Source organism: Cyprinus carpio, chromosome B5 (assembly GCF_018340385.1).
Source record: "Cyprinus carpio isolate SPL01 chromosome B5, ASM1834038v1, whole genome shotgun sequence".
Lineage (NCBI taxonomy): Eukaryota > Metazoa > Chordata > Actinopteri > Cypriniformes > Cyprinidae > Cyprinus > Cyprinus carpio.
This window is the reverse complement of record NC_056601.1, coordinates 26,843,109-26,906,226: the sequence shown is the minus strand read 5'-3', so window position 1 is coordinate 26,906,226 and position 63,118 is coordinate 26,843,109. Positions and strand designations below refer to the sequence as shown.

Genomic DNA, 63,118 nt, shown 5'->3' with positions numbered 1-63,118 from the left:
ACATTTGTGTTTGATTAGGTTGGAGCATAACTTTAGGAAGGTAGATCTCCAGGAACAGGGCTGGACACCCCTATACGGGACCATCCAGGGACTTTTGGCATACTCTTTTCAACATATTATGCTTTGGGAAACTATTTATAATGAATAGTATGCACAATAGGACACAGGGTAAATTTACATGAACAGAGGTTTAGGGAATCTGAGCTGGAGGTATATATTGGTTATTTGGTGAAGCTAGGCTAAGCCTAGATGAGAGACCTTTTGGGAAAGTTAATAAACTCAGGTTTTGAGTTTGATTTTGTTCTACACTAACATATTAATTGGACTTGAAATATTGGGTAAGCTAGTTATTTGATAGCACCTACAGTCTTCTCAAACAGATAAAGAGAACGATTGATTTACTACTGTCATATCTGGCTTGGTTTAAATTTGGTCGTCCTGAGTTTCTAAGTATGTTATTGTTTATTTTTATGTTTATTTTTTTTTTAAATTAGTTACATCTGTGTCTTGTTTAATTCCGAATTATCCCAGTGTGATATAACCCTCTGTTCACTGAGTTGTCAGTCATTGTCTTTGTTATACAGAGCTGTAACATTTGCATACACCTTTTGGATTACTGCAAACTCTTTCCTTTGCTTTTTGGATTACTATGATTTATTGGATTACCTTCTTTTGGTGATTAATAAAGACCTGCTGCACTTAGATCCCCACCTCAACTTTCTTTGTCCTGCAACCATTACATAACAGACCGCAAGTAGTTATGCGACCCTGACTGACAATTAATATAACTGGCATTTGGTTCATCTGCTTTTTGCTCTTATTTATTGTGTTAATTTTTGTTTGCTTTTCTTTTCTCCTCCATTTCACTGTAAATTCAAATACGCAAACTTAAATTTAGGGGGAGTAGGGGAAAATTAAATCATACAATTCACTTATAATTAACACTGAGTATTTAGAACTTTGTTTCTTTTAAGTTGAATATACTTGCCTATAAATTTACACAAACAAATTTTGTCCGATTTCCTTGCAATGATGATCAGCTACAGAGAGGAGGTGCAACAACCTGTCCCTAAATGTGGACAAAACAGAAGTTGAGAAACCCCGGATACTCAGTAGCTAGCTAGTAAACATCTATCAAAGTTAGTCGGCAGCTAGCGAGTTTGTTAATACACATATCATTAGGAAACCATGAATATAAGCTTGCTAGTGTTTAACACATACCAATATAGCTGCCACAGAAACATTACCTCTAGCAGGTAAGTCACTCAATTCAAGGAGCCAGATGACTGACCGACTGGCCGATGTCCCAGAACGGAGGTCATGGTGTCAAAATGAACTTTTATATTCCATCCATTGATGTTTCTATTCATCTCTCTTTTATTGTCTCTGGCCCCTGATGAAGGCCTTGGTGGAGCAGAGAGAACGAGAAGCCAAGGTGAAGCTGATGGGTCGAAGGGCTGAGATGAATTGCTGGGCTTGGAGGGTTGAGGTGGGGCAAGTCCCAGGCTGAGGCCATGACTCCAAAGACCACGGTGGCTGGCTAGGACACTGTGGTCATGTTGGTGGAGCTGGGGGGCTGGGGAGGGCTGACTGAGCCAGGGAGTCAGACAGCCAGGCAGAACCAGTAAGGGGGAGGAAGCCAGGGAACTAGGCATGACCAGATAAGAAAATCTGGACAAAAATATTTCAAGTCTGGAAGACTTTGGCTGTGTAAGGTCATTGTTTTTGTCTTGTTTATTAATTATTTATTAATGTAATGCAGGGATTCCTAAACTTCTGTTGTTGTTGTTGTTGTTGTCAGCCAAACTCCTTTAATCTAAATATTTACCTACTACTTCCCCATGAAATTTTAAGCTAATATTTCAATAATTTAACAATACATGTTAAGGTTCTCTGAAGTTGGTTAATGGTCACATGACATGACATGCAGGTAAACACATAATATATTTAATCTTTTCAAGCTTGATTTTTCAGTGCTGGAATTCATTTTGAATTAGCTGTTATATATTTGTGTTAATTTTTTTTTTTAAATATATTATCTAAAATGAAAAAAAAAAGTATTATATTTTACAAATATATTCAAATTATATTGAAATATTTTGAGTCACATATTTTAAAATATGCCAGCTATCAACAAAAAAAAAAAAAACATTGACAAGTAGAAACGAAGAGTTGTCTGTACTCATATATTATCTATGACCATGTACATAAATTAAAAAAGAACTAAAAAAGTACTGATCAAAAAGTCATTAACATCTTTTGAATTAATATTGTATGAATATTGAATTGTGTCACATTTTAGAGTCCATTTCAAAAAGCGGGTGACAGAGACCTCTGGTGGTGAGATGAACATATTGCACTGGATGTCACAATAATGAACTGACTTTGAAATATCAAACCATCCCGTCACTGATTCCTAAGAAAAGATGAGACAAAACATGTCCTACATTCTTTGTCAGATTAGTCTTTCTTCTTGATCCATCAATGAATCACACTCCAGCTCAGTAGGTAGCGGAAATGCACTTTTTTGTTTGTTTGCCAACCGACATAAAAAGCTAGAAGAACAACAACAACATGTCCTACAACAACTTGACCTGCCATTAGTTTTTTATAACAGCAACATTTATACTTTAAAGTAATCAGTTTTTAGTTTATCATGTTATGCTCAAAAGAATAATTTCACATGACTTTCTCTTGATCTTATACAAATGATGACATCATCACTCACTATCTCATAACCTCTTGTGCTCAGACCAATACTTCAAATACATAAAAATATTTTTTTTTTTTTAGACAGAAATGCATACAGTGCTGACCAAGAGTGAGTGGGGAGGGAAAAAACAGAAAGAGGGAAAATAGAATTTTGTTATTGATTTATAAACATTTATCCCGCTCCTACCATCATACCCAGTCAGGTCTGGAAAGCAATTAAACGGAGAGGGAAAAACGTAAATAATAAATAAATAAATAAAAAGATTCGTTTTTATGTTATTTTTAAAGTTGAATTTACAATAGTCAAAATAGTTATTTTCTTTAAAAATCGTCATTTTAAAACCTATCTCTGAACTTATAAATGCACGCGCTGGGCGGGAATACTCACTCTCGCATGCTCCAGGATTGACATGGCGTCGTGCGCAGTACAGATGGTGAGCATGTCCTGTCCGAAATGTAAAGTACTCATTTCACCGTGCACACACGTGTCAGTCTAACAACATTTGTTTTATTTTACCTGCAATAACCTGTAGTTTATGTCGTGAAGCGATATCACGACAAAAGTTTAACGGCGTCGAAGATGACGTCGTGCGTTTCAATGGTGAGGTTGTGGCCCAACAATTAAATTTTTTTTTTTTTTTTTTTTTTTCATTTTACCAGATTGGCAAAGTAACGAGGAAGAAGGTTGAAAAACTGAAATTTGAAACAAACATTTTGAAGGGCCCTTATATGAAGCACCCTTTACAAAACAGGTGTGTTCAGGATACTAGCGTTTGAAAAATCGATTGAAACTTAAAGCGTTTCTGCATTTTCTCTGCGGTGGTTACTCACCCTGCTCTCCCTTGTGTGTCATGTTGTTGTGTCGTTTGTGTACTGTATGTAGATGGGGCCTTTGGTTCTACAAGAATGATAAGAGCAAAATGTGGCAAGACAATCTAAGGCTCATCACCAAGTTCGACACAGTTGAGGACTTCTGGTCGTAAGTTTAAGAGCGCGTGTTTACCATTATTGTAATAAACTTGTGTTTGGTGGGTGTCCAGGTGCTCGAAACAACAATCCAACGTTACAGTTCATACAAAGGGCAAACATTTTGCGTTTTAGGTCAGAATTGGCATCTAATCAGCTAATACTGTATTAAATAGCCCGCATAGCACTTCATCTTTTATAACATGAGATTTTGACCAAATGTATTCCACCTTGAATTTTGTAAAATGTTGCAACAAGATGATATTTTTTTCAGTTTTGGACATCTAAGGTAATTAAAAAATAAAATAAAATAAAAATACATTAAAGTAAATACAAAGGAGCATGTAAAGCAAATATCTTTAAAATAATTTCTGTTTGTAGCATGCTTCTGAACCACGCAATGTTCTCACCCTTTTTCCCCACTTACCTGTTTGCATCTCTGATTACAAATAATACATTGAGTAAACTACAAAATTTTGGAATTAATGCTTTCTGTAGGTGAGGGTTGGTGACCTAAGTGTCACAGCCAGACAGAGCACTGTAAGTTCATTACATGCTAATGAAATTTATTCTGATTTATATAAGAGTGTGTTTGTAACTTTAACCTGGTATTTTGTATTTTCTAATGTATAATAGTTCTTACGATTTTAACACAAGCATGAAAATCATCACAAATTTGTTATTAGTGGTTTTCTACCACTTAAACACTTAATGTTTTTCTGATTCACTTTTGACTGTTTCAGATTATACAACAACATACAGCCTCCAAGCAAACTCTCCTCTGGCTGTGACTACTCTATGTTCAAGGTGAACAGGGCTTAACTTTCTGCCTATTATTATTATTATTATTATTATTATTATTGATTATTATGATATTATTATTATGATGAAATAGATTAAATCATCAAACTGTAATTAGCCTATGAATAATTCATATTATACTTTTATTGTGACTCTTTGTAAAGCATTATCTTTGTTGCTTTAAAGGATGGAATTGAGCCCATGTGGGAAGACAGGAGTAATAAATGTGGTGGCCGCTGGTTGATTACTCTAGCCAAGCAGCATAGACACACAGAACTTAACCATTTTTGGCTGGAAACGGTAAGAGAAAATATACTTGCTTGCTTTATTTAACCTTTGGATTTAATTTTTGTCTGTTGTGATTCATTCTTTCTCATAGTATTATGTAAAGGAAGTTGCTTAAATTACAGCAAATGAAAGATTACGCTGAATACTTGTTTGTTCTTGTGACAGCTGTTGTGTCTTATTGGAGAGGGCTTTGGCTCCTTCAGTCGGGATATCTGTGGAAGTGTAATCAATATTCGTGCCAAAGGGGACAAAATTGCCATCTGGACCTCCAATGCTGAGAACTGTGAGACCGTGACATACATTGGGTAAGCATGCTTTGAGTTTTATTCAAACAGAAGCATCAGCTGGCCAATTAAGCTGTACTAAACTTTAAACAGTATGTTTTGTTTTAGATGCTTTGCTGAACTACAGATTCTGTGATTTCATACATTTTGCTCTGCCTGCATTTTTTCGAAAGATGCTCAATTATATTGTGTAGTCTTATGTTATATTACATCGGTGTGAGTGTGTTTGATTTTATAGATCTTTTGAATAATGTCAGGCAGAGCCAGATGTAAGCATTTGACCACTCATGGTGCTGTAAACATTAATGATCACGGAACAAGAATGTGTGCCTAGCAACCTAATGAAGCTAATTATCCATCATATCAGATGGATGCGGAACGGTCTGCAGTCCTCTGCTGCTAGGATATATTGTACAACTACAAGATTCCCAGTGCACTGAATCTATGCAGTGAACACATTTGTTTTCTACTAAATCTAAAAGGTATATTCTAAAATTGTTTAACAGTCAGAGCAGATTAGGGTTTGTTTTTGCTTAGGGCACATTCTTTCAGACCACAAAAATCAGGAATAAGCATTGTAGGTAGAAGAGTGCAGATTTCTTGGCTGTTCTCCAGTAAAGCATCAGTACCTTGAACATAATGTGGGCAGCAATCGGCAGCCAATGGACTGAGACAAAAGAGGTGTAATTTGGTGATATTTTGAAAAGATAAACACTCTGGGTTTTTTGGTGATATTCCAGAGTCGTTTAGGATTTCAAGAAGTTGTTGTTAATTTCCCTCATATTACTTCCCTTTCAGTAAGAAGTATAAAGAAAGTCTTGGGCTTCCGCAGAAACTTGTCATTGGATATCAAGCCCATGCAGACACTGCGACTAAGAGCAACTCCATAACCAAAAACAAGTTTGTTGTTTAAAAGTGGGCTTTAGTTTGATGCTGTTGCAGAGGCCTGGAAGTTTATATTGGTAAAAGAATAATCTTGTATTTATATTTTTTGTTACTTTATATGTGTGGCTGTAACTTGTGGTATTTAAATTCACCTTGATATGTAAGACTTTGTAAATGTTGAACTTGTTTGAGTTGTACTTTTTGTGCTATTGATGGGATGTCTAAACTTCTAAGACCTTTTTCTTTGAAAATTAAAACGAACTACTTTTGCAAATGTTTCTGTGGCTTCATGCATGTGTAAAAATACTTTGGCTTTCCTTTGAAGTCCTTTCCTAATTGAAGTTAAACAAGTTTTAATAGACATACTGAACTGCCTAATAATGGCAGCAGCACTTGAGCTGACATGGACACCACAGATTGGTGCAAAAACCTGATGATCAATAATATAAAAAAATAAAAGTCCTGAAACCTTATGAAAAGTGTGCTGGAGAAAAATCTTTAGTAATTCACGATTGGTCATAGACATTAATCTGCTTTCGAAGCACCACAATTGAAAAATAAACCATAAACATGTTGATGAGCTTGGACTGGTACAGAACTGGTGGAAAGGCACCAAGATTTTTTTTTTTGTTAATTTCTTTTCATGTTTTATTAGATTATGGACCCTAACCACGAGTTAATTTATATTAATTATATTAAATCCTCAAAATAATGGTTCAATGTGTCCATGAATTCTGTGTAATTCTTCCTGCCTGTTATGATAATTAAGATTAGCATTAAGGGAAGCTTGAATTAACACTTTTAAAACTAGTAGCTATTATTGGATCCAGTTTTTTTTTCTTTCTCTCTTCCACAATGGGAAAGTAGACTTTTTTTTTTCAGAAGGCAATTAAATTCAGACTCACTTCTACTTTACATGAGCAAAACTGCTTTATAAAATGCATTGTATTTGTTTGGACTGGAAATATGTTGATCATTTCAGCCATGTTGTTGGAGGTGACTGAAATAGGAGTGACCACAGGATGGATATAACCAGCCAGAGGAAATGGACTAATCACTCTGGTTAATGTTTTACCCTTCTCATAGGAACAGCACACACAATCACAGAGCTCAAAATAAATGGAGGAACTCAAAAAATGATCTGAGATCATGCTGATTTGCAAAATTATCGTTTGGTATTACCGACTCTTGGTTGCTTCCATTACAAATTTCCTTAATGTTCGCTGGGAGTCGTGAATAGTGATCTGTCTTTTGTCTCTTTGTATGGAATTCATGACTTGATTCTTTTAATGCCTTTAAGGTAAGTACCTTTGTTTTGCACATCTCCGTTTTTAATGCTTAGTAGTGAAGGAGCCAAAGTGTGAATTATATTCAGCTTTTTTAATTTTTTTTAAAGGGGAAAAAAAGTTGTGATTTCTGCTTTGGGTGGGGGAGAAGACTATACAAGTATCGATCATTAAGTTTGAGAGAGGTTTTTTTTTTCTTGGAAGTTAGATATTGCGTGTGTGTGCTCACTATAACACAAAGGCTGGCATGTCTTGCATATATGTAGAGGTTTTTAATCATCAGCGTTGACACTTGTCATTTGGCCTCATTCATGAAACTTTCTGTGTATGTTTGTAAAACCCATCTTCAGTTGTCACAGTAGTCCAACAGTTTGCAGAAAAATGATTTGTTGAATTATTTGAGTTTAATGAATACCCATTGTATTTTAATTAATACATAATTCCATTCTAAGAGACACTGTACAAATCAAATCAAAACCTACATAACACTCTCTTTATGTGGAGCTCATGGACCCCATTCTCTTACATTAACCACCCTTAACCTTTTTTCCAGGGACTTGCCCAGTGTTTTGTGGAATAGTCAGGTCCTGCTGGAGCATATTTCCAGAGTTAATTAGCTGAATTCTAAAACACTACACCTCGAAAATGAGTCCAAACTGGCCATAGTATCACACACAGATCCTGCAGTGGGAAGGTTAGCCATGTGGAACTCCATGTGGATTTGTCTCACTAACTTACAACTTAAGAAAAACCATGGGGCTAGTTTGAACAAAAGTGCCACCAACATGGTGTTAAAAAATAAATAATGAAAATCTGCTTTTGTGATCTAATAAGATTTCAATAGCACCCTTAGAGTGTACTGTTTTGAAAACATTACAATGAATAGTTCAACGAAATTATTCCTTCCTTACAGTCTTGTGAATTAGTTTGTGAAGCACTTAGCATAAGTGGAGTTGATGCTTGTGAAACAACACCAGCTGATTACCTTACTCATATGATTAAATTTAATTTAAAAATTTGTCAATATAATTTTTGTCTGTTCATTTAAATGCTATAAATGAAGTATTTGTGAATGATTTATGAGAAACATGTAGAGCCAGTGTAAAATAAATGTTAAAAACAGAAAAAAACAGCAGACTGCATCTTCCATTCAGACTTGTTTCTCATGCAAAATGAATGAATGAATTTAATGAGTGAAGCTGTTCACTTAGAATCTGGCCACAACTACAAAATGTCAGACACTTGGAATAGTATTGGGAATAAAATATAGAGTGGTTTTGACCACAATGGTCAAATCAGTTCAAGCTCACACATTTCTCTGCTGTGGGCTATCTGGGCCATTCTACAGAATTGGTTCAAACTGCTGTCCTACAACCAAAATTTAAAAAGCATTTAGTTTACTAAGATCCTTCTATTATCTTTTGAAACATTTACATTTAGTCATTTAGCAGACGCTTTTATCTAAAGCGACTTGTGACAAATGAGAACAATGGAAGCAATCAAAATCAATAAAAGAGCAATGATTTACAAGTGCTATAACAAGTATCAGTTAGCTTAACAGTACACATAGCTAGTGTTTTTTTTTATGAATAGAATTGGAATAGAGAGTGCCAGAGTTAGAGGGTCAAATAAAGATGGAAGAGATGTGTTTTTAGCTGATTCTTGAAAATCGCTAAGGACTCAGCTGCTCGGATTGAGTTGGGCAGGTCATTCCACCAGGAGGGAACATTTAATTTAAAAGTCCATAAAAGTGACTTTGTGCTTCTTTGGGATGGCACAATCAAGTGACGTTCACTTGCAGAACGCAAGCTTCTAGAGGGCACATAAGTCTGAAGTAATGAATTTAGGTAAAGGGGTGCAGACCCATGTTGGTTTTGTAGGCAAACATCAAGGCCTTGAATTTTATGCGAGCAGCTATTGGTAGCCAGTGCAAATTGATAAACAGAGGTGTGACGTGCATTCTTTTTGGCTCATTTAAAATGAATCATGCTGCCGCGTTCTGGATTAATTGTAAAGGTTTGATAGAACTGGTTGGAAGACCTGCCAAGAGAGCATTGCAGTAGTCCAGCATGGACAGAACAAGAGCTTGAACAAGGAGTTGTGAAGCATGTTCTGATTGTTGCATGTTCCAAGAAAGGGCCTGATCTTCTTGATGTTGAATAAAGCAAATCTGCAGGACCGGACAGTTTTAGTAATGTTGTCTGAGAAAGTCAGCTGATCATCAATCATAACTCCAAGGTTTCTGGCTGTTATTGAAGGAGTTATGGTTGATGTGCCAAACTGGATGGTGAAATTGTGATGAAACAATGGGTTTGCTCGAACCATAAGCAGTTCTGTCTTGGCAAGGTTGAGTTGAAGGTGATGGTACTTCATCCAGCAAGAAATGTGTGTTAGACAAGCTGAGATGCGAGCAGCTATCGTCGGATCATGAGAGGTAGAGTTGAGTGTCATCAGCATAGCAGTGGTATGAAAAGCCATGTTTCTGAATAACAGAACCTAGCGAAGCCATGTAGACAGAGAAGAGAAGTGGTCCAAGAACTGAGCCCTGAGACACCCCAGTAGTTAGATGTTCCGACTTGGACTTCTCCAAGACACTTTGAAGGATCTGAGAGGTAAGACTCAAACCACTGGAGTGTGGTTCTTGAGATGCCCTTTGCCAGTAGGGTTGACAGAAGGATCTGGTGGTTAACCGTGTCAAAAGCAGAGGAAAGATCCAGTAAGATAAGTATTGAAGATTTGGAATCCGCTTTTGCCAGTTTTAGGGCTTCAGCAACTGAGAACAAGGCAGTCTCGGTTTTGTCCACTTTTGAAACTGGTTTCTGTCGAGGAGGTTGTTCTGTGTGAGAAGGGTAGAGACTTTGTTGAACACAGCTCTTTCAAGTAATATAAACAGATGTTCGAAAAACATAATAATATTTAAAATATCAGTAAGCTTAATATTTACAATCACCATTTATTAGTTACTTTCAATTGGGAGGTGGCTGTCCCAAAACCTAACCCCTAAATTTTCTTATGAAAATTATATTGAAATCATTTTTGTATTTTTCCCCCATTGTTTTTAAAAGTGACATTCAAAAACAACAACAACAACAAAATAGAGACTGATTTTAACTGTACCCCTAAATTTGTGATCAGGAAATATTCCTGTGTTCCCCTTTCTCATAGTTACAAGGTGTGAGTAGATAGGTCCCATCATTTTGAGGTAAGTTGTGTCATGAAAATTCTAATTCAGTAACAATTTGTAGAGACGGAAAATTAAAAACCAAACAGTTTTGTCTTTGTGTTGCTTTAATTTTTCTGCAGAGAATGATCTTGTTTACACACAGCTTGAGTCTGTGTGCTAAGAGATAACACAGAGACTCACAGGCCACTTTTTATAATATGCAAAAAGATACACTGAAGGACAGATTAGGACCTTTGAGCCAATCATGTTGCTCAGTGCACATCACCCCATAACACATGTACATTGCTCCACATTACATGGTAGATGTCTGGTTACTCTAAAAACTGCCCGTCCCTGGTACAGTTTCCCCTTAAATGTTGTTTTTCAACCTAAAGCAGTTACGTGCACAAGTTACATAAAAGAACTCAATATCCCTATCGACAATATATACTACCTTGATCATAGTATGTTTAAAAAGATACATTCAACAGTTATGTGCTGTCTTATATGTACTTAAATGAGATTTATGCAATCAATGCAAAATTAACAAAATTAAAAAATTTCCATAACACTTGTTTTTAAAAGTCTAAAAATCTGTGTGAATAACTTTATGGAACATACATCACTACCAAACACCATTTTCTGAAATTAAGCACACTTTTTTAGAAGTTATTCTGTAACATTTAGTTTTTATGTCATTGTTTCGGTAGTGACAAAAGGGAACACATAATCCTTTATTTGGGGAAAATAAGCAAAATTTTAGTACAGTTATGCAACTTTTTTTTTTTTTTTTTTTTTTTTAGTATGTTTTAGTATGCAAGTTAAAATTCTGTAATGTGATGTGGTTACTAAAGAATTGCTGTCACTAGCGAAAATGTGCAGTCAATATTGAATCATTGGATGTTTTGTCAAAAATAAAGTATACTGAATTATCAACTAAGATGTTATGATAGTTTTTGGTTCAATGTATATTCAAACTAATGAATCTTTAACTTAAAAAACTTTAAGATCAACTTTTTACCTTTTACAAAGAAATATTGGATTCAAATTACAACAAATCTCATAAATTACATTTGAAATATTGTTCAAAAATGTCATTATCGATTTACCTCAGTTTTTTTTTATTTTTATTAAAATAGCAAAAAAGTATATTTACAATATAGATGTAAGTAAAATCTTAATAGGTCAATATAACCCTTCTAATTAAATTATTATTAGGGCCCGAGCAGCAATGGTGTAACGACCCTATTGGAATTGTTGTTGTCCTCCTCCTCCAAAGTGAATCGTCATTTGAGGGCCTAAACATGCTCCAAAACTCATGAACTTTGCACATGCATCAGAATTACAAAACATTACATCTGATATGAGTTTCAGAAGTGGGTGTGGCAAAATGGCTCGATAGCGCCACCTGTACACATTCAATGGAGTGTGCCTTGAGCTACGTTTCACATACATGTACAAAAATTGGTACACATGTACCCTTACCTACATAAAGGTCTTGGTACAAAATTCAAAACCCACCAGGAAGTCAGTTATGTTGAATTCCCTGTATGATTTTTGTGCAGTTTTCGCCATTTCCAGGCCTCAGACTTTAACTAACGAACTCCTACCATTTTATTTTTACTGTATTTTTTTTTACTGTATTATTTATCATCTTCAAATTTGGTGAGGGTTATCTTAAGTCCTTTGTGACGTTAAACCGTTCCTTTGTCCAAAGTTTGATGTTTTGCCATGAAACAGGAAGTTGCTGTAACTCATGCAAGCAATGTCCGATCTGCCCCAAACTTCACACGTTTGATAGGTGTTCTGTCCTGAACACATACCCATGCCCATATTCAGTTATAGTCATAGCGCCACCTCCTAGCAACAGGAAGTGTCATGGTTTACACTGTTATGGACTCCTAGGAACATATTAAAAGCATCCACAAGTGTTAAATAGGCTGCCAACATGCTAGAAACATACTAAAACATGCTAGCAACACTTAGCTAAGTGCTAAAGCATGCTATTAATGCAGTGAAAAAGGAAGTTGATGTAACTCAGGCATGCAGTGTCCAATCTGCCCCAAATTTAACAAGTTTGATAAGAGTCCTGTCCTGACATGCTAGCAACACTTACATTACCTACATGGCCCGATGCATAGCAACACAGTAAAATAGCCATTGTGTGCCAACATGCTATCTCAGGCTAAGCACTGTGCCCCAAATAGTTTTGATAGGTGTTCTGTCCTGAACACATACCCATGCCCCTATTCAGTTATAGTAAAGCGCCACCTCCTAGCTAAAACAGGAAGTGTCATGGTTTCACTGGACTCCTAGGAACATATTAAAAGCATCAACAGTGTTAAATAGGCTGCCAACATAGAAACATACTAAAACATGCTAGCAACACTTAGCTAGTGCTAAAGTGCTAAAGCAGGCTATTAATGCAGTGAAAAAGGAAGTTGATGTAACTCAGGCATGCAGTGTCCAATCTGCCCCAAATTTAAGATGTTTGTTATGTGTTGTGTACTGTTTACATTTACGTATTGTGTAATAGCCATAGCGCTATATACTTTGAGTTGGTATTGTGTTGATTTGAAGTTGTGTTTTTATATTTGTGATTCAGTATTATATGCAATTTTGTATATGAGATTGTTTGCTAATGATGTTAGAGATTTGTTAGTGATAATTCACTCTATTAATGCCATGAAACAGAAAGTTGTTGTAACTCATGCATACAATACCCAATCTGCTGTTTGATAAAAGTCCTGGCCTTAACATATCTTGAGGCCAATTTTCAGTTATAATCATACTGCCACCTACTGGCAACAGGAAATAACTTGTTTTACACTAACTTAAACATGCAATGTCTGATCTGCCCCTAACTTCACATGTTTGGTATCCTGGCCTGAAAACATTTACATGCCAATATTCAGTTATAATTTATAGCGCCACTTGTTGGCAACATCACAATTCTACTGTACATGCCAACATTCAGTTACATTCATAGCGCCACCAGTTCGCAAATGTAAATGACTTTGAAATATTTTTCCTATATTTATCACTTTAAATGCATATTGCCCACCGTTAACTGTTTTCCTAAAGCCACTGGGCTGCAGTGAGCCCAGGTGCGAGGGCCCTTTTATTGCTGCTTGCTACTTTAATTATTACTGTGTTTGAGTAGTGACAAATTTGGGGAGAGGACAAATATTCCAAAACTTTCTGAAAATACAATATGAGAATTAACTGCACAATTACTAGAAATGTGTGCCTTGGATATTATACAATTTGCATACTTACACATTTTTTTTTGAAAAAATACATTTTTTTCCTAAGACGTTTCCAACTCTGACTTTGGACCAATTCAGTAGATTGGCCCATATAGTGGGAACCACAACGCAAGCTTTCTGTACACATATTGTAGACTATCTGGATGACATACCCCTTCACAAATATGTTAGTTACGTAGGACTTTTAGTTTGTTTTCTTTAGTTTCATGGTTTTCTTTGTTCTTTTCCTGCTTCTTGTGTTGCCATGGTTACTAATGTCATTAGTTCATTCTGTTCAGTTGTGTATCATTAATTTACCTCATTTGTCAGTGTATATAAGTTAAACCTTTTCTTGGGTTCAGTGTCTGATTTTGAAAGTTGCATTGTTTCTGTACCCGCTGTGCATTACTGTGTGGATCTTTATTAAACTGTGTTTTGGATATTATATTTTTTTCAACATATACGTGCAAACTTTTTAAAAATGATATATGTTCAAACATATATAATTGGGGTGATATGTGCAAATGGTGAAAATTTCCAGTGATAAATATCTGTGGGCAAAATGTCATTACTCACTATCAGGAACAGTAGAGTTCAATTGTTGGATTCTGGAAGAAAAAGTCTTAACTTTCTCCGTAGGGGAATTGAATTTGAATGTTTGCATATAAACGTTTAAAGATAAACCTACTGTGAGCTATGAGGATGCCAACTGATGGAATATGTTTCAGCCTTTTTTTTTTTTTTTTTGAAAGAATAAACGTTCAGTAGTGAAATTTCTGATTATAAACTATATTTCCCATGCAACCTCCACCAATCAGAAAATCATTATAAGCAAAAGAGCACCTCAGTGGACACACACTTATATGAAGGTCTACTACAAATGACATTGTTTCCCTATGCTTAGTGTGGTGTGTGTATATGGGCAGCTGAAAAAGTGAAAAACTTGACACACGTATAAATTCTCCTCCACCTTCACATCTGTTGTAATAATTTTAATTTATATTTTAACTTTGCAGTTTAAATAAACCATACATGTCACAAACTTCAAACAGGACATCTTGCTTTATTAATATTAATTTAGAATGTCTTAAATAACAAACTTTAACAACATATGGGCAGATCCCTTTAGCGCAGCTGATGACACTTTGAAGTGATGCTAAAGGAAGTGAGGATATTTCATTTCACTTGATTTAAATCCTCAATCCTTGCGTCCTTCCCTCGCCTCCTGAAGGGGTGGAGCTAAGATGCGAGGAAAGGAAGTGAGGAAAGGAAATGAGGATGCACAAATAAGAATTGAAAAGCACCCTATGCTGCTCTGCCAATCAAATTCAAAGACCAGAACTACTGTAACTGTTGTATAAATATAAAAAATCTTTGTTTTTACTATTTATTCATGTTACTAAGTGTCCCTTTTATTTATTTATTTTTTTCAGGAATGTCCAGCATTCATCAGAACACTGTGTGGTGAATCAAAAATCAAACACTAGCTACTTTAATTTACTTTCATGGTCTGTGTTTTTATTCATCCATCACATAATGAACAGGACATACATTTACTGGAGGAAGGAAAAAAGGAATCTTCATCTCTCCAAATAGACCCATATATGATCAGCAATGCGGGTGGACTTCCCAGCTCCTTTCCCGCTCAAGAATGTTTTGGTCTGTCTGACACTCTTTGCATATTGTCTGTTGATTTCATCAACTAAGGGAAGAACATTTTAAAATCTTTTTGACAGAAGGGGCGATTGACGAAACTAGTGGAAATTCCAAAACCTGACACTCTGCCAACGTCTACCTTGCCCCATGAAGACCGCTTCAGAAACCAACTGAAGCAATGAGGTTTCATCTGAAGTTTTACTTGCACTACCTGGTTCTGCTGGGTTTCAGCAGTGTAATTTCGATCTATGGCCCACACCAAAGGGCCCAGAAAACAGGTGACATACTGCTAGGGGGGCTTTTCCCAATACACTTTGGAGTGGCATCCAAAGACCAGGATCTTGCAGCGAGGCCAATGTCAACTGAGTGTGTCAGGTATAAACACAACATGGTGGGCTTCTCCAAATGCAGTTCAAACTTTTAATATCAAAATAACTGACCTTTGGTAATTAACACATTATTTAGTGACAAACTGTAAATTTAATGTTGATTCATTTGAAGGGTTAGTTCACCCAAAAATTAGCTTGTGTTTTACTCATCCTCGAGGCATCCTATGTGTATATGAATTTCTTCTTTCAGACGAATCCAGTCAGAGTTATATTAAAAATTGTCATGGCTATTCCAAGCTCTGTCGTTGCAGTCAGCGGGTATTGCAGTTGAACAGTCCACAAGTCGTCAAATAAAGCACACGCATTCATAATAAAACATGTCTCACACAGCTCTGGGGGGTGAATAAAGGCCTCCAACGTCAGCGTAGCGTGATTAGTGACGACTGCGGAGAGAGAACAAAACAAAATGCCTGTCATGAATCAGAAGTACAAACTGAGGATTTGCAAAGAAAAATGTCGGAAGATTTCAATATAAACCAAGAGGAGACTGATTTTCCTTTGCTAAAATAAGGAAACTGCTTCTTTTGCACCTATAAACAAACCCGCGAGACTGGCATATCGCATACGTGCTGCATCATCCGCCAGAACGGCTTTCGCGTATGACAGATACCGGAAGTGAGTGAAAAGTGTTTTATTACGTTTCAAATGTGGATATTAAAGGAGGCCTTTATTCACACCCCCGGAGCAGTGTGAGGAACGTTTATTATGAATGAGCGCTTTATTTTGAAGACTTTTCAACTGCAACACCCGCTGACTGCAACGACAGAGCTTGAAAAAGCCAGGACAATTTTTAATATAACTCCGACTGGATTCATCTGAAAGAAGAAAGTCATATACACCTTGGATGCCTCAAGGGTGAGTAAAACACAAGCTAATTAAATTTTTTGGATGAACTAACCCTTTAATGCACTTTTTCTGTGTAGATATAATTTTCATACCTGGTCAGTGTGTAAATGTAGTAATTATATGCAAATACAGATTTTCACATAATTGTGTCACAGATTTATGTGTTTTATGTATTTGGGGGAACAAATAACAACAACAACAAAAAATAGGTTCAATAGGTTGTCCTGTTTTAAGTCACAAGAAATTTGTCCAGACCATATTTCCAGTGTTTTGTTAGCTTAACAACAGAACAACCTACACTCAAGCTAATTTGGTGTAGAAGCACTTTTCTCTCAGAAATTGCTTGTAAATTTCACAAATAATTACAAAGAAATGTTAAGTAACATTGAATTAAACATGACATTTTAAGTAGAAAGATTAAATATATATGTAAATGTACTCCAGTGCCCTTTGCGTAGTGTTTATTTACACAAAGTGCAAATAGCCCGCCTTGTTGTCAGAACACTACAAAAGACGCTTATGCAACAATGGATCCAGTGGCGTTTTTTACCGCTTCTTTCTCAAATCTCATATCACTTACGTAAAAGGCATTTATTTTCAATAAAAATTAACTAAATAATAGAAAAGTTGAAAATAAATATCGGATAGGGTTTGGTTAGGTGTAGGGAGGGCTTTATTGTCCCAATAAGGTGGCATCCATTTAATAATTTGAATTAAAATGATAATTTACACTCAATACGTTATTATTGCATACTGTTTAATAATGTACTACAATAATGAGGTGCAGATAATTGCCATTATTTGCAATAAGTAGTACATTTTTAACATAGTGTAAATAGAATCTATAGCAATTTGCAGTTAGTGTAAATAGCATCTATAGCTAAGAAAATGTGCTTTTTTCACTTAGTGTACATAGCCTCAATTGTTATTTGTACTTGTGCAAATAGCCGCTGCCTAATCTTTGTTTTATTTACAACTTAACATGGTTTTACAGTGTTTGTCTTGTTTCTAAAAGCTTTGCTTTTTCATGTCATATTAAAGGGGTCATATGATGTTGCCAAAAATTACATTATTTTGTGTATTTGGTGTAATGAAATGGGTTTATGCGGTTTAAGTTTCAAAAAACACATTATTCTACACATAATGTACATTATTGTTTCTCCTCTATGCCCCGCCTTTCTGAAACACATTGATTTTTACAAAGCTCATCGTTCTGAAAAGCGATGTGTGCTCTGATTGGCCAGCACGGAAATGTAACACCCCTTACTATGCTGTGATGTCGTGTGTCCCGGATCGCCGAGACAAAAACATTAAAACCCATTATAAACGCGGCATTTGTTGCATCCAGTGGGGACAATGACAATACCAGCGGTTCTCAATTCCAATCCTCACGCCCCCCAGCACTGCATATTTTGCATGTCTCTCATGTTAACATACCTGATTCAGATAATCAGCTCGTTAGAAGTGAGCTCCGTGCATGAACTGTGTTCCAATTGACACAGTGTTCATTGCTCCCTACTCACTGAGCAGGGGAAATCTGTTGAAGTTTACTTCACTTTACGGAACATTGATTCATGGATTTGCGCTGTGCAACGTCTTCACACACGGACAAGTGTGACATCATATACCTCTGTAAATAAATACAATTTAAATTCACGCACACTTCAATGCACTTTGAATGGAACATATACGGTTCGATTCGAACTGGAATCATGGCGGAATATCCTGTGATGTCCACTTCACAGGGCACTTATGTTCGAATAAAACAAATGTCTGAAGCGATAAGAGAAATATACAGTTGCAAATCTTTTACATATGTAAATTTACTTACAGACTGTGAGTCTGAACAGCCGGCATTGTAGTCTACTCTCCCAACATCAGGAAATAGGCCGCCTTAAAATGCGCAGTACACATCTGAATATCTGGGTTGAATTGTCCTGGGACAGTGTTGTAAATACAACTTCACCACTTATTTCTAATTGTGTCCTCTTTTGAAAGACCAAACAAAGTAATTACGCTTTCACAAGGAAACACACAGCGTCTCCACAATATGGTGCCAGTGGCAACAGCGAGAATAAAAGTTACGCCTTCTTTCTTTGCGTGAACATTTGGGCAGCATTATGCAAATCTTCCCACATCATGATGTAGACATGTGGGGTGTATAAGAATGAGCCATTTTAGATAGGCCTGGTTGATTCTTAACTTTTATAAAGAATATCTCTTTGGATTTGAGACTTTAGTCTTTGCAACTTTACAGATCTTCTTTATGCACCAAGAGCTTGTAACACTCCAAAGAGAAAGGAAAAATTTAAATTGCACCATATGACCCCTTTAAATATTTTTAGTCAGTTCTAAGTACTAGTCCTTGTTGTTTAACTTGACTTAATAATAAACACGGTCCAAAGTATCAGTCTTTATACTGTAGAAATATAGGCTACTTTCTTTTTCAGATATAATTTTCGTGGATTCCGTTGGCTGCAATCTATGATCTTTGCTATAGAGGAAATCAACAACAGCTCTACTCTTCTGCCAAACATCACACTTGGCTACCGTATATTTGACACATGTAACACTGTCTCGAAAGGCCTGGAGGCGTCGCTAAGCTTTGTTGCACAGAATAAGATTGATTCACTCAACTTGGATGAGTTCTGTAACTGCAAAGGGAACATTCCCTCAACCATTGCAGTGGTTGGGGCATCTGGATCTGCAGTATCTACAGCAGTGGCTGACCTTCTGGGCCTCTTCTACATTCCTCAGGTTGTTTTGCAATTTCCAAACCATCTCTAAATGTGTTTCATTAGAATAATTTTGTGAGCAATTAAAAGAAATTAGAAAAATATGCTTGGTAAATGCAGCATGAATAAATTAATGTTGACTGTTTGTAAAGACAACAGTTCTATTACACTCATCTGGATTATCTCATTTAATCTCATAACATGTATTGTAAAAAATACACTGAGAAAAAAATAGAACTAAATTGTCTTAAATTGTCCCTCTTCTACACTGTTTTTTTTTTTTTTCAGATCAGCTATGCTTCATCCAGTCGACTTCTGAGCAACAAGAATCAGTACAAATCCTTCATGAGAACTATCCCCACAGATGAGTATCAGGCTATTGCTATGGCTGCTATCATTGACCACTTCCAGTGGAACTGGGTAATTGCTATTGCCTCTGACGATGAATATGGCCGTCCAGGTATTGAAAAGTTTGAAAATGAAATGTTTCATAGGGACATCTGCATTGATCTAAATGTTTTAATTTCACAATATATCGATGAAGCTGAGATTCGACGCCTAGCAGACCGCATTGAAAACTCAACTGCTAAAGTCATTGCCGTGTTTGCTAGTGGACCAGATATCGAGCCACTTATTAAAGAGATGGTGAGGCGAAATGTCACAGACCGTATCTGGTTGGCAAGTGAGGCGTGGGCCAGCTCTAGCCTGGTTGCCAAGCCAGAGTACCTTGATGTCATGGGAGGAACTATTGGCTTCGCACTGAGAGCTGGTCATATACCTGGCTTTAAAGAGTTCTTACAGCAAGTGCACCCAAAGAAGTCCAGCCACAATGAGTTTGTGAGAGAATTTTGGGAGGAGACTTTTAACTGTTACCTAAAAGATAGTCCAAGGAATGAGGACAGTGAAAATGGCAGTACAAGTTTCAGACCACTGTGCACTGGTGAAGAAGATATTGCAAGTGTGGAGACGCCGTACCTGGACTACACACACCTAAGGATTTCTTATAACGTGTATGTGGCTGTTTATGCCATAGCACAGGCACTTCAGGACATACTAACCTGCACACCTGGAAAAGGATTGTTTGCTAATGGTTCTTGTGCAGACATTAGGAAAGTTGAAGCTTGGCAGGTGGGCTACTTATTATGCTACATTTATATTTGTAAGCTGCACAAGAATGTTCTGTTGCAGTATTCCAGAAGGTTCCCTTCTGCTCTGCTCTTTCTAAGATAGTAACAAAATGATATTCTCATACCTTTTTTTATTCTAAAAGTTCTGAAACAACTGAGACACCTCAACTTTATAAACAGCATAGGGGAGAAGGTGTGCTTTGACAATGGCAGTGAGCTCTCAGCAAATTATACGATCATAAACTGGCATCGATCATCTGAGGATGGTTCTGTTGTATTTAAGGAGGTTGGTTATTACAGCATACATAACAAGAATGGGGCCAAACTTTCCATTGAAAAGACTAAGATACTGTGGAACGGCCATCTAACTGAGGTGAGTAAGCACAGAACATACAGTTCCTGGTTTTCTTGGCTCTTAGATTATTTATTTAGCCTAGCGTTCATTAACTAATGGAGGACCCAAAGGATCACATCCTTATTAAGTCAGTTACAGAAACAAATGCGACTTGTTGTATAGACATTTAGCATGAGACAATAAATGTGATACTGAACCACAAAACCAGTCAAAGGGGTCAGTTTTTTTAAAATTGAGATTTATACATCATCTGAAAGCTGAATAAAAAAGCTTTCAACTGATGGATCATTTGTTAGGATATGACAACATTTGGCCGAGATACAACTATTTGAATATCTGAAATCTGAGGGTGCAAAAGAATCAAAATATTGCCATTAAAGCTGTCCAAATGAAGTTCTTAGCGATGCATATTACTAATCAAAAATTACGTTTTAATATATTTATGGTAGGAAATTTACAAAATATCTTTATGGAACGTGATCTTTAGTTAATATACTAATGATGTTTGGCATAAAAGAAAAATCTATCATTTTGACTCATACAATGTTTTTTTGGCTATTGCTACAAATATACCTGTGCTACTTATGACTGGTTTTGTGGTCCAGGGTCACATATTGCTTCTCTTTTCTCTGCCAGGTACCATTTTCCAACTGTAGTGAGGAGTGTGAACCTGGAACCAGAAAAGGGATTATTGATGGCAAGCCCACATGCTGCTTCGAGTGTACAGAGTGCTCGGATGGGGAGTTCAGTGATCATAAAGGTTAGCAAATTTAGGAATTAGCAACTTGATATCTATTAGAAGACAATTTCCTTGCCGGTGGAAGCAACGATGGTAGAGCAGTTTAACTCTAGTCCTAATTAAACATGATTACTGCACTTCTCATTCATTTTTGGGTTATCCTGTTGTACAACTCTAACAGCAATTAAGTGATGTTAAGTGTATAATGCAGGAGTGTCCAATCCTGTTCCTGGAAGGCCAATGTCCTGTAGACCGTGAAATGCATTATGGATGTTCTCTAGCCATCGTTTGTACTCTCATTATTGTGGTGCATTATGGTATTGAATGAGTGCACTTGATAACATCTGCTGGTTTCGGAGAGCACTACAAATGCCTGTCCCCTCAAAAAGTGCGCTAATTAAGGTTTTGAACACAGCCCAAGTTGAATATTACACTTTCTCCAATGGTAGATCCACAAAGATACCCTGGTTCAGGTATCTACACCGAGGTGTTCGCCTTTATTTATATAGCAATACAGATTGTGTCAAAGCAGCTTTACAGTGCAAAAGGACAATAGTAAACAGTAAACACTCAAATTTTCAAATCATCATTGATTCAGTGATGCCACTTTTCACCTCAGTTCAGTTCAAATAGTATCTGTGCAATCAAATTGACGATATTGCTGGAAATGAATTGTCCCCAACTAAGCAAGCCTGAGAAGACAGCAGCAAGGAACTAAAACTCCATCGGTGACAGAAATGGAGAATAAAAACCATGGGAGATTCCAGGATCAGTCAGGGGTCCAGTTCTCCTCTGGCCAGACAAAACCAGCAGTTTAACTGACCGTTCGCAGGGAGCTTAAATGACAGGCGATCTGACCAATCAGAATGTGGATATTATGTGCTGCCGCTGCTATCCACCATCTTGCCCGACAGCTACGGCCGGTCTCCATAGAAATCCATGTTAAAACGGGGTAGAAAAGATTGACTGAACTGAAACCTTTTCAATATAACTAAGTATAAATATGTGCGGACGGATAAGCTGTGATGTTGTTGGCTACCACAGTAATGGCAGTAAGCCAAGGAATTCCTTTAAATACTTGTTTTGCGTACCAGAAATTCTGTCAAGTCCAGCACTGTATGCATGGCTTGCATTGATTAAATTAAAATACTGAGTCTTAAATAATAAAATAATATGTAAAAACATGTGCTCTTATCATACTGTTGACAAAATCCCGTGAATTTCATGTTATATTGTCGGCTCTGAAAATATGTTAATGCGCATGGCAAGAAGCCACAGCTGCATCGCTTCTAGCCTTGACCACAAATCAGACAGTAGATTAATTTCGGTGGACTTAAAGTTGAAAAATGGTGTGTTCTGCGGTTGAATTAAAATGTTCATTTCGTGCTTTACATACGGAAAGATGATCGGTTCACGTGTTTGAACTGAGGCAATACAGTGATCTTTCACAACACATTAAAGAACCACAAAACAGTATTTATTGTTTGAATTTCTTTAAAAATCTGAAAGCTGAGATACCAGAAGTAACCTGCTTTGTCTTGTCTATTCGCATGTTGTCGGTTTCCTCTTTGCTCTGTGATGTATTTTTCACTGCGTGAGAACATGATGTGCAGTGTGAGAGCGGCAATGTTTGTCGGAGATGGCAACAGTAACTAAGGAGGGTGGGTCTTTGGGAACGGTCAATTCCAGGCTGCAGCAAAGTCCAATTGTGCAGAGGACTCGTCTGGTTCCCGTGGTCTTGTGCCGGTGGCCATGTAGGTGACGAGGTCTTCACTGGGGATCTGTCTCTGGGGCTCATGTAGTTGACATGCTCTCCGCTGACATTCAGGGCTGTAGAGGCCATCAGATCTGGATATAGACTGGATCTGGTGGCTACAGTGACTTCGGAATAAGAATGAAACAGACTAATATTTGTGTAAATGCCATTCTTCTTATGATGTACCAAGTGCATTGGGTGTTGTGGGAAGTGTTCCCAGGTCCAGATGACCTAATTAATGCAGCCTAACAATCCTTTAACAGATGTGAATAATAGAAATGTGTTAGTGTGTTATGTGTAAGCCAGGTTAAAGAGATGGGTCTTTAATCTAGATTTAAAGTGACAGAGTGTGTCTGCCTTCCGAACAATGTCAAGGCACTATACCTTGAGGTACACCATACTGCACTGGTATGATACCTCATTACTGACCGCTACGAATTGATGACTTGAAAACTACAGGCAGGTGTTGGAGCAGGGTTGGAACTGAAGTCTGCAGCAGGAGAATGGTTGGCCACCTCTGTTAAATTTTAGTAATCTTAGTTAATAAAATAATCTTAGTTAATTTAAACATTTGCTGATTACATTTTCAAAATAAAACCAATGTTAACCAATGTGTTAACATTGGTTAGTGCACTTTGAACTAATATGAGGAAACAATGAGCAACTGCATTATATTAACCAGCATTAACAAAGATTAATACATGCAAAGAATATATTCCCCATTGTTAACTGAAGCATCAAGTAATCTTAACAATTGAATACTTGAGTGTTACTGTAATTATCACAACAGTTTGAATATTATATTTTCTATTTCTTGTCTTTTTTTCCACAGATGCCAGCGTTTGCTCTAAATGCCCAAATAACTCCTGGTCTAATGGCAATCACACATCCTGCTTTCTGAAGGAGATTGAGTTTCTGTCCTGGACTGAACCATTTGGGATTGCTTTGGCCTTATTTGCAGTTCTTGGGGTTCTGTTAACAGCTTTTGTGTTGGGTGTTTTTGTGCAATTCCTTGTTGACTGAATTGTTTGGGATTGGTTTGGAGTTATTTGATTTCTTTTGCTTTTCTCACTGATCTGTTGTTTCTCTAGCTCTCTTATATTCATAGGTGAACCACAAGACTGGACGTGTCGTGTACGGCAACCAGCTTTTGGAATCAGCTTTGTTTTATGCATCTCTTGCATTCTAATTAAAACCAATCGTGTCCTACTGGTATTTGAAGCCAAAATCCCCACCAGTCTCCACCGTAAATGGTGGGGACTGAACCTGCAGTTCTTACTGGTGTTCCTGTTCACATTTGTGCAGGTGATGATCTGTGTGGTTTGGTTGTACAATGCCCCACCAGGGAGTTACAAGAACTATGACATTGATGAGATCATCTTTATCACCTGTAACGAGGGCTCCATGATGGCATTGGGGTTCCTTATCGGGTATACATGCCTGCTGGCAGCTGTTTGTTTCTTCTTCGCATTCAAGTCTCGGAAACTTCCTGAAAACTTCACAGAGGCCAAGTTCATAACATTTAGCATGCTGATTTTTTTCATTGTTTGGATCTCCTTCATCCCTGCATATTTCAGCACGTATGGCAAATTTGTCTCAGCGGTTGAGGTCATTGCCATTCTGGCCTCCAGCTTTAGTTTGCTAGCCTGTATCTTTTTCAACAAGGTGTACATCATTCTCCTAAAACCATCCAGGAACACAATTGAGGAGGTACGGTGTAGCACAGCAGCTCATTCTTTTAAAGCAGCAGCAAAAGCGACACTACGACACAGTTCTGCCTCCAGGAAGAGATCAAGCAGTGTGGGTGGGTCCTCTGCCTCCTCGCCCTCTTCCTCAATCAGCATGAAGACCAATGGGAATGAAACAGAGTCCTCCTCTACACGGAGACATAGTCAGAAACCAAGGGTGAGCTTTGGAAGTGGAACAGTCAGTCTCTCCTTAAGCTTTGAGGAAGCTAGAAAGAACTTGGTCAAATGAGTCCACAAACTGGTTTGTGAATGATTGTACTTCCACTGTAATGTAAATCTTGTTTTTTATTAAAGGATATGGTTGGTTTTGGTGTCACGGTGGAGGTATCACATTTCCATTATTTTCTCCAAAGCAACCGCACTGAATATGAGAACAGGCAGAACCCCTCCCAGTCTTCAGGCACAGACTAATCTCTGTCAACAAAACTTAGACCTGCTATAACTCACTGACACAAGAGTCATTTGTGTGCGAGCCATTTGTTTACCACAGCATTCATTCATAGGCACTCTTTATGTCACTCTGTTGAAGGCATCTGCAAAATGTCTTAAATGTAACAGTAGCAGATAAATAAAACAAAAACACTTGATTTATGTCTAATGTGTTTTCTAGTCCCTTGAAAATAGTTTTACTAGTTCGGAGAAGAGCTTGCAAGCAAAAAGGGAAAGTGACAGAGCCTGTAATACAACTTGTATCTATATCAGACTGCTGTTTTGATGTGGTGACAACTCCAAGACTGCAAAGGATTTTAAATGGATCAAGAGATGACCTTTCTTGCCCAAGAAGCAGGTAAGATACCTGTTGATTACAAGTTCTACACAGGCCCTTTTAACTGGAAGCTCTTTTTTGAACAAAGTTTCTTTTCTTTAACCACGGATGACTCCTCACACGACTGCCTTTTTGAATTATCCATTGTCAACAGTATTGCTCATAATATGGCTACAAACTGTCAGAACTAACACACCCTTCACTGCACAACACATGCACTGTAATAGTGTGACCTTCTTCTCATTTGAAGTAACTTAAACCATGCAAAGACAAATGATGTAAAAATTTACATTTTCCACTAAGTCTGATGCAACAACTTAAACTTTAAATAATTATTACAAGGAGACAGTTTGAAAACTGACTTTTTACATAATTTGTCATCTATTGTTTTTTAACAATTTTTCAAGGTACATTTACTGTAGATCCTGTAGAGGAGAATAAACATAAGTATAGCAAATAATTGCCAACAAATGTAAACAATGACATCATAATAGTTGTTTCTGATTGGACAACAAGCTTAACAATGACAACTGTAACCACAGCTAGATAGATAATAGGTTTAATTTTTATATAAAACAATTTATATAATGTATAATATAAAACAATAGCTAGGTTATTTGTTACTAAATTGTTACATATTTGAGAGATGATTGCATTTTACTGGACCATCTTGCCTGTGCCACAATTTTGGTCTTGATATCCAAATACTAGTCAAAAGAAAGTAAATTCTTCTTTCAGTCCAAGAGACAAAGGAAGCAGGAAACAAGGTGGTGGTGAAATGAGAAGAGAGATAACTTTGATACTCAGTCTGATTTAATATGACCAGCGCATCAAGCGTTCTACTAAAGCACAAGGAATGGAAAATTCACAACAGAAGAAGTGTACAACACAGATGTATGTTTGCTCTGTTTAATCAAGTGGATCAGTTGACTTAAATTCAGATGGCAGAAATCTCACAAACACTGATGTTCAGATTAAAAGTCAAGATTAATAAAAGTAATAACCATTCAATCCATGTGTTGAAATGAGATTTAGTGACATCTATATTCAGAAGGAAAATTAAAGGTCAGGGGACATCCTTCCATAATTGGGCCTGTCCCAATACCCACATTTGCAGTCTTGGCCACTTGAGAATGTGTGAATGAGACAGGGAGTAAGTACACAAGACTCTCCCAGGACTGCTCAGTTATGAACACTAAATCCACACTATTCTGAGTAGTATTTCAGGCTAAGCATATTCTGTCATTCATCATGTTCAGGAACTCACGTGCCCCAAAAATGTGAGATGTCAAGTAAAATTGCAATGTAAATTAATTTAACTGGATATTTGTATGAAATGTAAAGTGTAGCATATTTTATAGTAATTTTATATTTTATTACATTTAAAAGCACCACAACTAAATTGTCATTCATAACACTTAATGAAATGTGTCATGTCAGTAGACAAGTAATCAAATGCAAAGACCGCAAGTGTATTGAGACAGACCCAGTGGGTCCAAATACCCACACTGTGGTCACTTGTGAGTGCATGCACGCAACAGGAATCAAGTGCACAAGACTGCCCCACACTACATGCACATCATCTTGAATACCGCTCCAGAGCAGTATTCAAGGCTAAGCAAATCCCATCATGCATCATGTTCTGGAAATAAAAAGGCTTAAAATGTCCTGGCTCTTCCAAGCTTTATAATGGTAGTGAATAGTGGTTTTGAAGCAAAATAAAGTGCATAAATCTATCATAAAAAAGTACACCTAAGATGAAATAAATTTTTTTGGGTGAACTATCCCTTTAAATGTTATACATAAAGATAGGGGCTGCTGAAATGAAACGTAGACGTTTATTTTAAAGTGCAAATGCAAATGCAAAGACCACAAGTGTGAATATTTGGACAGGCCCAATATATCGTGTTAAAATGCTGTTGTTTGCGGGAGGAATGGTGTAGTTACTACAGCTGCCGGCAGGTGTTGCGGTCCTCACCAGCCTCCATTAGCAGGATGACTCCAGCCAATGACGTCCCACCAGCGTCTTGCGGAAATGCTGTGTTTTAGTACAGTGGTGGGGCTTGAACTGAGAGTGCAGCTGCTTTCACAGCCGTAAGTCGTTTTAACCTTTATTTACTTTTTAATTTCCTTATATGTCTGTGTTCTCTTCAAAAAAATTACAGTTAAGAGGTGCGCAGTGCAAACTAGCATGTGTACCGTAATAGAATCGCTTTTTTGTTTTTGTTTTTGTCTAATGTGCGACCATATACCTAAACCACGTTGTCAAATAGGTCAATTACAAGCTGTAACATTACTCATAAAGTACCGCATAGTCTTTGCATTCTTTTAATTTGAAATGAGGTCAAAATAATTCATATTTTAAACATGGTCTCAAGACGTCATTACTCACATGTCGTAAATGCTCATTTTAAGGCATGATAAACCGATTTCATATGACATTTTTCAAGTGACAGTCATTAAAGGGATAATATACATCAACGCAATTATCTTATACTACAGACCCGGGGTTGTCATACTTTTTTACCCCCACCCAGCCATGATATACAATGTTATTTCTTTCCTCTATAAAGTAAAACGTAACAAACGACAAGTGACTGATTAGACACAGTTCGAAAACAGGACCTTCAGCAGCACATTCGCAAGCACTAGCTAAAAACAATACACTTTATAAATTGTTTGACGTGACAAGGACAAGAAGGACCTGTTACAAAGCAACCAAATGATGAAATGCACACAACAGACTTAAAGTTGTGAAGTGTGTCAATAAGAAACGTGAGAAGAGGGGCGTAGAAGTGACAAGCTATGTAAGAAGGAAAAAGAACGGCAATGAAAAAATTCTGCTGGTGAAAAACCTGAAGAATGTGACTAACCGGTAACACTTGCTAGTAAGGAAAGTAGTGCGGTATTTTGTGTATGTAAGTGTGTGTGTGTGTGTGTGTGTACACCTGTTTTTATATCCTGATGGGTACTGAATACACACAGACTCATGGGGACCCGTGTCACTGTGGGGGACTTAAATTGAGGTCCTCAAGGGGAAACAAGCTTATAAATAATATAGAATGAAGTTTTTTGAAAATCTAAAAATCCAGAAAGTTTCCTGTAAGGTGTAGGGTTTGTGTAGAGTGATAGAAAATACGGTTTGTACAGTATAAAAACCATTACACCTATGGGAAGTCCCCTCAAGGATAGCAAACCAGACGTGTGTGTGTGTGAATATCATATGTTATAATTGTGATTGTAAAAAAATAAATGTATTTTGTCAACAAAGCTTCCCAGGTGCATATGAAGCTTAAGTGAATGCCAAGAGTGTGAAGAGCTGTAATACAGACAAAGTGTGTTTGGAAGAATCTAAAATCTAAAGACAGAAAGATAATGTTTTGATTTATTTTACATTTTGCTCACTACGTAATTCTTATGATTCCATTTGTGTTGTTTCATAGTTTTGAAACAACTTGCATGCTTTGACTCTTATATGAGCTACTGTATGATTACATTTAGTCCTTTCTTGTAGTTTTAAAAAACTGTTTAGTGTTTTTGCTGTTCACTTCAATAGCATTGCAGTGTGACAAATGCATGTATATAAATACCAATAATCCATGTACTCTTTCAATTAATATGTGGCCAAGAAAATTCAAATTTAACATCACCCTAATACTGTTTTTTTTTTTTCTTTTTGTGTTTCAGCTTTTTCATAAAAGACTTCTCGCAAGTTACTTCGACTGATGTATTATTTACCCTCAAGTGAAAAATGAATGAAAAAACAGATGAAAGAGACTTTTGGAGGAACTCTTGTCAACTTTGAGTGCTTGTTTTTCTTCAAGCAGGTGCTCAGATGTCTCCTGCTTGCTGTTCTCTGGATTTCACCTCAAACTAAACTTCACTCATGGGCCTCTTTCCAGCCATGTACAAGATGATACGGAAGGGGAAGTTTCTGTTTTTTCTACTGTTGTGTCTGTGTGTTGTAGCGTGGATAGCAACATTGTCAAATGATGACACAGTTAAGCATGTCCAGGAGGAATCAAATCCTGAAGATACGAGTGTCGAGGGGTTTGCTAAGCTGGAGCTGGAATCAGAGATGATGCATAGCATAGAGGAGCGTGCAGGAGAGCAGGCTGCCACAGAGAGCTGTCCAGAGCGCTCACCGCTGCTCCGTGAGTGTTGTCTGAGTTTATCTTTTTTTTGTGGGTTGATCTTAATGAAATTTTATGCTTGAAGTATAAGCAATGGTCAAAATTGGTTTAAATTTTTCAAAAGGTAAATTTTTGTACCTTTTAGGCGCTAATATGTAGGCACCAATATGAACCCTTTAGGTACAAATGTGTACCTCTTGAAAAGATATTGTCCCAGTGACAGCTTTGAGAGTGTAAAATGCAAAAGGCAGAATGTTCCAGCCTGTTATCTATCCAGGGAAAATGCATGATGATTTATTTTATACTCTGAAATGTAATTTGTTCTCTGTGTTATTTTTTTTGGAACTTGGCAGCGTAAATCACCATCTGCTCATGATCAGCATCTCATCAGTGGTGAATGAAATACAAATCAACTTCTTAAAGTAAAAGTACAGATACACTTAGAAAATATTACACCAGTAAAAGTACTCATTTTAGACTGAAAAAATTATCAGTGTTTTTACTTTTTTTAAATCTATTGGAATAGTACAAAACTTTGTGGATTTTGTGGCACTTGCTATGTTAACACACATGCACAAAAGTAGTGGACATGATTCAAAAGGCTAAATCTTAAAAATAGTCACACTTATCATACTGTTTATGGTCAAAAATGACCTTGTGAAAGTATCAAAAAGTACTGAAGTATTAAAAGTCCAGATTGATGTACCATGTATATTTATTTTGCAATTTAATATACACATCCTACAATATGGAATATTTGTAGCCTAGATGAAGGTATATATAAGGTACTGATGTGCAAATATGCAAATGTATTATTACAAAATTGTACTCCTTCAAACTTCCATATATCTATTTTATCATTAAGCTTATTTATTTAATTGTTTAATAGTCGGTAACACTTTAGATTAAGGAACACTAGGAGTTTTCCCTCAATATACTCTTAATTCGCTGCTTATTGACAAAGTAAGGTAGTTGTTTAGGTACTGGGTAGAGTTAAGGGGATCTAAAATATTGTCATGCAGAATAAGGCATTAATATGTGCTTTATAAATGGTAATAATCAGCCAATATGCTAGTAATAGACATGCTAATAAAGCAATTAGCTAACAGTGAATAGCGTTGCCTAATCTAAAGCGTTACCTAATAATCTACTATAGTTGCTCGTAATTCCAGCATACAACAAAATATACCATAAAGTATTGAAAAATGAAGAAAAATAGAAATGTGCAAATGTGTGGTGATAGCATAAACATACAATATAAAAATAGACATCACATGGGGCAAAACATTTTAGAACTAAAGCATTTTAAACAGCTCACCATTTTTCAGCAGGTTAATAAGCAGTGACTTGGAGTCATGACCTAAATATGATTTTCATTTACAATGCTTGGTATTAAAATTTGGGTTAATGTCACTTTTGGGTGAATTTTTATTTTTTTTAGTAACCTTTAAACAACAATAACATTTAAAACCTTAGGTCTTTGCAAAATGAGCTGATAATACTGGGTAAAGATCTGAACCATGAAACTGCAACACAGAGAAACGTGGGAATCTCACAACCACCTCTATGTGAATGTCAATGTTTACACATCACAGTTTTTTTCATTCCACAGCTGCTTGCTAATTCGGGCTTGTTTCCAAAGTTGGGGCCCTTTAATTAATGTGGGCCCCAGCTGGTGCTGTATTTAAGGCCTGCACCTGGTCCGTGGGCCTTTCACTTACTTGTGGGCCTGTGTACATGTGTGTTTATTTATTTCTGACTGTTCTTCTCCGCAGGAGGCGCTTTCAAGCTGTCATTTGATCCCTCGCTGACGATAGGGCAGGTAGAGAGTGAAAACGGGGAGGTCGTGGAGGGTCAATATAAGCCCTCTGACTGTATGGCCAGGCAGAGTGTGGCCATCCTTATCCCTCACAGAAACCGAGAGAAGCACCTGCTCTACCTCCTCTACCACCTTCACCCGTTCTTACAGAGGCAGCAGCTTCACTACGCCATCTATGTCATTCACCAGGTGGGCTAGACTCCTATTAGCCCCGGCAGGCGTTTTTTGCAGTCATATGATCCTTGTTGCTAGAATTTGGTGCCGTTTTTAGGGAGTCAAGTCTTCATTTTTTATGTTAGTAAAGGTTTCTTGGACCATAAACGTAATTTAGTTTTTTTTTTATGAACATTTCCTAGTTTCTATCTGACGTTAAAAGGGACTTTTATTGCTTTTTTTACCTTTAAGACTTAAACATAACAGCCCTCTTCATATGTGAAATGCATAACAGTGTTTGCTTATGACTTTGCTCCTGGTTCCATTATAGTTTGCATTGCCCTTCCTTAAATAACAGCCTATTTGCAAAGCCTGTAATACATTGTTACGCATTCACCAAACAGTCTATTCTGCAAAAACTGGTAAGACCAAACTGAAATGACTGCAAATATTAAACATTGAGTTCATTTTGAAGGACACACTTTTTGTTGTTTAGTCATATAAAATCAATTTGAAAGACAGAACTGTTGTCTTCAACAATAGTATATGATTTCCTACGGAGAGTCTATTTACACTAAGTGCAAATAGCCCGCCTTGTTGGCTGAAGCTATTTACACTAACTCCGCCCAATGTGAGATTCGGCTAGTCAACACTACAAAAGACAACTGAGCACATGACCTTTAGTGGTGCAGATGGTAAAACATGTAACGTATTCATTTTGACGCAATCGACCTGGATTCGAATCCACCTTTTGGCAAAAAAATTTCTCCCTTTTCAAATTTCAGAAAAGCATTTATTTTCAATGAAAATGAAGAATATAATCAAAAAGTTGAAAATAAAGTATCGGGTAGGGTTAGGAAAGGTGTAGGGAGGGCTTTATTGTCCCAATAAGGTGGCATCCATTTAATAATTTGATTAATTTACACTCAGTAAGTTAATATTGTATACTGTTTTACAATGTACTACAATACTGAGGTGCAGGCAGGGGCGGACTTACCCATTAGGCAAAGGTAGGCGACTGCCTTGGGCCCCCAAAAGGCAAGGGCCCCCTAATGCTTTTCATATAGGAGATGCGCATTAAGCGCGGACACGCGAACGGTTGCTGTTTACGGTGTTTATGCACGACAATCGTCTGCGCGTCCGAGTTGAACGTGCTTCTTGTGTATCCAGCTTGTAGCAAAATAAAATTTTATGCATTTAAAGCTGACTGCCGCACGAGCGCGAGGTCCCTCTTTCCCAGCGCGCGCACACTTTCTCTCTCTGCGTTCAGCGCGCGGCTAAAAGGAGCTGCGCTTTCAGTTAAAACACTGATATGTTGCTTCTCTAATTTTACATATAAGTATAGCTGAAATCACAGCACAGCTATTGTCTTCAAGCTTTTCTGTAGCCTATTTGATTTTTATCAGACGACGGCACGATTATATATTTTTGTGCAGATTAACTTCTCGGAAGGGAGAGCTAGTCTTAATGGGTCGCGTTTCAGTCACTATTTCATATTCATCCCGTTTTCTGACAACAAACAGTCAAATGTATCAGTGAAAACAGTTTTGAGAATTTAGCTGCATCAAAATACAGTATGTGGCACAGAGAGGCAAACAAATGTAATAATAAATAATAAATGTACATTTTGCATGTTCAGAAGTGAGCTGCCCTGTCATGAGAAAATGCAAACAGGTTTGTGTAAAGTGCTCAGTGCAAAGAAAGAGAAGTAATAGGAAAAGCTAGTATTTCTGTTTTTTTTTTTTTCATGTGTCTAATAGACATGAACAAGTTCTTTGAAAAACATCTGTGACCTATGAAACATGTCTACTCTTCATGCTCTGTTAACTGGTTTCACTAATAATAAACATTTATTGCATAAATTAATTTTTGCATTACAAAAATGCCTTAAAAGAAAGTGTTACAGGTGTGCATATTGACACAGAACAATGAGTTTTAAGATGTGTCAGAGCAAGATATTTTCAGTTGAGACAGCTCAAACATGCATTTTAGTCTGGGACTAGCTTAAGCCTTGTCTGTGAAACCATGGGGAAAATATTCATTTAAGGTACATTTAGAACAGATAAAAATGTGCAATTAAGTTGCGATTATTCACAAGTTAACTCATGACAATCATGCCATTAATTGTGATTATATATTTTAATTGATTGACAGCCCTAAGTTAAAATGACTAAAATAAAATGTAGGCTTACGCTGGTAACTCACATTTTCATTTTACCTGATAAAGTACCATTTATGAGCTGAGCTGTTTTGTTTAGAGCTGTTACCGGGGAAACCACTATATTTCTGACTCCAAAAGCACCTCCTACTGGCAGAGAATGAATGTGCATTTTCAATAATCCAGTCTGCAGTTTTTGTTCAGACCAATGCGAATATTCACTCACATAAATCTGTTTTAAATAATATAATAATTTATACTTCTGACTCATCCCAGAAATATAAAGTTTTCAGTTGTGAGGTTTATCATTTTTATAATTTATTTTGTTTTATGTTAAAAACTAAAAAAACGGTAAATCAATTGCTATTTCGTGGTCTACAACATGAAATAATAAAAGTATCTGCTAAATGAATAAATGTAAATTAAAGAATCCCATTAGAACATGTACATAAAAAATGTAGAAACATTGGACACAACAATCTGGAACAATTGTGAAGCAGCAAGCATCACGACAAAAAAGGACCTCGAGGGTTGATCTAGGTAAATGTGTGCAAATGTATAGGGCCCCATTCCTATATTTGCCTGGGGCCCCCAATTCACTAAATCCGCCCCTGGGTGAAGGTAATTGCCACTATTTGCAATAAATAGTAAAAGTAGTAAAATAGTGTAAATAGAATCTATAGCTATTTGCACTTCGTGTAAATAGCGTCTTAGTGTAAATAGCCGCTGCCTTATTACAGTGACAGAGCAAGCCAAGTTTCTGACTACTGAATTACCATTTTTGATAAGTAAATGTGGCCGGTTACGAGTCTTTTGGACTGTAGAGGAAGTTTTCAGCTTCCTTCAACATTATTTCTCAATTGTTTTAATTTTACAATTAACTATAAAAGAAAAATCAACAAAATTTTTCCTATGACACCTTCAACAACACAATTGAGAAAAATGCCACCAGCCTATGTTGGTAATATGAATATTTTCATTTTGAGGAAACGTATGATTAGGTAAAGTGAAAATAGTGGCCTCAAGGGGTTATGCATGCTTTTCTTTTCATGTTATGAAGTTGTTCCCAGTTAAGTTTTTCTAGTTCTGTTAGTTGTTCTGTCTGTAAAAACTGTTAAGGTCAGATTCAGATCTTATAATAACAATTACTTTCTTTTTAAATCAAATTATTTTCTTTTTTAAATCAAATAACATATCTCCAGCTCTTTGTGTCACTGTACACCTATACACCTAAAAAATTATTTGTTCTTTTTTGATCTTTGAATTCATGAAATGAGTGTTGGAAAAGACCTGGTGATCTACAGGAACTCACAACATAGAAGATTTGCAAGCTTTTACTGTGTGTAAACACAATACTGTGTGTGTGTAAAATAAATGTCTTTTGTCTTGTAGGCTGGAGATGCTACATTTAACAGGGCAAAGTTATTAAATGTTGGCTACCTCGAGGCTCTGAAAGACCACAGCTGGGACTGTTTCATCTTCCATGATGTTGATCTAGTTCCTGAGAATGATCATAATTTATACATGTGTGAGGATCAGCCTAAACACTTGGTAGTGGGGAGAAATTCCACTGGGTACAAGTGAGTAATGCAGTCTTCTTCATTGAACAGACATTCTTATCCAGGGCAAATTACAATACATTCATGTAAATCATTTAACAGTACTGTTTCTCTCTAAAATACTAAAGCAACAGCAGTGCTGGGAGTAACTAAAAGCAGTGACACTACTAGTTAAACACATTTTTCAGTAGTGTGATCTGGGCAAAAGTGATGTACAGTAGTAATTAGATAATAATTATACATTAACTTATAATTAACATACAATAACTTTATACATTTTGTGACAATTATTTATATATTTTGCTTTAGTCTGCAAGTAGGAGCTGCATGCATTTCAAGACTACTTTACTAAATGTTACTACTGAACTTACAAACTTAAAATTCCACATCACAGTAGTGTAAGTTTTGAAAATGTTTTTTTTTTTTTATATATATATAAAATGTTTTTTTTTATATTTAGTATAATACAGAAATATATATATATATATATATATATATATATATATATATATATCTAAAGTAATTTGATACAGCTTTATGCGATTACAAACTGCTTTGATTCAGATAATTATTGAATTAAATCATTTAAAGCAGTACCAAATCAAATGAGACATTTCACACATATTCTAATTGTAAATAACTGTTGCACACAGTTTTTAAGGTAGTTTGCAGGTGGGTTGTATCAAGCACTATGGAGATGGTCTTCCTCTACATGCAACAGTTTTTGTTCTGCATGTAAAACTTAAATCATAAACTTATTTAAGTAGCTTGTTCCTTGGTATTCTACAGTTTTAGAGGTTCTTTATTTTCCGTTGCCATTCAGCTAAAATTAATATGTCATACCTCAAGTAATTTCTAGAACTTATTTTGTAAAATGGTATATTATAGTTATTTTTAAATAATTGTTAAAGACATTTGTCACTTTTTGCCCAGACTCAGATACAAAGGTTACTTTGGAGGAGTTTCGGCCATGACAAAGGATCAGTTTCACAAGGTGAATGGCTTCCCAAACTCCTACTGGGGCTGGGGTGGAGAGGACGACGACCTGAGAATAAGGTAAGAGAACTTTCAAACATTAAAAAAGGACAGAATAAATGTAATATGAAGGGGCATTTTCAGTTTTCAATTTCTGATGTAGTATTGTCTGTTTTAGAACATTGCTGTCTTCTCATTGTTAAGAATTTTAACAGAACCGTCTTTTTCAGGGTGACACTGCAGAAAATGTCAATAATCCGTCCATCCCCGGAAGTGGCTCGCTACACCATGGTCTTTCACAAGAGGGACAGCGGCAATCAAATCAATAAAAACAGGTCAGTTTAAGTATGAATGATAAATATATATTGTAGTATTAGTGTTATTCTGGTCTTCTAAGAAATCATAACTAAAGTAATAAACTATTTTGAGAGCATGCATTGTTAAATCACAATTTATTTAAGGAAATGAGCTCAGTACATCCAGTGATAATGACAACTTACTTAGTATTTAGCATCATACTAAAAAATATGGGTTAGATGAATACAGTAAAAAATCTAATTCTAAAACTGTGGAAACTAATAGTTTAACTGAAATTTAATGTGAGGACTCTGTACATTCGTACAGTTCTGCTACTGAAATTAATATACCAGCCATTAAAAATCCAAAACAAAATTATCAGAAATAAACCAGATTAACAAATCCACAACATGTGTGTGTATGTATGTATGTATCTATGTATATATAATTAATTATAAAAATCAAATTCTCAATAATTGTATCATTTTCGGTTTCTACGAGTTTAAAGATGATGATTTGCACCATAAAATTTTAGAGTAGTGCCATAAACCTAATCCTACCTGTCACACAATTCTCTGTGCCGTCTGTTGTAAACCAGCAGTTATATAACACAAAGGTCATTCCTCACAAAGGTCAGTTCACTTGTATGGAAGCCTTTCCTCCATTGAAATGAATTAAAAAACTCCAGCCCGTTTTCAGTCCCAAGTCCAATAATGAAAATCATGCCCCAAAACAGGGTGCTTTTGGCATCTGTGATATGCCGAAATATTGGATATGCAGCATTTCACAATGCCTAGGGAGTGACAGTGGGTAGAAAATTGAAAAATACAAAAAAAAAAAAATAATAATAAAAAATTGACACTTGGTTTGATTGCTTATATTGTCCTCATTTGTCACTTTGTTACTTTGGATAAATGTATCTGTGAAATAATTAAATGTAAATGAAAATTGGCCTCTTGTCTTCAGTAAAGTGTGCTAGAGCAGATAGCGATGGCATTCAAAGTGAATTTATGAATCATAACCTGCCAAAATTGACTATTGAGTTAATAGCGTTACTCATTGAGCAGTTAGAAAGTTAGATTACAGTGCCATCTTACTTAATTTTCAGATTTTTAACTATGACATTGATATTATCAAACCAATTTCTGTACATTTTTCAAACAGAATGAAACAAAATATGACTGGATTCATAAATTCTATTGATAATACTATTCTATTGATGCTTGTGATGTTGTTTTCCCACTTAATGCTCTATCATTTCCTAGAAGCCTTTCCAGGTGTAAATACCGAACTGTGGTTAACTTTGGTTGAAGAATGATTCAAAACAACCAGAAAAGTGATATAGAAAAATTATTTACATGAAAACACTGGAGTCTTGTTTACAAAAGGTTTACATGTATTAAAACATGCAAATTTTATAGCACTTGCAATCACATCCAAACCGATCATGTGGTCTACTAAGGATTGCACCATTCACAAAGCAAAAAGCACATACATTTTTTCAAAACAAATGAAAATGGAACAATTTAGTGTTTTATATTTAATGTGTTAAACATTTTTGTGACATCACATGTTTGAATAAATCTGTTTTAAGTTCACTTCCACAGTGACAGATTAGACTTTTATCATCATCACTACTCTGGCTCACTAACTGGTATGTGGATAGTGATTGAGATGTGCTGATGTGCGGTTTGAATCTCTTTCGTCTTCATCTCAACATTAGGAAATAATGGTTGAAGCTTATGTGCCTAATCGCACCAGTAGAGCATTATTTGATTGTTCAGTGCGTTTAAACTGTGAATTAATTTGTAAACCAGTTATTGTGCATGATTGGACCCAACATTAATGTTTTTGAGTTTTGTTTCAATCTCATTGAGTTAAAAGTATCAGAGGTTCACACAAATGCACATTAAAATTAAGATATTATACATGGATATGATATGATATGATATGATATGATATGATATGATATGATATGATATGATATGATATAGCACTTTATTGTCAGACAAGTCTGACATTTTTCTTGCATCACAGTATCTGTTTTCAACAAACAACATCCTTTAAATAACAACATGCACTTCATCCACACAAGAACAAAACACATTATACATTCACTCCCTTAAACATTACATTATTCCTTACCCTCCTACTACACTTATACAACTACACCATGTTCACAATACTCTTGATTTTTTTTTATTAAGCTTCTTATTCAACTCTAGGATTGGCTGATGCACAAAAGAATGTTTCAGCCTAACTTTGTTAAATCTTGGGACTCTGTACCTCCGGTTTGATGGTAATAATTCAAACTCATTATGCAAGACATGGTTAGGATCAGAAACTATATTATTGGCCAGTCTTAACAAATTCTTATAATAAGCTGAATCATATAGCTTCTCAAGGGGCTGACCTACAAATTTTTAATTGATTGAACAACTTTGTTTTTAGCATAACAGACAAACTCCTATACCAAATGGAGTTGCAATATTGCAGTACACTCATTATCACAGTCATATAGAACAACAGAAGAATCTGCTTTCTTACTCTGAATGACCTAAGATGACGAAGAAAGTAGATTCTCTGCTTTGTTTTTACAGAGAGAATAAATATCATCTTTCCATGATAAAATATCATCAATCATCACTCCTAAATACTTGTATGTTTTAACCTGTCTGATTTTTCCATTACGAATAAAAACAGCCATTGTATTAGTATCAGATGTAGACCTAAATATAATCTCTTCTGTTTTACTTGTATTGATGACAAGATCATTGTTCTCGCACCATTCTACCAATTTAGTCACACCCTGTTGATGAAACCCAGGACTGTCCCCGTCATTCAACACCGATATTAAGACAGTGTCATCAGAATACTTCAAAATATACTGATTTAACATGTCAGTCCGACAGTCATCTGTACACAAGGTGAAAAGTATATAAAGAACTGACGCAACCTTGGGGTACTCCAACATTTGTTATGATAGCGGATGACAACGTTTTATTCACTTTGACTCTCTGAACTCTATTAGTGAGGAATGAGATATACCAACGAATCAAATAGGGGTTTACACCCAGCTGTACAAGTTTTGACACAGATATGTCAACCTTTATGGTATTGAATGCAGATGAAAAGTCTAAAAACAAATTTCTAATAATTTGTATCTTACCTTACATTCCACAAATACATATCTCATGACAGGTATTAATTAATGAAAATAAATGCACAGCTGTTTGCATTTATACTTGCATCAAAAATATGAATATGCTGTTGTTTCTCCAGCTTTTATATCAAGGAGTTGTAAAGACCGGTTACTCTCATGGTATATATGAATTACGTTTCTATGAACACATTTCTCACATACTATATGTGATCTCACAGTTTGAAGTGTATGTTAAAGGAAATTAACCAATGTCATGAATAATGTAGAGAAGTGTTTTCTTCTAGAATGAGCACATGCATTCTTATTTTAGGAATAATTATAAGACAGAGGAGTCATCGATGTACTGTAGGTGTGAGAAAATGTTGCGTTCTGTGACATTGACACAATGAGGATTTTAAATAGGGAAGCTTAAAATAAACCAGTTTTCTCCTAAAATAAATTTTACACATAATAGCGTTATCTTCTATTATGTACAACATAAACACCTCTCCAAAAATGTAGTTAAGAGTTTCAGAGGTTTTCTTTTAGTTTGTCATAATCCAGACTAGGGTTGGGCCGATAGACGATGCCATCGTCCATCGCCGATGGCTGTAAGACATCACGAGTTTGGTTCCAAAATGCTATAAATCCATTTGGATTAATTTGTATAATTAATTAGTTTTCTTTAGCAAGAAAGTGGGAAGATGAAAACCACTATTTTCTGTTTCAAACTTTCACATAGCATCTTTAGGTTATAATAGCATTAAAAATTCAAATCCATATTTTGATTTTCAAAGATTTATTATAATTATTTTTCCCAAAATGCATTAAATCCATGATATTTTTATTTATTTATTTTTCTCAACATGCAATAAATCCATTGAATCAATATGAAAGTTATTTTTCATACTGAAAATACACAACATAGTAAGTTGATCCACATACAGTATGACAGCCTCCGAACTTGGTCAATACTTATATACAGGCACTGGACTAAAAATGCATTCATCAGTCATCGCTCCCAAAAAATTAATTACAACAATTAAAGAGAATTTCATCATGAACAAGAACATGAACAACAATATCACACCACAGAAATTCCGAAATGACATTTCCCTTACATTCAACTTCCAAAAGTGCATTTATCTTTGCCATGTTACATTCATTTAGTTGACTAGTGCTATATGCTGTATTAACAAAAACATAAATGGCATTAATAAAAACACTAACACTAACAAGCTATGCAATATCATGTTCATAATCAAATGCGATTAATGTAATAAACGCGATAATGCGTAGCTTGACGGTGATCTATGGCTCTGTGTATTACATGCCGCTCCATCTGAAAGCACGTGATGGAGATTTACCATTACTATTAATTACAGAACAGGCTTTACTGATGAGATGCCCATGACAATCACATGCGATTTATCTTGTAGTCCTTGTTTGTTGATCACAAAGTACAAAGTAGGTGAGGAAAACTAGGAACCCGGGTGTATTCAAAGTGCCGCCATTACTGTTTAGAGTGCATGGAATGGTGCGCTGTGATTGGTTGAGCGGATATATCGCATTCTGCAGAGAAAGGAGACTGGCCTTTGTCACGGTTTGGAAAAAAAGAGAGAAAACATGACCTAATAACTCAGCGGGTATCTCATCTTGCGTAAAATTAAAAATGTACTTTTCAATACCGACCAGATACAATACTGATTTTAGTAGAAACTCAACTTTTTAAAGATGAAAAAATGAAAATGAAAGAATAACCAGACTCTTCTCTCAGTTATATCATTGGGTAATTATACTGTATATAAATTGCGGGCATCAGAAAACCGCTGTTATGCCTGGCATTGAAACTGCTTTTGAATGCACGATCGCGATTTAGTTTTACTTTCGCGATCGCACGCACTTTGTTTATACCATGGAGCGGCAGTACTTACCACACATTTTACAAGATTAGATGTTTGTCAGTGGTGCTCAGGATCTGAAAATAATTTGCCATCGTCCTCAGTTATCTCTCATTACTCTGTTAACAGTCTGCAATTATATTCTTAAGTGTTAAAGGGGAATTAACTCCAAAAATGAGTGTTTTGAGTTAGGCTGATGATTGCTCAAAAAATGTTGCACAGCAAAATTGCTCAAAAAGTTACCCCGTGTATCATCAGCCTTAGACTTCACTGTAAATGCCTATGGCTATGATTGTCTAACATCTGTGCATCCGAAATAAGGGTAACACTTTATTTTAAGGGTCAGTTCTCACTATTAAATAGTTGCTAATCAGCATGCATATTAATAGCATACTGGCTGTTTATAGGTACTTATAAAGCACATATTAATGGCTTATTTTGCATTACCATATTTTAGATCCTTTAATCCTACCTCACACCTGAATTTAACAACTACCTTACTAACTATTTATAGGCAGCAAATTAGGAGTTTATTGAGGGAAAACTCTGAAATAATAGTGAATATGTGTTCCTTATTCTAAAGTGTTACCGAAATAATTATAACATTTGGAGCTCTCTCGAAAACTATAATTTTACTATTATAGCTGTTTAGATTAACTAACTGTGAAAAGTGTTGATTCGCGTTTATGAAATTGTGTGGTTTGCGTGGCACCTAAATACCTTTGGATAGAGAACTATGATTTTTCTGCCATTTTCTGTACTTGGTATCAATAAAAAAGTGTTTTTTTGAGTACATCGAAAACCCATTGGAACCTATGGAGCTATGGTCAACTTATGCTTACAATGCTTTTGGGAACTGCAGCCCAGGATGCTTTCATAGTACAATGACCTTTTATAGTATAAAGGACATGTCAAAAGATCAAGGAAATTTTGATTTCTCAATTCATGACCCTTTTACAAATTCAGGAATATGATAATGTTGCACTTAACATGTAAATGTTTATTTTCAGTGTGGCGTCTGATGCTCTGTTTTCACTTTGCCCAACACAGGATGCAGTTGCTACAGAATACTAATCAGGCATGGAAGACTGATGGTTTGAACTCCTGTTCCTACAAGATTCTGTCTGTCCACAGAGCACCACTCTTCATCAACATCACCGCGGACATTGGCGGGCCGGAGCATGCTCAATGAGCCGGGTTTTTGGATACTGAAATTCAAGAGACAGTTAGCATTAAAAACCCAGTATTCACCAGTGCCTGGCAGATCCAGTACTTACTGTACAGGTTGCACTATGGATCTGTCCAACTTTACTCTTTATGGCCCTACAAGAGGCCAGAATTCTGATCAAACACTACTTTAAGTATTACAGTAGTCAAGTAGAATTGAATTAGTGTGATCATGTTAAGGTTGAAATGAAAACAAATTAAATATTAATTACCTCCAGTTATGAAGTTATGGTTTATATTATGTATTCTGTATGACTTGTATTCGTCAAGGTCATTACAGAATATGGCACAACATCTGGGAGTAATGGAACACAAAAGAGCTGCACCTAACAAGCCAATAGGTATATATGACGTAGACTTATGTGTTGATATAGATATGATTGTACTTTATATGGGCAGAGGAGGGTTACTTGAGTCTTTTAAGCAAGTCTGCATGTTCTGTGATAATGATTGATGATGAACATGCTTATAATATCGGTCTGGTGGAAAATTGTAGATACTGTAGTAGGTGTATGGGTCCAATGATTTGGTTTAATCAGTTCAGCTTCATTTCAGTGAAATGTAGCTGTAGATGGGTTAATTATGTTAAATTTTTACATTGTTCAGACAGAATGGCTGTTCACTCATAAAACTGGGTGGTGGTAGCTTTTGTCAGAGATCAGTTTTTAAAAGCTCACATATTGTGTCACAATCAGAATGTGTCAGAATTTAAAATTATTAATAAAATAAAGTACATTACAGACTGGAGTCTGCTTCGTTTTTTAAACTCTTAGTACAATTCATATAGAAGCTTTTCGGAAACAAAGTTTGACTAGAACATGATCTTGATAAGTTGCATTTCAACATGGCCATCTCATCAAACCTGCTAATTATTGAGTATGAGGATAGAACTATGAGAGTTTTTTTCCTACAACAAAACACTGTTAAAACAAACAGAAAAAAATATAGTGCATGAAGATCTATTAGGTGAAATTTTCTATGGACCCCAGTATTTCCCCAGAAAACCTGATATCATGATTAAAAAAGGCTTCTTTCTTCAGACTTTTTAAAAATGATTTGGGTGTTGTAACTGAACTTTTTTGTATTTTATACTGTGCAGAAATAATGGACAAAAGTTTGTCAATATTAATGAGAACTTTGCATGAATAGTGTACACATTAGTATGCCATTAGTTTTTGTAAAGCAATCAAAGGGCAGAAATCCAAACTGATCTCATGATAATTTGTAGATATTTTACGTAAAATGTGGTTCTATAAAATGTACATTTACCTAAATGGATAGTTTACCCTAAAATGAAAATGTGATGTTTATCTGCTTACAAGATGTAGGTGACTTTGTTTCTTCAGTAGAATACAAACGGAGATTTTTTTTTAAAACTCAAACCGTTGCAGTCTGGCAGTCGTATAATGTAAGTGGATGGGAATCACGCTTTGAGAGTCATAAAACATACACAAACAAAACCAAATTAAACCCTGCAGCTCGGGACGATACATTGATGTGTAAAGACACAAAACGGTCGGTCTGTGCAAGAAACTGAACAGTATAGCGTTTTTTACCTCTGATTTTCACCACAATGTCTGAACTGTCCTGAGTGAGTTTGCGTCTTCTTCTTAAGCCGTGAGGCGTCTTCTTCTTCTTCTTCTTCTTGCTTTACAGCAGATCGCAGACTTAAAACTGCATTACTCCCACCTATCTCTCAAATAGACCATTGACATTCTATCTACAATCTCAATTAGGAGTGTCAATGGTCCATTTAAGAGATAGGTTGCATACACTTTAAAGGGGTCCTCTTTTGCTCTTTTACAAAGTCTTGATTTTGTTTTGGGGGTGTACTAGAACAGGCTGTCATAGTTGTTTGAAAAACATTATTTTTCACATATTTTACATTATTACACCTCTCTCTCCAGTCTGGCATGAATGGCTTGAATAGTTCCTGTATCAAAAGAAGGCCTGGCTTCTGGAATACGAGATGTGCTGTGATTGGTTAGCTGGGCCAATGTGTGTTGTGATTGGCACCACTCTGTGCCTGGTCGGGAAATGTCACGCCCCTTACCATAGCCGCCTGCAAGCTTCAGTGTAAATATTGCATCAAAAACAAATACATTTTGAGCACGATTTAAACCCGGATGATTGTAACCACTCTAAGTTCGTCTGCCTTGGGAAAGCTAGCGTGTCTCCAACATAGTGATAACACTCGTTGCCGTCTATAGTGCAGCTCAACCAGGTCTCGTCCCATTCGTCGATATTTGTGATATCACAAATCCCGGAAAATATGTGTTGTAGTCCAAATGAGTTGTTCGTTGTAGTTTTTGAAAAGTGATTTCTGTTAAATAAAATATCTCCTTTTGAATTTGACTTTGACCTTTGTAACTTTGCAGATCTTTTTTATGCTCAAACAGCAACATTACAGACTAACTAAAGTTGAAAAAGTGAAAAAGCATAATAGGACCCCTTTAAATTATATACTGTGCATTAAGTTTTGCATTGGAAACTTGATAAAAGTTTTTGTGAAGCTATTGCATCATGTAGAAAACTGTGTTTATTCATTTTCCAACTGACTAGTGAAATACCTGTAACATTTCAATCAGAGCTGTGCCAAGAACAGAGGCCACTGAAAAGCCCAAAGCCCAGGCAAAAAAGAACCCATTTCTTGAGATTCAAAACAACATTGTGAGTCAGATAATATAAATGAGAGCTGATGGTCTAGAGGAAATTGTCAAGAATAACCCTGTCAGTATTATTTACATTTTAAATTGCTCACCAGACTTTGCCTTAAAAACTGATATAAAAGCTGTGAAAACATGAGAAACAATTGAAAGGTAAAGGAATTAGAAGATAAACGTAACAAGGCTGAACAAGGCCAGATTGGCAATGGATGCAGACATTGTTCATCATTTAGGACAAAAGGAACCAAACTGAGGCCCCAGAATGACAATAATCCAATTTTCAAGCAGACTTATGCCTCTCACTGGCAGCCGTTTATCTTCACTTTTGGTGGTGGCCAGTTCATAAACACATGTTTGGTCTGTGCTCAAAACAAGTCATCCAATTCTTCTCCCGTTGGATGGTTCCATCCCCTCCTGTCTCTGGTCATTACTGTGATTTTTACTGTGCTGTGGCAGACAGTGTGGTTTTCTACACTGGAGTAAAGCCCGTATAGAAAAAGGCTATGGGAGATGGGCTACTGGGAGCTAATGAAAGAATACAGTTGAGATTTATAGCTATAAATATGGTAAGGAAAATGCTGGTTGGGGAAAAAATAGGATAGAGAGAATAATTGATAAAATTATCCAACTATCTTCTGCAGACACTGACTTAATCTAATAACATGTTGCATATACTACAATGGAAGCCTTTGTGTGGAAGGATAATGAAAGAAAGAAATTGTTAGAAATCGAGGAAAAAATACATAAATTAGCAAAGAAAATATGAAACTAGTGCTGTTGTCAAACTTAAAATAGATTGGGAAATCAATTAAAATATTTAAAAAACTGTTTGTTTGTTTGTTTTTTTATGTACAATTGAACATGCCAATCAAATCGAATCAATCAATCAATTCTCTGTCAAGATCAGTGTATGATTTCCTAGCCCTGGATGTTACTTCCTCAGCTCTATATTTCTCTGCGGCCTGGCGAAACATACCAATTTGAAAAACTAACGGAATGCATAGTCGATATAAAAAAACTGGATGACGAGTAATTTCTTACTGCTAAATTCTGAAAAAAAACAGAGGTGTTAATTATAGGGCCTAAAAGCTCTGCATGTAATGACCTAGAATGCTGTCTAAGCTTTGATGGCTGCTCTGTCAATTCTTCATCATCAGTTAGGAACCTAGGTGTGCTATTTGATAGCAACCTTTCCTTAGAAAGCAATGTTTCTAACATTTGTAAAACTGCATTTTTCCATCTCAAAAATATATATCTAAATTACGGCCTGCTGCTCTCAATGTCAAATGCAGAAATGTTAATCCATGCGTTTATGACCTCAAGGTTAGACTATTCTAATGCTCTATTGGGTGGTTGTTCTGCACGCTTAGTAAACAAACTCCAGTTAGTCCAAAATGCAGCAGCTAGAGTTCTTACTAGAACCAGGAAGTATGATCATATTAGCCCGGTCCTGTCAACACTGCACTGGCTCCCTATCAAACATCGTATAGATTTTAAAATCTTGCTTATTACTTATAAAGCCCTGAATGGTTTAGCACCTCAGTATTTGAACGAGCTCTTGTTACATTATAGTCCTCCACGTCCGCTGCGTTCTCAAAACTCTGGCAACTTGATAATACCTAGAATATCTAAGTCAACTGCGGGCGGCAGATCCTTCTCCTATTTAGCGCTCAAACTCTGGAATAACCTACCTAACATTGTTCGGGAGGCAGACACACTCTTGCAGTTTAAATCTAGATTAAAGACCCATCTCTTTAACCTGGCCTACACATAACATACTAATACACTTCTAATATCCAAATCTGTTAAAGGATTTTTAGGCTGCATTAATTAGGTAAACCGGAACTGGGAACACTTCCCATAACACCCGATGTACTCGCTACATCGTTAGAAGAATGGCATCTACGCTCATTTTAGTCTGTTTCTCTCTTATTCCGAGGTCACCGTAGCCACCAGATCCAGTCTGTATCCAAGTCAGAGGGTCACTGCAGTCACCCGGATCCAGTATGTATCCAGCCCAGATGGTGGATTAGCACCTAGAAAGGACCTCTACAGCCCTGAAAGACAGCGGAGACCAGGACTAGAGACCCAGAGACAGATACCCCTGTAAAGACCTTGTCTCAGACGACCACCAGGACAAGACCACAGGAAACAGATGATTCTTCTGTACAATCTGACTTTGCTGCAGCCTGGAATTGAGACTGCTGGTTTCGTCTGGTCAGAGGAGAACTGCCCCCCGACTGAGCCTGGTTTCTCCCAAGGTTTTTTTTCTCCATTCTGTCACTGATGGAGTTTTGGTTCTTTGCCACTGTCGCCTCTGGCTTGCTTAGTTGGGGACACTTCATTTACAGCGATATCGTTGACTTGATTGCAAATTATTGCACAGATACCATTTAAACTGAACTGAGCTGCATGATGACATCGCTGAATTCAATGATGAACTGCCTTTAACTGTCATTTTGCATTATTGATACTGTTTTCCTAATTAATGTTGTTCAGTTGCTTTGACGCAATCTTTTTTGTTAAAAGCGCTATATAAATAAAGATGACTTGACTTGACTTGACTTGACTTCCTCAGTTATGAAAAGTGTGGTCTCCAAGCTCTTTAACTTTATATGAAGGAATAAACATTTGAATACAATATGAAATTTCTTAGAAAAAGGAGGCCTAAACCCCTTAAAATGCCAACCATGCAATCTTTTTTGTAAAAGATAAAATGGATACATTAATTCTATGATGATGATGATGATGATGATGATGATGATGATGATGATGATGATAATAATAATTATTATTATTATTATTTGATTAAAAACACATACTATGGGTTGAGATGGTTTCATGCTTCCATCATCTGGAGCCCTGGCAAAAAATGTTAGATTTATTTGCAGAGGCAATACTACTCCCCCTAGTGTCATTTATTGTAATATCAATATTGAATATATAAAATTATAAAATTTAAGGGAGGCTAAATTTCACAGAATAATTCACAGATTATACCTTATTAAATATTGTATTATAGAAATAGGAAGGAATAAAGAATGTGTATTCTGTAAAAAGCTCATGTTTTCAAATTGCTGTCTTATTAAAAAAAAAGAAAAAACTGGAATAATGTATCAGTTTATTTGTAGAAAAATTGATTCTAATCCGTACCTTGAGGAAAACATTTTTTTTTTACTTTCAATACACTAAAATGTCATACATTGAATAAATATTTTCTAATTGATTTTTTTTTCAAATGTTATTTATTCAGTGTCACGATTCTTCAGAAATCATTATAATAAGCTGATTTGCTGCTCAGCTAACTTTTTTATTATTATTATCAATGTTGAAAACTAATGTGTACAATTTTTTCAGGATTCTTTGATAAATAAAAAGTTCAAAAGAACAGCATTTAGCTGAAATAGCAAGCTTATAAATTTATAATGACATTATTAATGCCTTGACTGTCACTTTTGATCATTTAAATGCATCCTTGCTAAATAAAAGTATTCATTTCTTTAATTTCTTCTTCTACATTTCTTGTAAAGTTTTCTATTTCATATAATTGCTTTTCTTTTCAACTTAATTTCAACCGAGAGGCATCATCCCCCAACCCAAAATCGGTCACCACTACAAAATGGCTGGCACCCTAGTGTGCACTATGTAGGGGATAGGGAGCAATTTCAGACAGAGCACAAGGTTGCAACCAATGCTTTCTCAGTATCAAAAACACATTCAGGTTATTTCATGCATCCTCTGTACTTACTTTTGATTACTGGAATTTGTCAAAAGAGTGTACTGTAGCAGTGATTGTCTGCTTCCATAAAGCTCTCCAGTCTTTCTGCACTCTTAAGAGTTTGTTATTAAGTTCCCATGGAGAAAATGAATGGGAAAATACTTATGGAACCAAGGCCACTGAAAAAGTGGGCAGTTTTGCACTCTATTACATCACAGACTGAGATTGTCTAACAGGCATTCGATTGAATTCGTCCTTTGTTGGCTTCTGTCACATGGTGCAGGATTCCCCTATAGAAAGAAGAACAACCTTTAGCACATGGTGACTAGACACAAAAAAGTGTCTGTTCTAATGCTCTAAACACTTTAATCAGTGATCTGACTTTTTTATGTCATATTTGAAAGGATCCCTTTTACTGTCTGTTGATACTAATAATTCCTGTATCTGCTAGGAAAAGCCATTAGAAGAAATGTGGATTACTGAATTATTATTATTATTTTTTTTACACAGTTATTTATTAACATCGCTATTATTTTACAATGATTACTTATTAACTATCAAGTAAGATTTTAAGTAATTACTTATTTTATTTAGCAAAGATAATTTTTTAACAAAAATTTACGCAGCAACCATCATCAACTGTTATTTAAAAATGGAATAATATTTCACAATATTACTGTTTTTACTGCTTTTTTGTTTTGCTTTGTTTTACAATTTCACTGACTTCAAACCACTGAGCAGCAGTGTACATTACCGACAAAACTGCTCAGAAGGAAACCTTATCTTCCGTCACTATTCTGTATGGATAAAATTTTCATCTGAAGCAGAACTGTGTACAGATATTGTGTTACTGCCATACAGAACAAGACAGTAACACAATATCTGTACACATTTAATTAAATTGAAGTTAAACAAGGCTTGTCTTCTGCTATGCAAAAAAAAAAAAAAACCATTAGGGTTTGAAAAGTATAGAATCTGCCTTGGTACTTTGGACCATAAAAGTTTTGCATCAACCTTTATAAATGAATACCTCCTAAAATTGTATTGCACAATTGCCACTAAAGAATGAGCCTTTTAGATGCATAAACTGTTTTAACAATGTAGAAGACAGATTCTCCTATACTTGGTGGCTCTTTTGTGCTTATTATGTCAAGGTTACCACTTATGCTTCCATGGCCAAGTTTGTCAGCATATATTGTCCTCGATCCTTCATACTTCCTTCCTCTTAGATCACAGCAAAATGACTCCATGCTAGCTGTCACACTGATTTCTTTTACACTGATGTTTTTTTTTCTCTTTAAGCAGCTAAAATTTTACACACAAATAATATGTATTTTTTCTTTTTTTTTTCAAACATTTCATCTCATATTTCATCTCAAGTATGTTGTTCATTGATATATTTGACTCCTTGTACACTAAGACCAAGTACACTAACTTTTGAAAATAACTTGTAAGAGGCTAAAATGTTGACCATGATGGGCATCATACTGAGGGAGCAAACTGTCAAAACTGATATAAAATGGTTTTCATTAGATAAATATCAAAATGGACTTTACATGCTAATGCTGAAAGTATGGGACAAAGATAAAGCAAGAAAATCTATAAGTAGAGCATTTGAAAAATAAAATTATGTAAAATTTTATGTAAATAAAATTAAAAATTTATGTTAAAAAAAATGTTAAAAAATGTTAAAAAAAAAGTTTCCAAGACTGTTTTAATGTGACATTTAAACAAAAACAAAATCTGGAAAATGGAATCTGTTAGTTTTAATAAAAATCAGCCCTTGCGTATAAAAGGTGCCTGCAGTTAAAGAAACATTCAAAATGGCTAACAAGCCGTGGTTAACGGGAACCTTGTGTTTTCCCCTCTCTCTCATCTGCCCTGTTCTCCAGATTTTTCCACGTCCTCTCTGTCTATCTCTTTCTGCTTTTCTCTCTCCCCGACGTCCTTCTCTCAGTCTGTTTTTGTTTTCCAAACAAGGTTCCCTTTACAGGAAATTGTGTATTCTGGAAGCATTCAGGAAGACAGAGAGCTGGTTTCCTGTTGGAGCCATGGTCACAAAAAAGAAAAAAAGGAGGGAGGAAGAGAGAAAGCGGGGTTGGGGGGGTTGGGTGAAAGGGGTTCAGTAATGTCCGAACTGGTGAAGAAAAAGCAGGCACTCATTTCTCTCCCCTCCCCTTGCTTCTCTGCCCTCCCCTTTGCAAAAAGTTCTGACATTTCAAGCCTCCACTCAACAGCAGCACGATGACCTCCTGAACAACGTGGAGCAAAAAGCATAGATAGATAGATAGATAGATAGATAGCCCTTGCTTGTTTGACAGGTAAGATGTCTTGTTGGTGTCTTCATTGGTTTTGTGTCGGGATTTTTTTCGGTAAGCTTTCTTGTCAGACTCTTAACTGATTGTCTGTCATGGTTTGTAGGGGGGTGGGAGCCTGGTGATGAAGTGATGATTGGGCGTGTACCGCGCTCCAGATTCATATTTGTTCGCACAAGCTATTTGTTTGGTCGGTCAAGATGTGAGTGGATGATTTCTTTTGTTTTATTTTGTTTGACTTCCTGGTTTGGGTTTTTTATTTTTTTTTTTTGGGTTTTCTTTTTTTTTTTTACTTTGACCACATTTCCCACTTCCGTTGTGGTGCGTTTTATTGGTTTGTGGTTGTATTTGCTCTGATCTGGATAAGTTACTGAAGCCTAATGAAGAATAAGGCTGCCAAGCTGAAGTCCAAAAGGAAAGGAAGTGAAAATGCATTCGGCTGTGACTTGACTGAACATCTGCAGACTTCAGGACAAGACGGTAAATTCTTCTTTTCCATACTCACCCCTCCTCTTGCCATTCATATAACGGTTGCCCCTTCTTTCAAAGCCTCAGCAGTCATAATAAGTTTACTTTATTACGAACCCACACCAGAGCAGCAGCCTGGGCCTCTGCGTAAACATTAGCTATGTGTAATAAACCAACACCCATTTCCAGTGCTGCTTGGGTGATGTGTCTATGTTTTTGTGCTATTGAAACAGAAGATACTTTATGTAACTTTTGAGTCCTTGCAGTGGATGCTTATCATCTTGCTTAAAATGTGTAACTTTAACTCTTAGGTGTTGTCTAATAAATCTACACTTGGAAATAAATCTGAATGTAATCTTAGGCTGACTAGTTATGTAGCACTTTGATTTACCAAGTACACATGAAGCCTTAAAAGAAAATCAAGCGCAAAGGAAATGTTCAGAGGAAGAGGAAGGGGGAAAAGACGAGGAGAAAAGGGGAGGACTAGATTTTAAAGATATACTGTTCATGGTAAATGCTGACATACTGTTTATGAAATATCGTCAAAAAAGTAAGGAGCTCATTCAAGGTAACTAAAAAGCAACACTTCGTCTCATAGTGAGTTTGTGTTATTGAATGTATCACAATAAATTCAGTATTTTGATAAACCAATGTTCCCAACATAAATTCCAAAGTGTGTTTAAATTTTGAATTTTGATGGATATCAACTGCAACAGCATGTGGATCATATCTTTATGCAACTTTTCAAATCCATATCCTAAGCCTTAACATTAAACGAGACAACACAATACTGATCTCAAAACAGTGTGATGCCACCCGTAGTTTGACAGATCCATGTGACTTAACCGAGTTCATCTGATGCCTTTAACTGTGAAACAGACTTTTTTTTTAGATTCTGTTTGCTCACGTTTTCATCATTGCGACAGATGGAATTACCATAAATGCTCTCAAAATATTTTTCATAAAGAATTTGAATCATTTTCTGTTGAAGGAAAAAACTATTTTTTTTTAAACTAAGAAAACACTGTTTTTAACAATTACTATTAAGTTTTGCATAATTCTTTATTGTGACATCAGTTATTTAAAAAGAAACAAAGATTCTCCTTCTAGGGAACTCCTCACTGCGCCCCCTAGGGGCCACATTGGGGAATGCAGCCTGCATGACCGATGTCTGAAGCACGTGTGAAACAACGGCAATCTATTGGTCCTACTGGCCCATGACGTCTTGGGGGGGGCGGTGGTGGGGTGCCAGGAAGTATAAAAGGGCATCTGCTGAATACGTCATCCTCTTTGCTGTCTTCAGGAGCTGTTTGTTTGAAGTGTGTGTGATAGACCAGGGCGGGTGAGCGTTTTGGAGAGTGTGTGCCTCTGTGCCCGAGGTTTCTGACACTTGAGGACACATACGATCTATGTGTCATGTGTCTTGGTCGGGAGCTTGCATGTTCAGTGCTCGAGGGCTCTGAATGCGCTCATTGTGCATGTCTCCAATGAGAAGGTCCATTCGCGTTTGTCCCTCTTCTCAAGTGATGAGTGACAGACGTTTGCATCTCATGGTTCAGGTCTTGCTGCTGCCGAGGCATGGTGAGGACTTGGTTGCGGATTCGCGGCTTAGGACACACGATCTATGTTTTATGTGTCTTGGTCAGGAACTTGCGCATTCAGTGCTCGAGGGCTCTGAACGTGCTCATTGTGAAAGTTTCCAATGAGAAGCTCCATTCGCGTTTGTCCCTCTTCTCGAGAAATGAGTGACAAGCATTTGGTTCCTGCTGGTTCTTGGTGACTGCTGAGGCATGGGGTCGCGGTGTTTCGGATAGCGTTGTTTTTTGTGTTATTTTGGGTTATCGATTCCGTGTATAGCGCTTGAGTTGAGCAGTGCCCGAGGGAATGTGTGCCTCCTTGTTTGGATTCTAACACTCGAGGGCATATTCTGCTTTCGTATTTGTCTCGAAGAAGAGCATGTGCGTCTGGACTCCTCACACATATATTCCTATTCTTGAGGGATGTGGGACAAACCATTTGTTTTCCGCGGCCCGGTTCGCCGTTGCCATGGCACAGTTTATCCCAGCTCGTGGTGATCGCTTTGATCGGCTCGATCCGCACACCCTCTCTAAACGGGTTGTCAGATGCTGCAGATACTATTGGGTTGTTATGATGATGAAATGTGAGCATGGAATCATTTCAGCCTGATCCTGGAAGATTGTGGGCGGAGTATATTCAGCTCTGCCGTGCCTCTCTAATATGCATGTTATTTTGTGTGGAGAGCCTTGCTGGGCGTGAATATATTTTAATACTCTGTGGAGAAATGCTTGTGAGCTTACTTTCCCAGCGTGTTTCAGCACCTAGAGTGGTTATGGGGAATGTTCCTTCCTGTATTAAGCTAGATGGCTTTAGGAGTTGGCTGCCTCCCCAGACTCCTGGGCATTTTTAAGTTGGCGGTCCTTCTGAATCCCGTTTAGTGAGTTTGGGCTGAGTACACTGCTCCCCCTCTGCAAGGTTTTAAGTGAGAAGTCCTGAGTGTAGCTGTCTGCGGATGGATATGCTCCAGCTCAAGATTACTTTGATCTGGAATATGGTGGTCTGAGGGCAGCTATGTTCTAGCATGGCTTGGGCTCCCCTTGGCACAAGGTCTCTCAAGTAAGCGCTGAAGTCTTTGTCCTGTCTTCAGCCTTATCTGATGTTTTTTCCCAGTAATGTTTTTGCCCACGGCTTACATCAGGCTTTGATCTCGGATTGAAGATGTTTATGTGTTTGCTCTTAGCGAATCATTTACTGGTGGCCCGGATCTCTCTCTTGTGAGCTCTTGGTCAATGACATGGTGCTTCGCTAGCCTTTCGTGGGACTGACACAGATTGGGGGTCTCCTTAGTATAGCCATCTGAGGGTGGTTATATTACAGCCATGGTTACGGCAGGACGGGCTAACTTGAATACAGCTATCTAAGGCTAGCTGTGTCTTACTGGCAGTTGCGGTGAGCCCTCTCCTGGAGTGGACCCCTTTCCTAGAGCCTTTTGGTAATGGTACGGTTCACTTGGAACCTCAACCGAGCTGGTACTAAAAAAAGTACCAGGTACCAGGTACTGTACCCAGTAGAAACCCCCCCAAAAGTGAGCCATACCGTTCCGTACCATGCAGTGGAAAAGCGCCATATGTGATAGCTCAGTGATTGCTCCCCTGCCTAGGATTTTAAGTAGCGGTCTCTTGAGCCCTTGCCTAGACAGCGCTATATCCCCTGCTAGGGTTGTAAGTAGATAGCCCACTCTCTGTGGTCTGGGTAGTCTCAGTCGGTCCCCCTTATGGTAGTCCCTTCCTAGATACCTATCTGAGAGTAGCTATGTGCTAGCTCAGGGATTGCTCCCCTGCTTAGGATTTTAAGTAGTGGTCTCCTTGAGCCCTTGCCTAGACAGTGCTATCTCCTCTGCTAGGGTTGTAAGTAGATAACACACTCTCTGTGGTCTGGGCAGTTTTGCAGGAAGGTTTTGCCTGGCTATCTAGGCTAGCTGTGTATGGTTATTCTGGTCTACAAGCCTTCATAAGACCTTTAGAACATAGCTATCCTTAGATGGCTGTGTTCTAGCTCAGCAGCTATTTCTCCTTACTGGGATTTAAGTAGCTATCTTTGAGATCCTCTAGAGGCTTTCTAGTTAGTCTCTTTAGTGGTCTTGTGTATCCAGGCTTATATGGCTCACATAGCATAACTATCTGGGGATAGTTGTGCTCTTAACTTGGGTGGGATGTTCCCCTTGATCTATTCGGGTTTCCCATTTCTGCCAAGTTGTGTGTGTGGCCTGTGGCACAGTGGCATGGCCCCTTTCTGAGGAAAGGCTTGGTGTACGTCTGTCGCTTCCTTGGTGCTCCCCCACCAGGTGGACAGGCATGTGCCTCGGCACGGTATGGCTAAACTTCGTTCCCCAATGTGCCCCCTAGGGGGTGCAGCGTGAAGTTCCCTAGAAGGGGAACGTCTCAGGTTACACATGTAACCATGGTTCCCCGAGAGGGAACGAGACACTGTGCCCCCTCGCCATGCCTTCGGCCTGCCTGTTTACATCTCCTTTAGACAGTGGATGACGTATTCAGCAGGTACCCGTTTATACTTCTGGGTTGTTTCACACATGCTTCAGACACCAATCATGCAGGCTCCATTCCCCAATGTGACCCCTAGGGGGCGCAGCATCTCGTTGCCTCTTGGGGAACCATGGTTACATGCATAACCCGAGATGTTTTCCTCTACTTAAACATCTTGAGACACCTTTGGTTTGCTCACTGGCAATTTTTATACATTATATGAACATAAACCCCATTGTGTGATATCAAACCGTGTTTCCAAAAGCACTTTCAGGAGTTGTAAAATCAGAATACATTTGAGTATTCACCCAGCTGAAAGGCCTGTTTATTCCATGCATTTCTACGACAGTTTTGTATGCTTAAAAAGCCATGTGTAGACAACAAACCAATCTTGGCATATGAAGACTGGCATCCAAAACATATGATAGTGTTTTCAGTGAGATATTCAGATGTCAGCATCTTACTAAACTAAAGCAGAATTTACTAGTTACTGTAAAACACTGGAAAACATATCTGCATGCAAGTCAAAATGAGAGTTTTTTTCAGTCGTCTTCATCTCAGAGAACAATAATTCATTCATCCATCCTGTTGGAGGTCTACACTGCGTCCCAAGCAGAATTTCTGAATAGCAAATTATCTGGGTTTTCCCTAAATCCCCCATTTTTTCTTCTACTTTCTTTAACGTTTCTTTAATATTTTTTTGCTTTGTTTAATTTTCTTTTAAAAAATGTTATGCTTTTGCTGAAGGATGTACTATATTGTGTATGCTGTATATGTGAGGAGTTTCAATTACTCAAGACTGATCTCTCTGTAGTTACAGCTTAATGATAATGAAAAGTACTTTATGAAAGTTATTTTATATAAATCTCTATGATACATTTAGATGAAAGCATTGTGCTTCAGCTTTTAGAGAAGGGTAGATTAATAAGGGTAGACTTCCTCAGATTCTGGATGGTTTATTGGTTCAGAGGCGCTGACTGCTAATGTTTTGATTACACTTTATTTGGTTAACACCTAAGGTTTCTCAAGGTGTCCTTGTTACACTTTACATGTACTTACTATTATAATAACAATAAATTATGCATAGTTACATGCAAGTAACCCTAAAACAAACCCCAATCTTAACTCTAACCCTAACCATATAGAAATTACATGTAGTTATTTAATATTAGTCAGTACTTGTATTAATGTATAATGTATAATTACACTGTAACAAAGACACCTAAAAATAAAGTGTAACCCTTTATTTTACAGCATGTGTACTTACAATACTGGGTAGTATAAGGTAACTACATGAGGTAGGGTTAGGTTTAGGGGAAAGATTAGGGTTAGTACCGAATTATTACCCAGTTATTGTAAATGTTATAATAAGTACATAATATGTACATGCAGTACAGGACTGTAAAATAAAGTGCTACCATTGTTTTTTCCTACAGTGAGAGGGCTATTTCATTACTTTAAATTAGTAGGAATACATTTTTATAGTGAAGCACTTGTATTAGCCTACTTTCATTTCTTTTGCAAATGGATTACGACTCAGTGGTGCCTGGTAATTTAGAATTGAGACCTTCTCCAGTAAAATACTAAAATTAAGTATCCACTGTGGCCTAGTGTTTAGTGCACATGCTGTGATATATGGTGCTGAAGTAGGGCAAGATGAGTTCAAATTTGGCTTGCATAATTTCTGATCCTGTATCCTCCCCCCTTTTCCCATTAGTTCATACTGTATGTGTTGCAGTCCAACAACAAAAAGGCCATCAGTTAATTTGAAAATAACAGTAATAAAATAATAATAATTGATAATATTACAAAATGGGTGAAATTTAATTTAATAGTGGCTAAGAATTACTCTTCCATACTCTTCTAACAGAGTTCCACACAAAATGGAACCCTCCAAACAAAACACATAGGGGAATGTGCCAATGGATCCTAAATTAATCTCTTTCATTTAAAGGAATATTTCTCACACACACACACACAAAAAAAAAATGTAATCACAAATATCTGTTTTTGTCCATACAGTGAAAGTCAATAGGGTCTAAAGTTTTGAGGAGCAAAAAGGACACAAGGGTAGCGCTAAAGTAATCCATACAGCTCCAATGGTTTCTTAATCGATAAAAAAAACCTGACTCTGACGAACAGGCCAATATTCGATTATTCACTTTAAAATCAAATCAAATGACATTGCATTGATAACATCAAACCTCATAGGTCCTTACATGCTGTAATGTCATGACACAACCCTACCAGAACGACTAACATCACCATGTTTGATTAGAGAAATAAGCTGACTGGAAAATGGCTAGATGGATGGGTGTACATTATACCGTATACAGCGAGGCCCTGAGCTCAAATAGTCAGTTTTCCTTTGTTTCCTTCAGTTTCATGGCATGGAATGTAATTTCTTCATATGTTTTCCATGACAGAAAGAAGCGATTAATTTAAAGTGATAAACATCAGGGTTAACAATGTATGGGCTGTTGTGAAATCCCTTAAAAATGGTAGCTCATTGTGATTATGTCTAAACTTAAACATAAATAACAAATAAATCTAAAGCTTAAAGATATCATGTCTGAAGGTATGGTAAGGAAGTGATGAAGTTGGGTGGGAACTTTCCAAAGGCCTTTTAGAATAAGAGGAAGTGTCATAAGTAATACCAGCTGCAAGGCCTGGGTGTGTCAGGTTTCCTCTGAAACAAACAAACCATTTTTAACTTCCTGCCCTGGCCTACCTTCTCCACAATAAGCAGCCTGACAGGATAAAGGAAGGACGGTGTAATAGTACTGTAGTCTACATGAAACACTACTGTTGCAAAGACAGAACAGAAATGTACTGTACATACAGATTATTTAAAAGATTAATGCACAAAGAACACAAACTTTAGTGAACATGTTTCATATTTTGCAATAATATATAACAATTGATGACTGTCTGTATGATACAGAACTTTAAGAAATATCATAGAAAAGAAGTTCAAAATTTCAGTAGTTATAAGTCTCTCTTTTGCCCCGAGTACATAAAATTGATATTTGCTTCAAGGTATTACCTTTAAGGTAAAGGGATTTGGTTTATATTGTCCTTTTCTTTTTTCAATTGTCACACAAAGACAATCTGAAATGTGTCTCCTCTAGAGTTTTTCAACAACTGTGCTCAGATTCTGTAATCAACAGTTACAGATTTTATTATGAACTCCAATAATGTTCCCCAAATGCTTCCAAATATATCTTATACATATTAATTGTGTATAGCTATATATTCTTGTATGCAAATTGTAAATGTAAGTCAGTTGCAATTAGATTTGTGAAATTTTGCACAGTTAGAAAGCAGTCTTTTTAAATTTTCATAAAAAAATACTTTTTTTTTTTGGTCATCAAGTCTTCACCAAAACTGGGCCAGATCACTCCCAGTCCAGCGAGTTGAGGTTGCTCACTGCAGGATACATGAACACTGAGTGCCCACTGTTCACCTGGAGCTCAAATCTCCGAAACTGGCAAAGCGCATTATCAAATCGACGCTGTTTTATAAATAAACCATATATTTGAGTTTCAAAAAACTAAATTCTCGCCAGAAATACTCTTAAAACTACATTTTATTACACAATAACAGTAATATCTATCTATGAAAATTTTGCGAATAAACAGTGGTTGAAATACAACACTGTGTGAACTCAACCAATCAGCATGCTCAGCGCCCAAGTCCCACCCCAAAAGTTCCGGACCATTGAAAAAGTACAACCTAGCGAGCAAATTTTTACCCAGAGCTTTATTTAGATCATGGTTCCCACGGTGGAAACACACAGAGTACAGCCCCATAGTCCCTAGTTCCTGGGGAAAGTTTCTGTGGTGGAAACAGGCTTATTGATAAGTTATGCTATAGAACTGATGATCATACACCGAACCATTCACATTCAGTGCATCAAATAAAAAATCTCCTTACATTCATTGGGACTTGCAAAGTACAACAATATACCAACCAAAAACGACGTTTACTTCAGCTAAATGCTTCTTGGTCATTTGTCAGATCATAATGAAACCATTGAAATAATAACATTTGGTGTGTTTCCTGTACAGTTACATAATGTTGGATTATGATAGTTCATTTACACAACAGAAAGCTGTTAATCTTTTAATCATGTTAATAATTGCATACATTTGACTCATTTACATGTGGTTCATTCAGTCAGCAGATTTGTCCACAACATATTTTCTCTGAGGCGCTACTGTATGGCATCTGAGACTTTATATCTTTTTATTTATTTATTTTTTTTGATTCATCACAGGTTCTCTCGTACGTCTATGCTTTTGTGAAATACACATCTCAAAGGCAGATTCATATCGTAGGGAAAATTATGATTTTTATTTATTTTATTTTTTTTCTGCATACTGAAGGAATGCCGCCAAATGGAATATGAATATCCATTCATATTTGTATGAATTGGCTCAGTCTGAGGAAAAATGGCAGGGTTAGGCCACTTGCAGCACAACAAAACATGAAAATGGCTATATTTTACAGTGCAGTTGTTCCAGATGACTTCAAAATGGACATGCAGTTTATCTGGTCATATAATTGAACTTTATATATATTTTACTCAGTCATTAAACAATAATTTAAAGGAAAAGTTTATCATTTAATCAGCCTCATGCTATTCTAAACTCATATGACTTTCTTCCTTCTGAGGAACACACAAAAAGATATTTTGTCCGAGGAGATCAAAATTTAAGCAATTATTCACTGAAGAACTGAAGAAAGCGAAACCCAAATCTCATTAATGCTCTCTATATTCAAACTTGGTGCATGTAGAGGTGTCAGGTTTCCAAACACCACTGATTCTCAGGTCCCATGACCGATCATGACACTGGTACTATTATTTAGTTATTTTATTTATAATATGGCATCAGAAGACTTGGGATGTAGTTTGCAAGACATATATTCTATGCATTTACAAGACATACAGTATATACTGCTAAATAACTTTTATTCTAATACTTTAAAGGTATTGTATTTTTTTACACTTATGTTTCATTTCGGGTGAACTGCTCTTTTAATAAATTAATCTTTATTGATAAATGACCAGTCATGAATTTGTCCTTTTGTGTGTGTGTGTGTGTGTGTGTGTGTGTGTGTCTAGTTCCTTATGTTCTGAAGACGTGTGCAGAGTTCATTGAGAAACATGGGATTGTGGATGGAATCTACAGACTCTCAGGAATCACATCCAACATTCAAAAACTCAGGTGGGCTGATTTTTAGACTCACCATATCAAACATACAATAGTGTTGCATGATGGGAAATGTTTCCTATAATACCTGAACTTGTTTTGCTTGAATCATTTATACAATCATTTCTTTGTAGTTAGTGTGTGTATCTATGTGTGTGCATACAGACAGGAGTTTTGCTCTGAATCCTGTCCTGACCTCACAAAAGAAGTGTATCTTCAGGATATCCACTGCGTGGGCTCTTTATGTAAGCTGTACTTCAGAGAGCTCCCCAACCCTCTCCTCACCTATGAACTCTACAAGAAATTTACAGTAAGTTTGTAAGATAAAAAGGGATGGGCTAGACTAGACTAGAATAGCAGAATAACAGAAGGCATATAGTACAATAGCCTAGCATTTAAAATAAAAAGTTACTTTTTAAAAAAGTTATTTTTAATCCCCCCTGAGATTAGAGCTGTAGTCAAATCCAGCTTTGTCGAGTCCAAGACCAGGACTAGTCAAGACTGAGTCAAGACCGAGACCAACGAGGTTAGAGTCCAAGTCATGTCCAAGTCCAAAAATTTTGAGTCCAAGTCAAGAGTGAGTCCAAATGAGAGGGGAAAAAAGGATCCTCTTCAAAGCCACATACTTAACAATTGATAATGTATCTGATACGAGAGACAGCATATATCCTATTCTAAGAAAATCATTTTACATTATTATTTGTCTCTAGGACCGAGTTTGGAACTGTAGGATCAAATTATTTTTTATGTATTTTATTTACATTTTATTTACTTTATAATGCTGCTGTTTGCTGACATCATGTCTGTGGTCAAAAATGAAAATGACTGATGCCTTCGCGCAGCGCACACACGCAAAGGGATAGAAGGGATACATTTGGCGCTACTTGGCATGCGCACATAAATACAGCGTAATTTTTGTCACACTGTACAACATTATTAGTATTTCATTATTGTAAAGGGTAAGTTTAAAGCTGGGGTAGGTGTAGACAATAGTAAAACACAATCTAACAGCTAGAAAATTAAATTAGAAACATCTAAACTTTTCAGAATGCAGCAAGTGCACCACTGGTCATGTGACAAGAATCAACGAATCAGCTTCATCCTTTCCCGTGAGAAAGAAAGAAAGCTAGGCCAAGATGGAGAAACAGCTGATCATAGCTGTACAAGGATAGGCATTTTTTAAATGAATTTAGTAGCAGATCTACTGTAAGGGATTTTTAGTGCTGGAAATCCATTTATCCTTTGCTGAAACTTCTGCATCTTCATGGAGAGCAGGTCATGGTTGCTTAGCAACGGCAGACGGCATGGGAGCGCAAGCATAGAGCGCAGCCATAATACAGAGTACTTTGGAAAAATGGAGAAAGCGGCGCGCCTAGCGGTTTCCATGCGTTTTCAGGCACAACATGCAAATGTGGTTTTGTTTTTGAAGGGAAAAATGCATATTGCTGGACTCGGTCGAGACTGATCAGAACATTTGGCGAGTCCAATGACCAAGTCCGAGTGCAAACATCAACGAGTCTGAGACAAGTCCGAGACGATAGAAAAATCTACAGACCTACC

At 36.7% G+C, this 63,118-nt stretch overlaps 4 protein-coding genes across 5 annotated transcripts in view; all 4 read left to right on the top strand.

The window, feature by feature from the left end:
* Positions 1 to 2,993: 2,993 nt before the first annotated feature.
* Positions 2,994 to 6,210, top strand: LOC109083908 (eukaryotic translation initiation factor 4E-1B). The gene is made up of 7 exons (XM_019098642.2): positions 2,994 to 3,146; positions 3,373 to 3,464; positions 3,596 to 3,691; positions 4,422 to 4,485; positions 4,666 to 4,779; positions 4,933 to 5,072; positions 5,850 to 6,210. Exons 1-7 carry the CDS (start codon positions 3,123 to 3,125, stop codon positions 5,962 to 5,964), a joined length of 645 nt encoding a protein of 214 aa, XP_018954187.1. The 5' UTR covers positions 2,994 to 3,122; the 3' UTR covers positions 5,965 to 6,210.
* A 7,799-nt stretch (positions 6,211 to 14,009) lies between these two features.
* On the top strand, positions 14,010 to 26,142 carry LOC109106310 (extracellular calcium-sensing receptor-like). Its single transcript, XM_042725098.1, is given in 6 exon segments — positions 14,010 to 15,664; positions 18,975 to 19,281; positions 19,548 to 20,391; positions 20,530 to 20,759; positions 21,378 to 21,501; positions 24,069 to 26,142. Coding segments are annotated over 6 exon segments (2,847 nt in total). The 5' UTR covers positions 14,010 to 15,467; the 3' UTR covers positions 25,214 to 26,142.
* Positions 26,143 to 27,707: 1,565 nt separating this feature from the next.
* Positions 27,708 to 43,854, top strand: LOC109105806 (beta-1,4-galactosyltransferase 4-like). The gene is made up of 7 exons (XM_042725097.1): positions 27,708 to 27,844; positions 29,438 to 29,904; positions 31,659 to 31,891; positions 35,406 to 35,593; positions 36,506 to 36,628; positions 36,778 to 36,882; positions 42,938 to 43,854. The coding sequence occupies exons 2-7, from the start codon at positions 29,637 to 29,639 to the stop codon at positions 43,077 to 43,079; spliced, it is 1,059 nt and encodes a 352-aa protein (XP_042581031.1). The 5' UTR covers positions 27,708 to 27,844; positions 29,438 to 29,636; the 3' UTR covers positions 43,080 to 43,854.
* An 8,289-nt stretch (positions 43,855 to 52,143) lies between these two features.
* arhgap31 (Rho GTPase activating protein 31) overlaps positions 52,144 to 63,118 on the top strand; it is a 37,183-nt gene continuing 26,208 nt past the window's right edge. Inside the window, exons 1-3 of one of the 2 annotated variants that reach the window (XM_042725095.1) lie at positions 52,144 to 52,293; positions 61,471 to 61,573; positions 61,724 to 61,868. In XM_042725095.1, the coding sequence (XP_042581029.1) occupies positions 52,194 to 52,293; positions 61,471 to 61,573; positions 61,724 to 61,868 (348 nt within the window). In that variant the 5' untranslated portion in view covers positions 52,144 to 52,193. Of the gene's footprint in view, positions 52,294 to 61,470; positions 61,574 to 61,692; positions 61,869 to 63,118 lie in introns of both variants that reach the window. The other variant, XM_042725096.1, reaches the window with a different exon arrangement.

What these genes read in the sequence shown, in the direction of transcription:
- LOC109083908 (XM_019098642.2), top strand. Translation starts at nt 3,123, where the DNA reads ATGGCGTCGTGCGCAGTACAGATG. An exon ending in GTGACTACTCTATGTTCAAG is followed by an intron (nt 4,486 to 4,665) that starts GTGAACAGGGCT and finishes GTTGCTTTAAAG; the next exon opens with GATGGAATTGAGCCCATGTG. An exon ending in ACCATTTTTGGCTGGAAACG is followed by an intron (nt 4,780 to 4,932) that starts GTAAGAGAAAAT and finishes TTCTTGTGACAG; the next exon opens with CTGTTGTGTCTTATTGGAGA.
- LOC109105806 (XM_042725097.1), top strand. Translation starts at nt 29,637, where the DNA reads ATGGGCCTCTTTCCAGCCATGTACAAGATGATACGGAAGGGGAAGTTT. An exon ending in GACGACGACCTGAGAATAAG is followed by an intron (nt 36,629 to 36,777) that starts GTAAGAGAACTT and finishes CGTCTTTTTCAG; the next exon opens with GGTGACACTGCAGAAAATGT. An exon ending in AATCAAATCAATAAAAACAG is followed by an intron (nt 36,883 to 42,937) that starts GTCAGTTTAAGT and finishes TGCCCAACACAG; the next exon opens with GATGCAGTTGCTACAGAATA.